Raw genomic sequence first — 60948 nt, forward strand, 5'->3', positions numbered from 1 at the left:
CAACAGCTGCACTAACCAAACTGGTTGGGCCCTAAAGGATATAGCAGCTAGACAGGGTCTGCGGCACATGCTGAGGGAACCACTAAGAGGGAAAAACATACTTGGCCTCATCCTCACCAATCTTCCAGCTGTATAGTATTCAATAGCATTGCTCTCACTGAATCCCCCACTATTGACTGCCTAAGAGTTTCTATTTACCAGAAACTCAACTGGGCTCACCAAAAAAAACAGTGACTACAAGAACAGGTCAGAGGCTAGGAATCCTGCAGCGAGTAACTCAGCTCCGGACTCCCCAAAGCCTATCCATTCACAAGGCACTAATCAGGAGTCTGATGGAACATTCGACACTTGCCTGGATGGGTGCAGCCCCAACAACACCCAAGAAACTTGTCACCATCCAAGACAAAGCAGCCGCTTGATTGGCGCTAAACCCACAAACGCCCATTCCCTCCAAACCAACGCTCAGCTGCAGTAGATACAAGATGCACTGCAGAAAGTTTCCCAAGATATTTAGACAGCATTTTCCAAACCCACAACCGCTTCTACCTAGAACGGCAAGAGTAGCAGATACACGGGAACACCACCCACTACAAGTTCCCCTCTAAAGCACTTACCATCCTGACTTGGGAATATATCACTGTTCCTTCACCGTTGCTGGGTCAAAATCCTGGAATTCCCTCCCTAATGGCAATATGGGTCAACCCACAGCACATAGACTGCAATGGTTCAAGAAGGCAGCTCACCACCCACAGCAATATGGGTGACTCTTAATGGCACTGTGGGTAATTAGGGATGGCTAATAAATTCAAGTCTTACAAGCAATGCCCACATCCCACGAGATAATAAAAGATTTTGATAAGGCTGCATTATTGGAAGGTTTGTTTTTTTTCAGACTAGAAACCTGTAACCAGAGATGTTCTCCAGCAATTGATGCTTCTTCCACCTTTATTCATCATTTATATAAAGATTCAGATGTGAATAATATAAGGTATGTTTATTATGTTTGCTGAAGACACGAAGATTTTTGGGATAGTGGACAGCAAAGAATGTTATCTAAGATTATAGAGAAATCTTGATCAATTAGGTCAATGGGCTGATGAATGGTAATTTAAGTTTAATTTGGATAAGTGTGAGGCATTGCATTTTGGCAAAATAAAGACAAGACTTATATCATTAAGAGTACGGCCTTGGGCAGTGTTGTGGAGCAGAAATATCTAGGGGTTCAGGTACATAATTCTTTGAAGTTTGCATCACATTTATGTAGGATGGTTAAGAAGGCATTTAGCATGCTTGCCTTCAATGCTCAGTATAGGAGTTGGAATGTTATTGAGGTTGTACAGGAAGTTGGTAAGACCTTTCCTGGAATACTGTGTCCAGTTCTCGTCTCCCTGTCATGGGAAGGATATCATGAAGCTGGAGAGGGTTCAGAAGAGATTTACCAGGAAGTTGGAGTGTTTGAGTTGTAAGGAGAGGCTGGGTATGCTGGGATTTTTTTTCCACTGGAGCATAGAAGGTTGAGGGGTGACATTATAGAGGCTTATAAAAATAACGAGTGGTATTGAGAGGGTGAATGGCAAGTGCCTTTTTCCTCGGGTGGGGGATTTCAAGACTAGTGGGCATATTTTTAAAGTAAATGGAGAATGGTTTAAACAAAACATGAGTGGTAATTTTTTATCAGAGAGTGATTTTCTTGTGGAATAAGTAGATGCAGGTACAGTTAGAATATTTAAAAGACATTTATGTAAGTACATATTAAGAAATGTTTGGAGGGATATGAGCCACGCACAGGCAGGGATTATAGTTAGTGTTGACTGATTAGGCTGAAGGGTCTGTTTCTGTACCATATAACTCAATGATTGATGTAAACTAGGAAAAAACAGTTAGTTATTGAATCGCTGTTTAATCTCCAGTATATTGAATGGGTAGAGAAATTCAACAAGCATTTGAGAAAAATGGGCCATAATTATTGCAAGTGCAAAGCCATTTTGGGGCCTTCTTACCTTCTCAAGGGGCAATTAGGGACAGGCAATAAATTCTGGCTCAGCCCGTGACTTCACATCCCATCTGAGGGTAGAACAAAAACCCAGAATTCTGCCACCATGAAAACCTTACAGATTTCAGTTTTAGCAACCGGTGTAGATGTGTTCTTTTTTTCAGGCACCGTATCAGAAAGAAGAGGTAAAGGAAAAACGAGAGGTTCTGCAGGTTATTTCTGACTTCACTGAAAGGCATGGCAGTCCTGTGGAATCAAATGGCATTGTTTTGCTCCAATCCGTGAACTATCTGTGTCGAAGTCCTCTGTCCATCCAACCAGCTCAAAGTGATTTTTGCCTTGGCAGGCCCCAGCTAAGCCTCCGAGCCAAATTGAAACCAGGCCTCTGTCGATGCATCCCATCTGCTGGACTTTAAGATGTACCAAAGAACGCACCCAAGCGGGGGGCAGCAGAAGATGATGCCGCTAGACTAGTAATCCAGGATCCCGCTGCAGCACATTGCGCAGGAGCAGAAGAGTACAAATCGAAGCCTACATTTTACAGAGAGATGAACAGGAAGATCCAGCCCACACTGAACTCGAATAAAAACATCACTGTCACAGAAAAATCTGCATGAAATTTGGCGGGGAAAATATTGCTGCTAGGGATTGTCTATAAATTGCTATCAAGTAGAAAAGTGTAATCTTTATTTAAGAACTAAAACTCACATACAGAAGAAATACATGAATGTCAGAGCCAATTTCAAAATGAAATATACTATATATTGTAGAACAAGCCATACAATACAAGATAATTTTTTGAATTCATCCATAGGATGAGGGCATTGCTGGCTGGGCCTGCATTTATTGCCTATCCCTAATTGTCCCATAAGGTAGCCAAGAGTCAACCACACGTTGCTGTGGGTCTGGGGTCACACGTAAGCCAGACCAGGTAAGGATGGCAGATTTCCTTCCCTAAAGGTCTGAGTGAATCAGATGGCTTATCACCATCAGTTGAAAATGGATTCATGGTTATCATCAGATTCCTAATTCCAGTTTTTTATTGAATTCAAACTCTGCCATCTGCCACAGTGGGATATAAACCTGGGTCTGCCAAACATTTCCTGGAATAATAGTCTAGCAATTTTACAACAAGGCCATTGCCTCCAATAAAGTAATAGAAGCCAAAGTAAGATAAGGGAAGGAGAGTAAACTTAACACTGTGAATGTGCATTTATAACAAAGAACAAAGAAAATTACAGCACAAGAACAGGCCCTTCTGCTCTCTAAGCCTGTGCCAATCGAGATCCTCTGTCTAAACCTGTCATCTATTTTCTAAGGGTCTGTATCCCTTTGCACCCTGCCCATCCATGTACCTGTCTAGGTACGTCTTAAAAGACACTATCATGTATGCACGTTCCAGGCTCCCACCAACCTCTGCGTAAAGAACTTTCCACGCATATCTTCCATAAACTTTCCTCGTCTCACTTTGAACTCATGACCCCTAGTAACTGAGTCCCCCACTCTGGGAAAAAGCTTCTTGCTATCCACCTTGTCTATACCCCTCATGATTTTGTAGACCTCAATCAGGTCCCCCCTCAATCTCCATCTTTCTAATGTAAATAATCCTAATCTACTCAACCTCTCTTTATAGCTAGCGCCCTCCATACCAGACAACATCCTGGTGAACCTCCTCTGCACCCTCTCCAAAGCATCCATATCCTTTTGGTAATGCGGCAACCAGAACTGTACACAGTACTCCAAATGTGGTCGAACCAAAGCCCTATACAACTGCAACATGACCTGTCAACTCTTGTACTCAATACCCCGCCCAATGAAGGAAAGCATGTCGTATGCCTTCTTGACCACCCTATTGACCTGCGTTGCCACCTTCGGGAACAATGGACCTGAACACCCAGATCTCTCTGTACATCAATTTTCCCCAGGACTTTTCCATTTACTGTATAATTTGCTCTTGAAATGGATCTTCCAAAATACATTATCTCACATTTGCCTGGATTGAACTCCATCTGCCATTTATCTGCCCAACTCTCCAGTCTATCTATATTCTGCTATAATCTCTGACAGTCCCCTTCACTATCTGCTACTCCCACCAATCATCGTGTCATCTGCAAACTTGCTGATCAGACCACCTATACCTTCCTTCAAATCATTTACATATATGACAAACAATAGTGGTCCCAGCACAGATCCCTGTGGAACACCACTGGGCACAGGTCTCCAATTTGAGAAACCCTCTTCCACTGCTGCTCTCTGTCTCCTGTTGCCGAGCCAGTTTTTTAATCCATCTAGCTAGTACACCCTGGACCCCATGCGACTTCACTTTCTCCATCAGCCTGCCATGGGGAACTTTATCAAACATCTTACTGAAGTCCGTGTATATGACATCTACAGCCTTCCCCTCATCTATCAACTTTGTCACATCCTCATAGAATTCTATTGTGCCTTCCCTGCACAAAACCATGTTGTCTATCACTGATAAGCCCATTTTCTTCCAAATGGTAACAGGTCCTATCCCCCAGTATCTTCTCCAGCAGCTTCCCTACCACTGACGTCAGGCTCACCCGTCTATAATTACCTGGATTATCCTTGCTGCCCTTTTTAAACAAGGGGACAACATTAGCAATTCTCCAGTCCTCCGGGACCTCACACGTGTCTAAGGATGCTGCAAAGATATCTGTTAAGGCCCCGGCTATTTCCTCTCTCACTTCCCTCAAAACCTGGGATAGATCCCATCCAGACCTGGGGACTTGTCCACCTTAATGCCTTTTAGGATACCCAATACTTCCTCCTTCCTTATGTCAACTTGACCTCGAGTAATTTAAGGCAATGTAAGTTTAAATGTAAGGCATGGTAGCGTGGCTTGGTAGAGTGGAATTTGTGGCCTGTATATGTGGGATCCTAGACAACCAAAATAAAACAAAGAACCGAGGATTCTGGAGATCTGAAACAAAACAGAAATTGCTGGAGAAACTCAGCAGGCCAAGCAGTGTCTGTAGAGGGAGAAACAGAGTCAATGTTTTGAGTCTGGTGACCTGTTCTGAAAAAGGGTCACCAGACTCAGAACATCCCTGTTTCTCTGCCCACAGAAGTTGCCAGACCTGCCGAGTTTCTCCAGCATTATCTGATTTTTGTCAGCACGTGTAGGAAGTTGTTGTATCTGCAGAAACCCGAGCTCCAAGTTTCAGAGCTCGAACACGTCCGAAGATACTGGGACACATCTGCGAGGCTGGCAGCTACGTGGATGGCACTTTTGGAGAGGTGGTCCCACCCAATATCGGAAGGGAACGGGTGACTGTTAGGCAGTTCAAGGGCGAAGCAGGTGAAGTAGCAGAGGAATCTTCGGCTCACAAATCGGTTTTGCATTTTGGAAGCTGACGAGAGCCTTAGTTCCTCAGGGGAATGCAGTCAGATTCAAGTTTGTGGCACAGTGTGTGGTTCAGCTGTGCAGGAGTGGAAGAAGGAGAAATAAAGAGCTATAGTGATCGGGGATTAGTTAGTTCGGAGAACACACGGGCATTTCTGTGGCTGTCAATGCGACCCTAGAATGGTATGTTGTCGCTCTGGTGCCACAGTCCCAGGATATCACAGAGCAGCTGCAGGACATTCTTCAGAGGGAGGGTGAAGAGGCAAAGGGCAATGCCCATGTTCGTACCAATGACTTGGGTAGAGAGAAGGATGTGGTTCTGCAATCAGAATATAGGGAGTTAAGTAAAAAGCTAGCAAATAGAACCTCACATCTAGCAATCTGCCATTACTCCTGTGCAAGGGGTGCAAGATTGGAAGGCAGATGAATACGTGATTGGAAAGATGGTGCGGATTCCTACAGTACAGGAACTGTTTACAGCAATCAGGAAGTTGGACAATTTCACTTGAACAGAACTGAGACCGACTTTCCTTTAGGGTATTTTCTGCCGACATAATGTTGTCTCATGTATTCCAGTACAGAAGGACAGGAGTACATTATAAATTTTTACAATGGCTGCCTCTAATGACACCGTCGGAGGCACATGTACCAAGGTGCAAATCTTGGATGCAAAAGAGGAATACAAGGAAAAATAGTCGCATTACTTTCAGAGTCTAAAAAATAAGCGAGAAGCGAGATAATTCTAACATAAGTTAAAGGATTTTCATTACAGTCCGGTAAAGAATTTCGGATCAATATTACATTACAACAACATTGTAGCAACTCAGTGAGTGAATGGTCTGACTGCACCCCAGGCCTCAGCCCAACAACTGTCCCACTCTACACCGAGCCTCCAGTCAGCTTTCAACTAACTTGGCAGAACGTGGTAACCAAGGGAGAATAGCACAGAAGACCAGGATTTACAAAGTAGTGAGGGATGCGACTGGCAATAACAGAGACATAAGCAAGTTAAGAAGATGAAGTCAAACTAAAAAAGGGCGTGAAGGTGCGTGTTAGGTAATTACATAGGCAGTTACAGATGCTCATCATTTTGTGAAAATATGATGTTGTCATAGAATCCCTACTGTGTGGAAACAGGCCCTTCAGCCCAACAAGTCCACACTGACCCATCCCCCTATGGCCCACCTAATCTACACATCCCTGAACACTACGGGCAATTTAGCACAATCAATCCACCTAGCCTGCACATCTTTGGGCTGTAGGAGGAAACTGGTGCACCTGGAGATAACCCGTGCAGACACGAGGAGAATGTGCAAACTCCGCACAGTCACCCGAGGGTGGATTAAACCCAGGATCTGGTGCTGTGAGGAGGTGTGCGAACCACTGAGCCACCGTGCCGTTGTGGTGTCACAGAGGCTTAAGGAAGGGCAAGGCCAAGTGTTAACATTCCTGGGTGCAATATTTATTGATTTATTCACATGAAGGACATTGGCAGAGAGTTGAGAATACAGCCAAGTCCATCCCACAATTTTTTTTTCTGGCAAAGGGTCTAGGCCCGAAATGTCAGCTTTTCTGCTCCTAAGATGCTGCTTGGCCTGCTGTGTTCATCCAGCCTCACATTTTGTTATCTCGCCATCCCACAAATAACCTTCTATCCACTCCATCTATTCTTCCCATTACCTCAGGAAGGCAGCTAACATCAACAAAGACCCCTCCCACCCCAGTTATAATGTCTTCCAACACCTTCTGTCAGGCAGAAGATACGAAATATAAACTAACATACCAACAGATTCAAGAACAGCTTGTTCTCTGCTGTTATAAGAATTCTGAATGGAACTCTCAAACTTTAAATTTAATGTCAACCTTGCTCTTTATGCACCTTCTCTGCAGCTGTGACATTATGTTCCTCTCTCTGTTCTATTACTCTAATGCACTTTATATGGTATGATCTGCCTATACTGCACACAGAACAAAACTTGTCACTTTTCACTGTGCTAGGTGTGTTACAATAAAAAAAACAAATTGAATCAGAGTAAGGGGTTTCCCCTTTAATACAGAGATAAGACAGAATTTCTTCTATCAGAATGTGAATCTACTCCAAAATCTTAGAATCTGTCATATCCTTTACCACAGAGGACAGTCAAGTCTGAGTCATGGCATATGTTCAAAACTGACGTGAATTTTTAATTGGTAAGGGAATCAAGGGCCATTGGAAAAAAGACAGACAAGTAGATTTGAGAATGATCAGATCAGCCATGATCTCATTGAATAGCAGAGCCAACTCGATGGGCTCAATGGCCTACACTTACTCCTATGTCTTATGAGCTGATGCCAGTATAACTGAATGTATTTAACTAACTTGGTTTATTGTCCTAGTGATGAAGTGGAGGTAGAATTTCATGTCTCTAGAAATTGGTCGACTCTAAATTGTTAAAGATGGGCAACAAAGTGGGGTGGCACGGTGGCTCAGTGCTTAGCACTGCTGCCTCACAGCACCAGGGACCCAGGTTCAATTCCACCCTCAGGCAACTGTCTGCATGGAGTTTGTACATTCTCCCTGTATCCGTGTGGGTTTCCTCCAACAGTGCAAAGATGAGCAGGCTTATAAAATTGCCCATAGTGTTCAGGGATGTGTAGATTAGGTGGGTTATGCAGGACAGGTCTGGATGGGATGCTCTGAGGGTCAGTGTGGACTCGTTGGGCCAAAGGGCCTGCTCCCACACTGTAGGGATTCTATAATCTATATTGGCCTAGTAGTGACACCCACATAATAAAAGCATTTAACCAGAAACATAACCTTTTGGCCAACACCACATTTATTATCCAACTCAGCCTCTGCAACTCTAACATTTATAAGTTCTAATGAATAAGGTTTTTTTTAAAATATCTTACCACTAACTAGCAAAAAGCATTAACAATTGAATTGAAAAATTGTGACTCACCCTGGGCTTACTCCCCCTGGTTGGTTAATAAACAACTCTTTTGAGAACAAAGCTTTAAACGAGTTAACATGACACTTCCAAATTGAATGTGACGTGCACATGGAGGAAACGGAAATGTGACGCAGGCAGTGTGAATTAATGCACTTGAGAGAGTTTGATGTGATATTAACCACAGTTTTCAAAACACTGTCATTATTTCCTTTGTTTCAGTCTTTAAGTACCACCAAGTTCCTGACGAAAATATTACACTTTTTGGGTCTTTTCAGCGAAATTAGTAACACCATTTACAACTTTAAAGTGTGTACAATATTAATATTCAACAAGATCATCCTGAAAGAGAAGGAACTATTTGTGCACTAGGTCTGTAGTGTTAACCAGGTAGCTCAGGTAATAGCAGGCCACACAGTGCCAGGCCTCCAGATTTAATTCCATCCTTGGGTCACAGTCTGCGTGGCATTTGCCCGTTGCCCATGCGGGTTTCCTCCGGGTACTCTGGTTTCCTCCCACAGTTCAAAGATGTGCAGGTTAGGATGGATTGGCCATGCAAAAATTACCCATAGTATCCTGGGATGTGTAGGCTAGGTGGGTTAGCCATGGGGAATGTTGTATTACGGGGGCGGAGGGGAATACTGTTTGGAGGGTCGGTGCAGACCTGATGGGACGAATGAACTCTATCTGCACTGTAGGGACTCTCCGATTGAAAAAACTTACACAAGTTAAACCGAAACAATATTGCGCTGAGATGGGCTGAGAGGTGGCAGATGGAGTTCAACCTGGATAAATGCGAGGTGATGCATTTTGGAAGGTCGAATTTGAAAGCTGAGTACAGGATTAAGGATAGGATTCCTGGCAGTGTGGAGGAACAGAGGGATCTTGGTGTGCAGATACATAGATCCCTTAAAATGGCCACCCAAGTGGACAGGGTTGTTAAGAAAGCATATGGTGTTTTGGCTTTCATTAACATGGCGATTGAGTTGAAGAGTCGTGAGATCTTGTTGCAGCTCTATAAAACTTTGGTTAGACCACACTTGGAATACTGCGTCCAGTTCTGGTTGCCCTATTATAGGAAAGATGTGGATGCTTTGGAGAGGGTCCAGAGGAGGTTTACCAGGATGCTGCCTGGACTGGAGGGCTTATCTTATGAAGAGAGGTTGACTGAGCTCGGTCTCTTTTCATTGGAGAAAAGGAGGAGGAGAGGGGACCTAATTGAGGTATACAAGATAATGAGAGGCATAGATAGAGTTGATAGCCAGAGACTATTTCCCAGGGCAGAAATGGCTAGCACGAGGGGTCATAGTTTTAAGCTGGTTGGAGGAAAGTATAGAGGGGATGTCAGAGGCAGGTTCTTTACGCAGAGAGTTGTGGGAGCATGGAATGCATTGCCAGCAGCAGTTGTGGAAGCAAGGTCATTGGGGTCATTTAAGAGACTGCTGGACATGCATATGGTCACAGAAATTTGAGGGTGCATACATGAGGATCAATGGTCGGCACAACATTGTGGGCCGAAGGGCCTGTTCTGTGCTGTACTGTTCTATGTTCTATGTTCTAACCCCGTGGCAGAAGTCATTGTGCAATTTAACAACTGTTCACAAGGCAGAGCATAAACGTGAAGAAACTAAAAGAGAGCTTGTGTCAGTTTCAGTAACTCCCATCATCCTATCACCTTGGGTTTCAGCCTCAGGAATGTGAAGGCCTGTTCTCAAAGAGAAACATTTAAAGCTGCCCGATCAGCAGCCAAGAAGGTGTGAGGTTCAACTCACAAGACGATTAAATTAGTGTTTGGCTTGAATGCCAACAACGGGCTCCAGCTAAAGCTGGAGGAATGAATGAATGATTGATTTTATTGTCATGTATATTTAACAGTGAGACAACCCGGAAAACACAGTGAAAAGCTTTCAACTGTCGCCATGATCTGGTTCAACTTTGATTAGCTGCCAGCACCAGGCCTAATGCATAATGATGTCGCCGATCCTCAGGTAGTTTTATCTGCCTTTTATCTGCCTTTTGCAACAGTGTAGCAACCTGTCTGTTTAAGGGCCAATTAAAGATGAGTAACAAACGTTGCTCTTGTCAGCAACGCCAATGGCCTTTGAGAAAATAAAGGTAAAAAAAATTACACCCAATTTCCAGATAATCATCTATCAGGGTCTAGGCCCGAAACGTCAGCTTTCCTGCTCCTCTGATGCTGCTCGGCCTGCTGTGTTCATCCAGCTCCACGCCTTGTTATCTCGGATTCTCCAGGATCTGCAGTTCCCACTATCTCTGATAACAGAAACAGAATTTGCTGGAAAAGCTCAGCAGGTCTGGCAGCATCTGTGGAGGAGAAAACAGGGTTAATCGTTTCGGGTCCGGTGACCCTTCCTCAGAACTGATGGTGGCTGGGTAAACCTCAGTTTGTATGCAGAAAATGGGGAGGTGGGTGGGGGAGGCAGTAAATGATAGGATAGAGCCCAAAGACTGAGAAAGACAGTAGGACAGGAATTGATAACGATCAGGCTGGGAGGGTGAGTAGCTGTTAATGGGGACTATTAGTGGCTAACCACAGTGGGTGTGTAGTGGCATGCTATGTGGGAACAAGTTTTTTTGGTTTTTATAAATCATCAATCATGTCTGAATCTCTGATCCCAAAGCTTAGAAGGTAATGTTTTACTCCAAACTCACCATTTCTTTTATTTTTTGCAATCAAAAGGACCCAGCTGGCAGGTACAATGAGATGCCAGTCAGTCATTAGGCACAGACAAAATTCAAAGTGTGTAACACAGCAAAAACAAAATCCACATCATTAAGTGACATCAACTCAGTCCATCAATATTTCATTAAAGCCACTAACTTGCTGGTGATTCTTTAGTATATTGCATACTCTTTCACTCAATTGTAATTCATCAGGATTGTGCATCTCATCACTATTGCTGAAGAAAGTGTTGCTAGAGGCTATTTAAATAATATTGATTCTCCCTAAGTAGTTTGGGTGTTTGCCAGGGAATTATTTGTAGCTATGTTCATCGACAGTTAAGTAGCTTTCAATGATTAAAGAAAGAAAGGGCTTGCATTTACAGGGAGGCTTTGGTGATGTCAGAGCACCCAAAGTGATTTGAAGCCAGTGGAAAACTTCTGTGTAGAGCTGGATGAACACAGCAGGCCAAGCAGCATCAGAAGAGCTCGCCCTGCTGTGTTCATCCAGCTCTACACTTTGTTATCTCAGATTCAGGGCGGCACGGTGGCTCAGTGGTTAGCACTGCAGCCTCACAGCGCCAGTGACTGGGGTTCAATTCCAGCCCCGGGTGACTGTCTGTGTGGAGTTTGCACGTTCTCCCCGTGTCTGCGTGGGTTTCCTCCGGGTGCTCCGGTTTCCTCCCACTGTCCAAAGATGTGCACGTTAGGTGGATTGGCCATGCTAAATTGTCCGTAGTGTTCAGGGGTGTGTGAGTTATAGGGGGATGGGTCTGGGTGGGATGCTTCAAGCGGCGGTGTGGGCTTGTTGGGCTGAAGGGCCTGTTTCCACACTGTAGGTAATCTAATCTAATTCTCCAGCATCTGCAGTTCCCACTACCCCGGAACACTTTTGTGTTGTGGCTTCTGTTGCCATTAATTTGGACCTGAAAACAGCATCAGTCATAATGATCAGATTCTGCTTACGCTGTTGCTTTAGAGCTAAGTGTTGCAAGCAACATGAGGGAAATGTAACTGCACTTCCTTAAATAGACATGGTGTGGAGGTGCCAGTGCGGGACTGGGATAGACAATGTCAGAAATCACACGACACCAGGTTATAGTCCAACTGGTTCATCTGAAATCACAAGCTTTCAAAGCACAGCTCCTTTGTCATATAAAGCCTTCACCAGATGAAGGAGCAGCACTCCGAAAGCTTGTGATTTCAGGACTATAACCTGGTGTCGTGTGACTTCTGACTTCCTTAAATAGCACAAAATGGGTTTTACATCAGCTGAAGAGGACAGGTGAAGCCTCACAATGTGTCTGGAATGGGACTTGAAATCCCAACCTCCCACTCTGTGGAGGCAAGGGTGTGAACACTCAGCCACTATGATGGATCACAGAAGTCTCCTAGCACAAAAGATGGCCGCTTGGCCCATCCTGTCTCCTTTTTGCTAGGAGACCAGGGGAATCAGTCTGACACATGTGCTCTCACCGAATTCTGGCCTCTCTGACATTTCCCATTTTAAACTCCCTCCCCCCCACACTCCCACCACTACAGGCGGTGTTTCTTTCACTGCCTCAGCCCTAACCTCTGGAATTCCCCACCCCATTCCCCCCAAACTCTCCAAATTTCTGCTTCTTTCCCCTTTAAGATGTTTCTCAAAACTTATCTCTTTTACCAGGATTTTTAGCATTTTTTTTCCTAAAATCACTCTGAGTGATGAAAAATATTTTGCTCTATAGCTCTCCTGTGAAGTGCCTTAGCATGTCTTACTATGTTAAAGGTGTATGGCACAGAAACAGGCCCTTCGGTCCAATTCATCCATTCTGAACAGATATCCAAAAGTAATCTAGTCCCATTTGCCAGCATTTGGCCCATATCCCTCTAAACCCTTCCTATTCACGTACCCATCCAGATGTCTTTTAAATTTTGTCACTGTACCAGCCTCCACCACTTCCTCTGGCAGCTCATTCCATACACACACCACCTTTTGTGTGAAGAAGTTACACCTTAGGCCCCTTTCAGATTTTTCCTCTCTCACCTTAAACCATGCCCCTCTAGTTTTGGGTTCCCCTTCCCCGAGAGAAAGACCTTGGCTCTTTAGCCTATTTATGCCCCTCATGATTTTATAAACCTCCGTAAGATCACCTCTTAGCTTCCAACACTCCAGGGAAAATATCCGCAGTCTATTCCACCTCTCCCTACAGCTCAAACTCTCTAATCCTGGCAACATCCTTGTCAAGAGATAGTAGGAACTGCAGATGCTGGAGCAGTAGGAACTGCAGATGCTGGAGAAGTAGGAACTGCAGATGCTGGAGAAGTAGGAACTGCAGATGCTGGAAAGTGCCCTGGTCGACCCCTTGACTTCAACTGCTCCTGCCCCACTGAACTTATCTCTACTTATCTGGACTCCATTTTCTCCCCCTTGATCCAGGAACTCCCCACCTACGTCCGTGACACCACCCACACCCTCCACCTCCTCCAAAAATTCCGATTCCCTGGTCCCCAACACGTTATTTTCACCATGGACGTCCAGTCTCTATACACTTGCATTCCCCATGCAGCTGGCCTCAAGGCCCTCTGCTTCTTCCTGTCCTGCAGGCCTGACCAGTCCCCCTCCACTGACACCCTCATCTGCTTAGCCAAACTCGTCCTCACCCTTAACAACTTCTCTTTCGATTCCTCTCACTTCCTACAGACAAGGGGGGTGGCCATGGTTACCCGTATGGGCCCAAGCCATGGCTGCCTCTTTGTAGGTTACGTGGAACAGTCCCTCCTCCGTACCTACACTGGCCCTAAACCCCACCTCTTCCTCCGTTACATTGGTGAATGTATTGGCTCCGCCTCTTGCTCCCCAGAGGAGCTCAAATAGTTCATCCTCTTCACCAACACCTTCCACCCCAACCTCAAGTTCACCTGGGCCATCTCCAGCACATCCCTCACCTTCCTGGACCTCTCTGTCTCCACGTCTGACAACCACCTAGAGACTGATGTCCATTTCAAGCCCACCAACTCCCACACCTACCTAGAATACACCTCCTCTCACCCATCTTCCTGAAAAAATGTCATCCCCATTCCCACTTCCTTCGCCTCCGCTGCATCAGCGCCTGGGATGAGGCATTCCACTCCCGTACATCTCAGATGTCCTCGTTCTTCAAGGATCACAATTTCCCCTCCTCAGTGGTCAAAAACACCCTTGACTGCATCTCCCGCATTTCCTGCAACTCAACCCTTACACCCCGTCTGCAATAACAACCTAAACAGAATCCCCCTCGTCCTCACGTACCACCCCACCAACCTTCAGATCCAACGCATCATCCTCCGACATTTCCACCATCTGCAATCTGACCCCACCACCAGAAATTTTTCCCTCCCCACCCTTGTCTGCTTTCTGGAGGGACCACTCTCCCTGTGACTCCCTCGTCCGGTCCTCACTGCCCACCAGCCGCACCACACCCGGCACTTTTCCCTGCAACCGCAAGAAGCGCAACACCTGCCCCTATACCTCCCCCCCCATCCCCATCCCAGGTCCCAAGAAGACCTTTCACACCAAACAGATGTTCACCTGCACATCTGCCCATGTGGTATACTGTATCCGCTGTTCTCGATGTGTCCTCGTCTACATCAGGGAAACCAAGTGGAGGCTTGGGGACTGCTTTGCAGAACACCTACACTCGGTTCGCAATAAACAACTGCACCTCCCAGTCACAAACCATTACAACTCCCCCTCCCATTCCGCAGACAACATGTCCATCATGGGCCTCCTGCAGTGCCACAACGATGCCACCCGAAGGTTGCAGGAACAGCAACTCATATTCCGCCTGGGAACCCTGCAGCCAAATGGTATCAATGTGGACTTCACGAGCTTCAAATTCGCCCCTTCCCCAACTGCATCCCAAAACCAACCCAGCTTGTCCCCACCTCCCTAACCTGTCCTTCCTCCCACTTATCCCCTCCTCTGACCTCAAACCCCACCCCCATCTCCTACCTATTAGCCTCATTCCATCTCCTTGACCTGTCTATCCTCACTGGACTGACCTATCCCCTCCCTACCTCCCCACCTACACTCACCTTCACTGGCTCCATCCCCGCCTCTTTGACCTGTCTGTCTCCTCTCCACCAATCTTCTCCTCTATCCATCTTCTATCTGCTTCCCCCCGCCATTTATTTCAGAACCCCCCTCCCACCCCCATTTCTGAAGAAGGGTCTAGGCCCGAAACGTCAGCCTTCCTGCTCTCCTCTGATGCTGCTTGACCTGCTGTGTTCATCAGCTCTACACCTTGTTATCTAACATCCTTGTAAATCTTTTCTTTCAAGTTTCACACCATCCTTCCGACAGCAGACAGCCCAGAATTGAACGCAGTATCCCAAAAGTGACCCAACCAATGTCCTGTACAGCCGCAACATGTCGTCTCAGCCCTTATACTCAATGCACTGACCAATAAAGGCAGATTTAGCAATTATCCTTCTTCACTGTCTACCCGTGGTCCCACCTCCAAGAAATGTTGGACCTGCACTCCAAGGCTTTTTTGTTTGATAACACTCCCCCGGGCCATACCATTAACTGTATAAGCCCTGCCCTGATTTGCCTTAACCAAAATGTCACATTACATTTGTCTAAATTAAACTCAATTTGCCACTTCTCAGACCATTGGCCCATCTGATCAAGGCCCTGTGGTACTCTGAGATAACCCTCTTCGTAGGCCACTACACCACCAATCTCGGTATCATCTGCAAACTTCCTAACCATTCCTCCTATATTCACATCCAAATCATGCTTTCTGAACAAAAGTTGTTGTTGGCATTAAGTACAGGGCTACAGAAGGGAAACACACTATTTGAACCAAACAGTGATAATGGGAACTGCAGATGCTGGAGAATCCAAGATAACAAAGTGTGGAGCTGGATGAACACAGCAGGCCAAGCAGCATCTCAGGAGCACAACAGCTGACGTTTCGGGCCTGGACCCTTCATCAGAGAGGGGGATGGGGAGAGGGAGCTGGAATGAATAGGGAGAGAGGGGGAGGCGGACCAAAGATGGAGAGAAAACCGAACAGCCATGATGAGCCAGGTGTCAAAATGTATTCTTTTCCAGGTTTTCAGAAGCTCCTTTTGTATGCTAATTTGACCCCTTTGTTATATTTTATCATATCTTCACCAATTATAATCTGTATTTGTGACAATTTGTTTTAAGGGTTTCTTTTTTGCTTAGAAAAGATGGCATAAATACCTCAGACAGTACAGATTATGAAATTTTCATTTGGAACCAGTAAATAAGATACTTTTTATTCATTTGTTATAAATAAATCTTAGCTTCCTTTTCCAAAATGAAGATTCAAATTACTTGACAAAGGGTATCTTATTGGGAATGAAATAACAAAGTGTGGAGCTGAATGAACGCAGCAGGCCAAGCAGCATCTTAAGAGCACAACAGCTGATGTTTCGGGCCTAGACCCTTCAGCTTTTCTGATGAAGCGTCTAGGCCCGAAACATCAGATTTGTGCTCCTAAGATGCTACTTGGCCTGCTGCGTTCATTCAGCTCCACACTTTGTTATCTCGAATTCTCCAGCATCTGCAGCCCTCATTATCTCTTATTGAGAATGAGGCTCACACCTGTGTCTTCCTTTAAAATTTAATTGCTAGCTATTAGTAGTGTTCAGCAATCATTGATCTTTCGCTGCTAATTTTATAGTTCCTCCTGCTCCATGTTTGCGTTTAAAGTGAGCACTAACAATTACATCAGGGCACCGATTTCCAAAGGTTCAGCTCTGCAAAAGGGGAATACACATAAATTAATAACAATAACAGAAGTCTCTGGAATAGCTCAGCATGGCTGGCAGCGTCTGTGAAGAAAAATCTGTGTTAGTGTTTTGGGTTCTCAGAGGAAGTATCACCAAACCTGAAACATTAACTCTGATTTGTCTTTGGGGAGTCAAGAGGTGAGTAAATCGCAGTAATATTCCTACCTCCGACCAGCTTTGTAGCCATTGTGTTTATATGACAAGTCCAGTTGATTTTTTGGTCAATGGTAACCCCCAGGATGTTGACAAACAATCAACATTTGATTCAGTGAAGGTAACACCATTAAATGTCAACAGGCAGTGATTAGATTATCTCTTATTAGCCTGGCATTTGTGTGGTACAAACTTGTCAGCCTAAGTCTGGCTATTGTCCAGATCTTGTTGCATGTGAACACGGGCTGCTTCAGTATCTGAGGAGTCACGAATGGTGCTGAACATTGTGCAAGCAACAGCAAACATCCCCACTTCTGACCTTATGATGGAGGGAAGGTCATTGATGAAGCAGCTGAAGGTGTTTGGCCCGAGGACACTGCCCTGAGGAACTCCTGCAGAGATGTCCTGGAGCTGAGATGACTGACCTCCCACAACCATCTTCCTATGATTCCAAGTAATGGAGAGTTTGCCCAATGATACCCATTGATTCCAGTTTTGCCAGGGGTCCATGCTGCCACACAGAATATGTCCTTGATATCAAGGGCTGTCACTCTCACCTCACTTCTGGAATTCAGCTCTTTGTCCATGTTTGAACCAAGGCTGCAATGAGGACAGGAGCTGAGTGGCCCTGGCAGAACCCAAACTGAGTGTCACTGAGCAGGTTATTGCTGAGTGGGTGCTGCTTGATAGCACTGTTACTGACACTTTCCATCACATTTCTGATGATCGAGAGTAGGCTGATGGGGCAGTGATTGGTCAAGTTGGATTTGTTTTTCTTTTAATATACAGGACCTCCTGGGCAATTTTCCACATTGTCATGTGGATGACATTGTAACTGTACTAGAAGAGCTTGAGGAACAGCACGTTCTGGAGTGCAAGCCTCCAGTGCTATTGTCAGAAAGTTGTCAGGGCCCATAGCCTTTTCAGTATCCAGTGTCTCCAACCATGTCTTGATTCTACATGCAGTGAATCAAATTGGTTGACTCTGTAATGGTGGGAACCACTTGGAGAGATGAACCATCCACTCGGAACTTCTAGTTGAAGATCGCTGCAAACACTGATGTGCTGGGCTCTTCCATCATTGAGGATGGGGATATTTGTGGAGTCTCCTCCTCCAGTGAGTTGTTTAATTGTCCACCGCCATCCAGTTACTAGTGGTGTATCGCAGGGGTTGGTGTTAGGTCCTCTGCTGTTTGTCATTTTTATAAATGACCTGGATGAGGGCGTAGAAGGATGGGTTGGTAAATTTGCAGACAACACTAAGGTTGGTGGAGTTGTGGATAGTGACGAAGGATGTTGTAGATTACAGAGAGACATAGATAAGCTGCAGAGCTGGGCTGAGAGGTGGCAAATGGAGTTTAATGCAGACAAGTGTGAGGTGATGCACTTCGGTAGGAATAACCAGAATGCAAAGTACAGGGCTAATGGTAAGATTCTTGGTAGTGTAGATGAGCAGAGAGATCTTGGTGTCTATGTACACAGGTCCTTGAAAGTTGCCACCCAGGTTGACAGGGCTGTTAAGAAGGCGTACAGTGTTTTAGCTTTTATTAATAGAGGGATCGAGTTCCGGAACCAAGAGGTTATGGTGAAGCTGTACAAAACTCTGGTGCAGCCGCACTTGGAGTATTGTGTACAGTTCTGGTCACCGCATTATAAGAAGGATGTGGAAGCTTTGGAAAGGGTGCAGAGGAGATTTACTAGGATGTTGCCTGGTATGGAGGGAAGGTCTTACGAGGAAAGGCTGAGGGACTTGGGGCTGTTTTCATTAGAGAGAAGAAGGTTGAGAGGTGACTTAATTGAGACATATAAAATAATCAGAGGGTTAGATAGGGTGGATAGGGAGAGCCTTTTTCCTAGGATGGTGATGGCTAGCACGAGGGGGCATAGCTTTAAATTAGGGGTGAAAGATATAGGACAAATGTCAGAGGTAGTTTCTTTACTCAGAGAGTAGTAAGGGAATGGAACGCCTTGCCTGCAACGGTAGTAGATTCGCCAACTTTAGGTACATTTAAGTCATCATTGGACAAGCATATGGACGTACATGGAATAGTGCAGGTTAGATGGGCTTCAGATCGGTATGACAGGTCGGCACAACATCGAGGGCTGAAGGGCCTGTACTGTGCTGTAATGTTCTATGTTCTATGTTCATTCACTACTGGATATGGCAGGGCTGCAGAGCTTAGATCTGATCTGCTGGTTGTGGGATCACTTAGCTCTGTCTGTCACTTGCTGCTTTTGCTGTTTGGCATGCAATTAGTCCTGTTTGGTGGCTTCACCAGGTTGATAGCTCATCTTCAGATATGCCTGGTGCTGCTCCTGACATGCCGTCCTGCCTCTCCATTGAACCAGGGTTGATCCTCTGGCTTGATGGTAATTATTAAGTGGGGAATATGCCGGGCCATGAAGATACTGCTTGTGCTGGAGTACAATTCTGCTGCTGTTAATGACCCACAGTGCCTCATGGATGCCCAGTCTTGAGTTGTTCAATCTGTGTAAAGTCTGCCCCATTTAGCTCTGTGATAGTGCCACCCAACATGATGGGGGTTGCTCTCAAAGTGAAGGCGAGACTTCACCCACACAAGGACTGCGCAATGATCACTCTTACCAATACGGTCATGGGGAGATGTAACTGCAGCTGGCAGATTGGTAAGGATGAGGTCAGTATGTTTTTCCCCTCTTGTTGGTTCCCTCACCACCTGCCGCAGACCCAGTCTAGTAGCTATGTCCTTTAGGGCCCAACCAGCTCGATCAATAGCACTGCTGCCGAGTCAGTCTTGGTGGTGGCCACTGAGGGGCATTGTAATCCCAGACCCAGAGTACATTTTGTGTCCCTGCCATCCTCAGTGCTTCATCTAAGTGTTGCTCAACATTGAGGAGTACTGATTCATCAGCTGAGGGAGGACGGTATGTGGTAATCAGCAGGGGGTTTCCTTGCCCATGTTTAACCTGAAGCCATGAGACTTCGTGGGGTCCAGAGTCAATGTTGAGGACTCCCAGAGCAACTCCCTCCTGACTGTATCCCACGGAGCCACCCCCTCTGCTGGGACTGTCCTGCTGATAGAATAGGAAATATCCAGGGATGGTGATGGTGGTGCCTGGGACATTGTTGTAAGGGATGATTCCATGAGTTTGGTCAGGCTGATGCTTGACTAGTCTGTGAGACACCTCCCCCAATTTTGGCCTTACACCCATCTGTTAGTAAGGGAATTATTACTGTTCAATAACTGGCACAGTCTTGCTAGGCTAAGCAGCCATGTTCATACACTCCTTACAGTGTGGAAGCAGGTCATTCAGCCCATCATGTCTACACCAACCTTCTGAAGAGTATTCCACCCAGATCCAATCCCCCTATCCTATCCCTGTCACCCTGTATTTCCCACGACCAATCCAACTAGCCCGCACATCTCTGGGCTGTGGGAGGAAACCGGAGCACCTGGAGGAAACGCTCGCAGACACCGGGAGAATGTGTAAACTCCACCCAGGCAGTTGCCCGTGGCTGGTATCGAACCCGGGCCCCAGTGCCAACCTATGTGCCACCGCATCATCCAGCACATGCTGTGCTGTTCATTCAACGAATATATCCAGACACCTGCTCACTTGAAGACATATTTTATCAGTTTAAGCCATCTTGTGTATCATGCAGATCACCTTGCTCAAAGGACTGTGCCAATCTGTTCAATATTGCTTGCTGATGAATCTCTGAATAGTAGTATTTTCTAAGCAGAACAATGAGCTGTGTAGTCAGAGCTGTGTTTACAATAATGTGTTCTGGATATGGCACGCATGGTACTTTCACTAGATCAAAACACCAACGTAATTCCAATGAACTGATTCAGAGGGAAAATCAACAAAGTGCATTTTGCTTTAAAATATGTACTTCAAATTTTTTTCCCTTTATTGCTACACCGAATGGTAAAAACTTAATTTTTAAAAACTAAAACAAAATTTGTTCTGAAAAGTAGATTGAAATTGATTAAATATTTTCTGAATGTGTTAGCTCTTGGGGAGTATCTTCTTTTTACCGAGAGAAACATTAGATTCAATTCAGTTTTCAGCCAGTGATGATTGGCTACAATCCACAGCCTGGTTACTACCAACTGCTGCTATGGGATCAGGTCAGCAAAGATATTACAACAACAAAGTGGCTAGCTATTTAGATTAATTGGGAAGTTTATGTTTATATTGTCCAGATTAGGACAACTGGACACACTCCAGGTATCCACCAGATCCCTGCAGTCTTCACCCAATAATTGTCTCTGACCTTGCTTTCAATCAAGCCTGGCTGATCAAGAATATTAGAGATAATGGGAACTGCAGATGCTGGAAAATCTGAGATAACACGGTGTGAAGCTGGATGAACACGGCAGGCCAAGCAGCATCTTAGGAGCACAAAAGCTGACGTTTCAGGTCGACCTGAAATGTCAAACTTTCCTGCTCCTCTGATGCTGCTTGGCCTGCCGTGTTCATCCAGCTTCACACCATGTTGTCTCAGATTTTCCAGCATCTGCAGTTCCCACTATCTCTCCAGGACATTAGCCTGGGTTTACTGGATTACTCATTCAGTGACATTGATGCCTCACCATAAATCTTGCAAATTCTAGATCTTGAATAGCTCATCAGGTATGATGGTCCTGTCCTGAATTCTGTGTCTACTTTCCAAAACATTGATGAAAAATCATCTAGATTGCAAACGTTAGCTCTCTGTCTCTATATGGATGCTGCCTGACCCTCTGTGATCTCCAGCATTTGTTGTTTTTCAGGTCAGACATTCCAGCATCTGCAGTAATTTGTTCCTACATTCAAAAACATTGAATCCTTGAAACAAATCAATCACTTTTGCAAATGCATAGGAAGAGGCAACCCTTACTTTGATGATTGTGTCCCTCCCTTTGAGTTTGGTTTCTCGAACTGGTGGTTATGGTTTAAAGATTTAAGATAGAAAGAGAGAGAGGGAGAGGTAACTTTTTTTTTCCTCACAGAATGCCGTGAGCCTTCAAAGCTCTTTCCCAAAGAAGGTGCTGAAGGCAGAGCTTTTAATTTGTTTTCAGCCAGCAGCCTGCTATGGGAGTTTTCTTGATAAAATTTCAGAAATATTCAATGAATGCCTTAAAATGATTTCTTAGTGTGTCGACAAAACTTAAGTACAAATATACAAGGGCGTGGAGAAATTGGCCAAGAAATGAAATCACTGAAATGTAATTGCAGATTAACTCTTTTGAAAAGCAGCTTCACTAACTGTTAAAAAAAAATTATCTAGAGGTTAAATAAGGAGGCAAAGAGTGGGCTTCAAGAAACTATTTTGCCAGAGAGAGAGGGATAGATGCTGACTAGTGACTGTCAGGCGATGTACAGATGTGAATAATAAAAGTAGTTTTCACAAAGGATCTCATTTATCGTTCTCTCGTGGTTAGGAGCATGTTGTGCACAGATTGCCTACGTGTCATTAGGAACCGTCAAAGGACCCTAACAAATAGGAGCAGGAGTAGGCCATCTGGCCCCATCAAACCTGCTCCACATTCAATAGAGTCATGGCTGATCTGACATCCTTCATGTCCACTTTCCTGCTGTTCCCCATAATGTCCCCATAGTTCTCCCTTGATTCCCAAGTGATCAAGAATCTATCTCAGCCTTAAATGAACACAACGACTCTACCCCCACAGCACGATGTGGCAAGGAGCTTCAAAAGCTCACAACCCTCTGACAGAGGAAGTCCCTCCTCATCTCGCTCTTAAATTGGCCAGGGGCCAGATGGCCTACTTCTGCACCTATTCCTGAAGCAATTCTTCTTTCCAGGCTTTAAAAATTTCACATTACGATATTACCTATTAAGATAGGTGGTATTGATTCATGAACACCCAACTTACAAAGGCTCTTACGGACAAACGCAATCCCATACAGGGCTGTAATTTTAAAGATCTGACATGTGAATGTTTCCTGTACTAATGAATGGCTATTTTATATTGTTCTGCATTGTGTTCTGCCTTGTTTACAAATTGACTCGGACCTGAGAACAAAACCTGTTCACAGCCTGGGAACAGCCCAGTAGGAGCAGAAAGTACAAGACCAAGTAAGTCACTGGCATAGCTCAGCAGAAATCATGCATCCACTGATGGGCACCACAGTTTATGACGGATATTAAGGCACAGGAAGAAGTGCAGAAATAGTTTACGAGAATGTTTCCGGTGATGAGTAATTTTGCTTATTGAACAACCTGCTCCTATTTGTTACGGTCCTTGGAGTTTTTCTCCTCGAGGATATGAACGGAACTGTTCAAAATCGTGAGTGTTCTGCACGGAGTAGATAGGGAGAAAATTATTCCATGTGTGAAAGGACCGAGAATGAGAGGTCACAGATTTAAAGCAATTAGTTAAAAAGGAACCGACAGAAGTAAATGCCAGTGATGAGTCAGAAAGTTCATTGGAAGCAGGTTTAATCAGACAACACTCGAGACGGAGTTAGACCATTATTTATTTGTATTCCTTCAGGGGATGTGGACACCACAGGATTAACTCATTTCTTAAATCTTAATGAACACAGCAGGCCAAGCAGCATCTCAGGAGCACAAAAGCTGACGTTTCGGGCCATCAGAGAGGCTCTCTGATGAAGGGTCCAGGCCCGAAACGTCAGCTTTTGTGCTCCTGAGATGCTGCTTGGCCTGCTGTGTTCATCCAGCCTCACATTTTATTATCTTGGATTCTCCAGCATCTGCAGTTCCCATTATCTCTTAAATCTTAATGCTTTGGTTTCAGTTATTTAATTTCTCCTTCTCTTTGTGGAGTTTCTGTGTAAATTTTGTCCACGGGCAAATGCCACTGGGAGAATTTCTGATTGGGAGGGCCAGCACAGTGACGATGGGCGAAATGGTCTGCACCATGACCTAGACTCAAAACATTAGCTCGGTCTCTCTCGCCAACGATGCTGCCAGGTCTTCAGCGTTTGTTGCTTTCTGAGCCAAGATGACCACCGAGGAAGAGAGACGCAGAAGGGCTGATAAACAAATTCATCCGGAGGTGGGGTGGGGGTGAGTGGTGATAGGGATAAAAAAAATTGGAGATGACCTGTGGTGGTTGGGTGGGGGGCACGGGGTGAAGGGATCCAGGAGTAGAGGGAGTGAAGTGGAGAAAGGAACATTTCCAGCCTTTGGAGCTAGTGGCACAGGGGCTGACCTCAACAGTATGGCGGCCGGGCGGGACTATGCACGTAAGGAGCGCGGCATGCGCGTTACGGCGGGAGCCGGGTGTCGTGACGTCAGCCCAGCCGACGTCCCCTCAACGCCGGGTGTCACGTGCCTCTGGGAGCCGGATACAATGTAGCGGCTGCCGCACCAAGGTGTGTGTCAATGTAACAATCTGATGTATCCAGTTGGCCAGGTGAAGGGAACGAGGCGGCGGAAACATGTGGCAGTGAGCACAGGGCGGGGATAGAAGGGGCGTCTTCAGGGAGAGTTGCCTTCCCTCGCTGCCGGCCTGGGCCAGAACTTTTCCATCCCCGTTATACTTCCTGCAGGTATTCAGCACGGAGAGAAAGGCACCGAGAGCAGCAAGGGGCTGTGGTCCAGGCCTCACAGCAGCGGGTCACATCTGAGTCTTGGGTTCACCCCCCCCCCCGCCACGCCGCAGGAACACCCCTTCCCCCCACCCCTGCACTCCTCCCACCCGCTGCACACTCTTTTCCCCCCCCACGCCCTGCACACACTTCCCCCCCCCCCCACGCCCTGCACACACTTCCACCCCCCCCACGCCCTGCACACACTTCCCCCCCCCCACGCCCTGCACACACTTCCCCCCCCACGCCCTGCACACACTTACCCCCCCCACCCCCCTTGCACACACTCCCCCCCACCCCCTGAACACACTCTCCCCCCCACCCCCACCCCCTGAACACACTCTCCCCCCCACCCCCACCCCCTGAACACTCTCTCTCCCCCCCACCCCCTGAACACTCTTCCCCCCCCCCCCTGAACACTCTTCCCCCCCCACCCCCTGAACACTCTTCCCCCCCCACCCCCTGCACACTCTTCCCCCCCCTGCACACTCTTCCCCCCCCTGCACACTCTTTCCCCCCCCCACCCCCTGCACACTCTTCCCCCCCCCCACCCCCTGCACACTCTTCCCCCCCCCCACCCCCTGCACACTCTTCCCCCCCCCCACCCCCTGCACACTCTTCCCCCCCCCACCCCCTGCACACTCCACTCCTCCCTCCTCCATCACCCCCTGCACACTCCTCCCCCCCAGCCCCTGCACACTCCTCCCCCCCAGCCCCTGCACACTCCTCCCCCCCAGCCCCTGCACACTCCTCCCCCCCCAGCCCCTGCACACTCCTCCCCCCCCCCCAGCCCCGCGCTCTTCCCCCCCCCAGCCCCGCGCTCTTCCCCCCCCCCAGCCCCGCGCTCTTCCCCCCCCGCGCTCTTCCCCCCCCGCGCTCTTCCCCCCCCCGCGCTCTTCCCCCCCCGCGCTCTTCCCCCCCCCGCGCTCTTCCCCCCCCCGCGCTCTTCCCCCCCCCGCGCTCTTCCCCCCCCCGCGCTCTTCCCCCCCCGCGCTCTTCCCCCCCCGCGCTCTTCCCCCCCCGCGCTCTTCCCCCCCCGCGCTCTTCCCCCCCCGCGCTCTTCCCCCCCCGCGCTCTCCCCCCCCCGCGCTCTCCCCCCCCCGCGCTCTCCCCCCCCCGCGCTCTCCCCCCCCCGCGCTCTTCCCCCCCCCGCGCTCTTCCCCCCCCCGCGCTCTTCCCCCCCCCGCGCTCTTCCCCCCCCCGCGCTCTTCCCCCCCCCGCGCTCTTCCCCCCCCCGCGCTCTTCCCCCCCCCGCGCTCTTCCCCCCCCCGCGCTCTTCCCCCCCCCGCGCTCTTCCCCCCCCCGCGCTCTTCCCCCCCCCGCGCTCTTCCCCCCCCCGCGCTCTTCCCCCCCCCGCGCTCTTCCCCCCCCCGCGCTCTTCCCCCCCCCGCGCTCTTCCCCCCCCCGCGCTCTTCCCCCCCCCGCGCTCTTCCCCCCCCCGCGCTCTTCCCCCCCCCGCGCTCTTCCCCCCCCGCGCTCTTCCCCCCCCGCGCTCTTCCCCCCCCGCGCTCTTCCCCCCCCCGCGCTCTTCCCCCCCCCGCGCTCTTCCCCCCCCCCGCGCTCTTCCCCCCCCCCGCGCTCTTCCCCCCCCCGCGCTCTTCCCCCCCCCCGCGCTCTTCCCCCCCCCGCGCTCTTCCCCCCCCCCGCGCTCTTCCCCCCCCCCGCGCTCTTCCCCCCCCCCGCGCTCTTCCCCCCCCCGCGCTCTTCCCCCCCCCCGCGCTCTTCCCCCCCCCCGCGCTCTTCCCCCCCCCCGCGCTCTTCCCCCCCCCCGCGCTCTCCCCCCCCCCGCGCTCTCCCCCCCCCCGCGCTCTCCCCCCCCCCCGCGCTCTCCCCCCCCCCCGCGCTCTCCCCCCCCCCCGCGCTCTCCCCCCCCCCCGCGCTCTTCCCCCCCCCCGCGCTCTTCCCCCCCCCCGCGCTCTTCCCCCCCCCCGCGCTCTTCCCCCCCCCCGCGCTCTTCCCCCCCCCCGCGCTCTTCCCCCCCCCCGCGCTCTTCCCCCCCCCGCGCTCTTCCCCCCCCCCCGCGCTCTTCCCCCCCCCGCGCTCTTCCCCCCCCGCGCTCTTCCCCCCCCGCGCTCTTCCCCCCCCCGCGCGCTCTTCTCTCCCCGCGCTCTTCTCTCCCCCACCCCCGCGCTCTTCCCCCCCCCGCGCTCTTCCCCCCCCCGCGCTCTTCCCCCCCCCGCGCTCTTCCCCCCCCCCGCGCTCTTCCCCCCCCCGCGCTCTTCCCCCCCCCGCGCTCTTCCCCCCCCGCGCTCTTCCCCCCCCCGCGCGCTCTTCTCTCCCCCCCCACCCCCGCGCTCTTCTCTCCCCCCCCACCCCCGCGCTCTTCTCTCCCCCCCCACCCCCGCGCTCTTCTCTCCCCCCCCACCCCCGCGCTCTTCTCTCCCCCCCCCACCCCCGCGCTCTTCTCTCCCCCCCCACCCCCGCGCTCTTCTCTCCCCCCCCACCCCCGCGCTCTTCTCTCCCCCCCCACCCCCGCGCTCTTCTCTCCCCCCCCCACCCCCGCGCTCTTCTCTCCCCCCCCCACCCCCGCGCTCTTCTCTCCCCCCCCCCCACCCCCGCGCTCTTCTCTCCCCCCCCCACCCCCGCGCTCTTCTCTCCCCCCCCCACCCCCGCGCTCTTCTCTCCCCCCCCACCCCCGCGCTCTTCTCTCCCCCCCCACCCCCGCGCTCTTCTCTCCCCCCCCACCCCCGCGCTCTTCTCCCCCCCCCCCCCCCCCCCCCCCAACCCCTGTGCCCTCCTCCCCCAACCCCCCAGGCTCTTCAAGTGACTTTTGTAAGTAAACAACAGAAATTGCTGCAAAAACACAGCAGGGCTGGCAGCATCTGTGAGAAAGCAGAGTGGGACTTGAAACATTAATACTGGTTTTTTTCTCCACAGATGCTGCCAGACATGCTGAGTTTTTCCAGCAATTTCTGTCCTTGTTTTAGATTTCCAGCGTTCCCAGTTCTTTATCTTATTTTTGGTGCCTTGCTGTTTGGGTTTAACTTTTTTGTATCATTGTTATCAATAATTTGATTTTGAAAAGGGACTAGGGAACGGTTGATATTCAAAAGGTAGTTTTGTCCTTAACATTTGCCGTTACTGAAATGTTTTTGAGTTTATTTGACTCAATCTTGAGACATGAGATGTTGAATTAGTTTAGATATGAAACACCAACAAAGAATGCGACTTTAAAGTTGCAACTGGTTTGCTCACTGTCTGTCACACACTTTAGGACGTTAGACTGTTTTTTGTGTATTTGAGCAGTTAGAAATATGTTCTCCTTAAAGAAAGTCACAAAGTACTGTAGTGAGTAATCAGTGCTTTTCCAAATAATCATCTCTTGTGTTTTGTAATGTAATTTGTAAATTGCTAGTTTTGTTCTGACTGCTGTCATTATTTTTGTTGCAGCGTTTCCTCTCTTCTGTGGGTGGTGATTTTTGGATGCTCAAGATAATTTTATATGCATTTGCTGTTATTAACGTGCACTGTAATTGCCAAACTTCACTCTATCCTCACCCAGTATGTGTATGCACATTGCCTATCGGGATTCACTTGGGAGTATCAGGAGTAGACTCCCTCCTCCTCTAAATAAGAAAGGCACTGAGGTCAAATATTGCAGCACTATCCCCACATGGTTTAGACCAGCTGTCCCTGCGGTGCAGAGTCCGGATATCAGATCTATAAACTTTCCTCATCTGTGTAGCTCGGTGCTCGCTGCAGGTGTGTTTTCTAACGGCCAAAATCTGCCGACTTAACGTCAAGAAATATTTCTCACGTCCTGCGAGTGAGATCAAACAAGTTAGCAGCTCAGAAAGGGGCCCTTCAGTCAGTCATATCTGCAGTCAACAACGACATCCCCCTTTTCAGTTCCTGCTCTGTAGCCTGGTAGGTCGCAGCAATTCCAGGTATGTACGCGATTATTTAAACATTTCAGGGGTTATGGTCTGTGGCAACCTCCCGGGTAGGGATCCTCAGGTACCCTGCACTGTCTGGGTGACGTAGCATTCCTTCGACTCCCCCTCTGACCCTCCTACCACTTACTGTCATTCTCCCTGGTTATCGACAAGGCAAATCCATTTGTTGTGGACCATGTGGGAACCAACGACATAGTAGAACGTCATTCCTGTGACAGTTTGAAGGAATAGGGTCCAAATTTTAAAGAAAAGTAGAACATTTAAAAATAATCACAGAGACCCTACAGGGTGGAAGCCATTCAGCCGATCGAATTCACACAGACCCTCCAAAGAGTATCCCACCTAGACCCATCCCTGTAATCTTGCATTTCCCATGAAATTGCACATCCGTGAACACTACGAACAATTTAGCATGGCCAATCCACCTAACCTGCACATCTTTGGACTGTGGGAGGAAACTCACGCAGGCACGGAGAGAACGTACAAACTCTGCGCAGTCATCTGAGCATGAAATTGAACCCGGGTCCCTGGTGCTGTGAGACAGCAGTGTTAACCACTAAGCCACCTTGTGTCAACTCAGGATTGTTCCCCTCGTCACCAGCCAAATGAGACGGGATGAAGGAAGGTGGTGAATTTAAACACACAACCCAAAGAGCGGTGTGAGGGTGATGTTACAGTCTGTGGGGCACTGACGCCAGCATTTTGTGGGGAGGGAGTTCAGAAAAAAAAATACTATTCCATTGGGACAAGGTGTGAAGCTGGATGAACACAGGCCGAGCAGGAATGTTGACGTTTTCAGGTCCAGACCCCTAGTCTCAGATTCTCCAGCATCAGCAGTTCCTTCTATCGCTGTACTATTCCATTGGGATGGGTTCCCAAAGATACAAGGGATTATTGATTGGTTTGTTGTCATCATGTACCAATATACAGTGAAAAGTTGTTTTGTGTGCTATACAGGCAGATTGTACCATACAGAGTGCATTGTGGTAGCAGAACAGAGTGTAGAATACAGTGTTGTACCGGCGGGGAAAAGAAAGAGAGAGAGAGAGAGAGATCAGAATTGCCATTGAAGAGGTCTGTTTAAAAGCCTGATAATGGCAGGGAAGAAGCTGTTTTTGAATCTGTTTGTTTGTATATTCAAAAATATAACTTCAGCCCGGCAGAAGAGGGAGATAGGGAGTGTAAATGGGGTGGGAGGGGTCTTTGACTATGTTGGCTTCCTTCCTAAGGCAGCAGGAGGTATAGATGGAGTCGATGGATGGAAGGCTGTTTTGTGTGATGGACTGGGCTATGTTCACCACTCCATAGTCTCTTGTGGTCTTGGGGCGAGCAGTTCCTATGATGCATCCAGACGGAATTCTGTCTACAGTCCATCTATGAAAATTGGTAAGAGTCTTTACTGAAATGCAAAATTTCCTTGGCCTTGTGGGGAAGTAGAGGAGTTGTTGTGCTTTCTTGATGACGTGAATCTCTGAAGAGTTGTGAGGCGTGAGAAGGACAGTGTGGAACTCCAGAAGGGCCTTGACAAGTGGTGGAGGGGGCAGATAGGAGAGGGACAAGATTCAATGCAGGGAAGAGTGAGGTGATGCACTTTGCCAGAGAGAACACTGAAATACATCAGAAAATTGAGGGTACAGTTCTGAAGGGGGGGTGGGTGCGGGTGCTGGGCATATTGTGCACAGATCATATGAAAGTGACAGGGCGGGTGGAGAACAGCATTTAATACACCATGCAGTGTTCTCGACTTTATCAGTAGGTGCATAGGGTACAAGAGCAGGGAGGTGATATTTAACTTGGTTGTTGAATTGTGACTGTTCTCCTTGGAGTGAAGAATATTTAACAGGTTTTTTAAAATCAAGAGTGGGCTGGACGGATGGAACAGCTTGTTCTGATCTAATTCGGAAAAAGAGCACAAGGACACAGATTTAAAGTGAGGTGCAAATGAAGCAAGAGTAATGTGAGAAAAAAAACTTCTCCACTGAGCGGGGATAGTGGGAACTGCAGATGCTGGAGAATCTGAGATAACAAAGTGTCGAGCTGGATGAACACAGCAGGCCAAGCAGCCTCTCAGGAGCACAAAGGCTGACATTTCAGCTGCAACCTTCAGGTCCGGAGGGAGGAGGGTAACTTCTTCAGGTTAGTCATCCCGGTGAGGTTAAAATTGTGATCAGAGATAATGGGAGAGATAATAACCATTTTAACTCCCCCTCCCATTCCTTAGACGACATGCCCATCCTGGGCCTCCTGCAGTGCCATAATGATGCCACCCGAAGGTTGCAGGAACAGCAACTCATATTCCGCCTGGGAATCCTGCAGCCCAATGGTATCAATGTGGACTTCACGAGCTTCAAAAATCTCCCCTTCCCCCACCGCATCCCAAAACCAGCCCAGCTTGTTCCCGCTTCCCTAACCTGTTCTTCCTCTCACCTATCCCCTCCTCCCATCTCAAGCTGCACCTCCACTTCCTACCTACTAACCTCATCCCACCTCCTTCACCTGTCCGTCCTCCCCGGACTGACCTATCCCCTCCCTACCACCCCACCTATACTCCCCTCTCCACCTATCTTCTCTTCTATCCGTCTTTGGTCCGCCTCCCTATTTATTTCAGAACCCCCCCCCCCCCCCCGAAGGGTCTAGGCCCGAAACATCAGCTTTTGTGCTCCTAAGATGCTGCTTGGCCTGCTGTGTTCATCCAGCTCCACACTTTGTTTTCTCCACTGAGCGAGTAGTTAGTCTCGAATGTGGTGGAGCCAGGTTCAATTAAGGCATTCAAGACGGGCATTGAATGGCTATTGGGATAGAAATGGTGTCCATGGGTATACGGTAAGAGACTAGCATTATGTAATAGAGATAACAAGGTGTTGAGCTGGATGAACACAGCAGGCCAAGCAGCATCAGAGGAACAGGAAGGCTGACATTTTGGGTCTGGACCCTTTAGAAAAATCTGAAGGGTCTGAAGAAGAGTCTAGGCCCAAATCATCAGCTTTCCTCCTGCTCTGATGCTGCTTGGCCTGCTGTGTTCATCCAGCTCTACACCTTGTTATCTCAGATTCTCCAGCATCTGCAGTTCCTGCTGTCCCTGAAGCATTATGTAATAGATGCTGTGCAGTAGCAATAGGCCTAACAGCCTCCCCGTCCTTCACTCTAACAAATAGTGATTAGATCTCAATCACTCTCACTGTTACTGAGACATGGTTTCAAGGTGACTGGAGGTGGAAAATAAATAATCCAGGGTTTCCATATATTTTAAAAAATCAGAGCGACCCAAGGAGAGAGAGCCACGTGAGTAAAGAATGCCATAAGGACATGAGGGACGAAGAATCTCTACTCATTCAGTCAGAAATGCTTGATGAAATCTCCAGTCAGAAAATGCTGGTGGGAGTTCTTAACAGGCCCCCTCCCATTGGGCAGAGAACAGGAAATTTTTTATATGTTCCAATCTGATTGAAGACAGCAGAATGGTACTTCTTTTGTCTATGTTTTAACAAGCTGAGCGCCCTATGTGTGTGCGTATTACTGGTTGATTTTTAACCTGCTAAAGCTATTGAACTTACTGGCTCAAAAGCAAGAGTAAGCTAGTTGTTCGGCCAGTTCAAAATTTGTGTACTGTTTTTAACACAGTGGAAGATCACCAGGTTCTTCCCTGGGGCAAAATCAGACAAAAGAACGTTTTCAGAGAACCAAAACATTGGACATAGGACAAGTACCCAAAAGATTGACCCCTTGGGGTAGATCTTAAGCAGGGCTTTATGTTGGCCAGTGTGTGTGTGGTATGGTGGAGGGGATTAGGGTGGGAATTCTAGGCTTCACAGTCTGCACCACTGACGGTATTGTTGTCACCAGCTGAGTGAAGGAATGAAAAGGATAGTTTTTGAGGAACGTAGAGTCATACAGCATCGAAATAGACGTTTCAGTCCAGTTTGTCCGCACTGACCAGACATCCCAAACTGACCCAGTTCCACCTGCCAGCATTTGACCCATATCCTTTTAAGCCCTTTCTAGTCAAATACCCATCCAGATGCCTTTTAAATTTTGTAACTGTACCAGCCTCCATTTCCTCTGGCAACTCATTCCATACACACCCACCACCCTCTGCGTGAACAAGTTGCCCCTTGGGTCCCTTTTAAACCTTGCCCCTCTGATCTTAAACCTATGCCCCTCTAGTTTTGGAATCCCCCATCTTGGGAGAAAGGACTTTGGCTGGTCACGCTATCCATGCCCCTCCTGACTTTGTGAACTCACCCCTCAGTCCCCGATGCTGCAGGGAACATGGCCCCAGCCTCCCCCTGTAGCTCAAACCCTCCAGCCCCAGCCCCTAAAGAAGTCCTCAGAGTTGAAGGGCTGCAAGATATCATTAGGGCATCAGCTTACAAATGGACTCATAATCAAGAGGAAATGTTTCCAATTGTCAGAAAGTCCTCTAGGGGCTTGCAGTTGGACTAGTCGGTTGGTCAGTCATCAACATTGCTCATCAAAAGCCAACTTCTTGTCCTCCTCTTAAATATTTTACTTGCCTTCTGAGCTATCTTTAAAAAAATCTTTCAGCTGGTCTTTCATAGAATCATGGTGTAGAGGAGGTCCTTCATCCCATCAAGCCTGTACTGGCAAAAAGATGCTATTACCTATCTTAGTTCTGTTTTCCCGCACTAGGCCCATGGTCTTGCCAGCTCTCGCTTTTATTTTGGAAAGTCTTTTGAAGTTTATTTTTAAGATTTGTTCATGGGATGTAGGTATTGCTGATTGGGCCAGCATTTATAGTCTATCCTTAGATGCCTTTGAAATGATGGGCTTGTTAGAATTATGAGTCAGCCACGTTTGCTGTGGGTCTGGGTGTCGCACATGGTCACAGCGAGTAAGGGGAGATTTCCTTCCCAAACAGACATTAGTAAACAAGTTGGAATTTTACAGGCTAGCTTTTAATTCCTGGGTTTTCTTTTATGGAATTCAGATTTTGCCATGTGCCAATCAAACCCATACCTCTGCAGCATTAGTCTGGGGTTTGAGAATCCAGTCCTTTCTGCTATAACGTTGCATTCCTGTGCATCACCACTTTATAGAAACTCGCGCTAGAGAAATAATGGGGCCTGTGGGAAAAGTAGTGTTAGGGGCAGACCAGCAAAATTCATTGCTCAAAATTGCTCAGAAATCACTCAAAAGCCTAACACACAGGATGGTGCAGTTTGAATAGTTATTGAATTTATATCTAATAATGAAATAAAGATAAATTTAACACTACCTTGAATGATGTCTTGATGGGGGAGGAGGTTGTACTGCAGATCTTATAGAAAGCACTTAACAACAAAGCCCACAAAATGATCACGTGATGCTAGCACAGGGACTGTTTTTGACACTAACATTGTATGTACTCTCAACACAGAGCCTGTGAAACAATCACGATCATAGAAACCCTACAGTGTGGAAACAGGCCCTTCGGCCCAACAAGTCCACACTGACCATCAGACTCCCCCCCCCCCCCGCCCCCCCGTAACCCACCTAATCTACACACCCCTGAACATTATGGGCAATTTAGCATGGCCGATCCACCTAACCCGCACATCTTTGGATTGTGGGAGGAAACTGGAGCACCCGGAGGAAACCCACACAGACACGGGGAGAATGTGCAAACTCCACACAGACAGTCACCCAAAGCTGGAATCGAACCCAGGCCCCTGGTGCTGTAAGGCTGCAGTGCTGACCACTGAGCTGCCCCCATTTATTATCCGTCCTTAACAATTAAGAGTCAACACATACTCCCCTGCGCACTAGTGGAATTGCGTTATGGCCAGTGCAAGTTTGTGTTTTAGAAAATAGTGTTCCCTTATTCATCAACCGTGTTATAGCCAGTTTGCTTTGACAGAACATGCATTATAGCAGAACCCACTATACCAGTCCAATGATATTATCACTAAACCACCGCCTGTGTCGCTAAGTGTTGTCCTGTCCGTGTACAAGGTTAAAGTCTCCGTAGTGGAACCACGCCATAGGGCTGCTGTCTCATCAAAGAGAGACCACTAGTGGTGGTTTAAGCTGAGGGTCACTGCCTCAGATGAGGCAGGAGGTTGAGAAGCTAGGTGCTATGTGGTAACCCTTGGTGCAGGAATTAACCCCACACTGTTGGTATCGCTATATATCACAGGCAGCCATCCAAGCTACCCAACCCCATTTATGTACGAGTGAAGGGTGGGGCTACGGAGATGATGGAGAGAATGAGGTAAGGTTGTGGTTAAGGGCACGGAGCGTTTTGACTGACTCCTAAATCAATTTGCCTTGGCAATTTTCTTTAATTGTTGCTTAGAACTTTAGTATCTTTTGCTTTCCCCTTCCAAATTTGCCATTCTGAGTGACTCCATCCTGAGTGTGTTCAAATTGAATAAAAAAAACCATAGAAAATAAGTGCTGGACCAGGCCATTTAGCCCTTCAAGCCCATTCTTCCATTTAATTAGATCACAAGTGATCCTCCAACTCAGTACCCTGTTCCCGCTTTCTCCCCATACCCTGTATCCCCAAGGAGCTATATCTAATGCATTCTGGAAAACATTCAGTGTTTTAGTCTTAACCATTTCCTGTGGCAGAGAATTGCATGCTGTCACCACTCTGGGTGAAGAAATTTCTCCTCATCTCGATCCTAAATGGCAGCCTGGTATCATAGGCCTCTGATCCCTGGTTCCAGGCTCCCAGGTCATCAGAAATCAGGAAACTGCATCACTTCATTTTCCAGAGATAATGGGAACAGCAGATGCTGGAGAATCTGAGATAACAAAGTGTGGAGCTGGATGAGCACAGCAGGCCAAGCAGCGTCTTAGGAACACAAAAGCTAGACCCCAGGGCCTAGACACTTCATCAGAAACAGGCCTGAAATGTCAGCTTTTGTGCTCCTGAGATGTTGCCTGGCCTGCTGTGTTCATCCAGCTTCACACTTTGTTATCTCACTTCATTTTCCAGCCTGTTCCCCCTCAAGATCTTGATTAGAGACCGTATCTCTCAGTTTGTTACTTGATCAGAAAACCCGCTTTTTCTGACCTTTAATGTCCTGCAGGATTATATTTCAGAGAAGTTTATTGGGGTGGTGAGGGGGCTCGATGAGTATGTATGAGTTATCAGCCAGTGGATGCAAAGGGCTCAAGATACATTAAATAAAAATTTGAATTTTGGGATTAGTCTGAATTCCCCACTCACCCTGTGCCATTATGTGGACTGAACATGTTTCATAGAGTCCCTGCCATGTGGAAGCAAGCCATTTGACCCACACTGACCCTGCATTCCCCATAGCCAATCCACCCAACCTGCACATCTTTGTGACTGTGAGAGGAGACCAGACAAACTCCATACAGACGGTCACCCGAGGGTCTATTTATAGAGTGGTCAAGAAGGCATACGGCATGCTTTCCTTCATCGGGGTATTGAGTACAAGAGTTGGCAGGTCATGTTACAGTTGTATAGGACTTTGGTTCGGCCACACTTTAAAGTACTGTGTACAGTCCTGGTCACCACATTACCAAAAGGATGTGGACGTTTTGGAGAGGGTGCAGAGGAGGTTCAACAGGACGTTGCCTGGTATGGAGGGTGCTAGCTATGAAGAAATGTTGAGGAGATTAGGATTATTTTCATTAGAAAGATGAAGATTGATGGGGATGATCTGATTGAGGTCTACAAAATCATGAGGGGTATAGACAGTGTGGATAGGAAGAAGCTTTTTCCCCAGAGTGGGGGACTCAGTTACTAGGGGTCATGAGTTCAAGGTGAGAGGAGGCAAGTTTATCGGAGATATGCATGGAAAGTTCTTTACACAGAGGGTGGTGGGTGCCTGGAACGCATTGCCAGCGGAGGTGGTAGACACAGACACGATAGTGTCTTAAGATGTATCTGGACAGGTACATGGATGCACAGGGAGCAAATGGACACAGGCCCTTAGAAAATAGATGACAGGTTAGACAGAGGATCTCAATCGGCGCAGGCTTGGAGGGCCGAAGGGCCTGTTTCTTTGCTGTAATTTTCTTTGTTCTTTGGGTGGAATCGAACCTGGGTCCCTGGCACTGAGAGAGCACGGTGCTGACCACTGAGCCACCATGTTGTCCCCAACGCAATAGTGTGAGGATCGTAGTCAGCAGGATTCTTACCTTCGCTGGAGTGACCCCAACAGATGTCTAATCCATTCCTTTGATCACTTGGCCACAACAACATCCTTACAGCTTATCATCTCTTTTGCAGGCGTAACATCTAACGATTTGTGCCGAGAGTGTGTCTCACAGCCATGTGCGGGCGTACTGTGTGCTCGCTGGCTGCCGACCAGATCAGACGTGCCTGTGCCTATCGAGATGGGCGAGGGAGGAGGAGGGACCCAGAGTGGAGAGATGGTGACCGTGGCAAGTACAAGCCCTCGTTCAACAAAAGCCCACATTCCAACAACGCAGTGCTGGTGTCCAGAAAGCACTTCCACAAAGTAATTCCTTGTGTTGTTTATCTTGTTCCTATTTATGCATTTTGCTGTTCAGGCAGGTCTTTTGAGCGCTGTGCTGTAGAGGGGAATGTCACTTTAATTCAGGAACCCAGACTGGGGATGTGTGTTCAAATCCCACCATAACAGCTAAATTAAATTTGAATTAAATTAATAAATCTGGAGTCTACAAAGCTGGTCTGTGCAGCTGAATTACCTTAGCCTTTTAAATGTTTTAAAATCTAAACGCAGGTGAAACATTTTAGCGTGGCCAATCCGTCCAACCTGCATAAAATCCTAAAGAACTGTGGAATCTGTAAATCGGGAACAAAGCAAAGTTGCTGGAAAAGCCCATCAGGTCTGGCAGCATCTGTGAAAGAGAAAATAGAGTTAATGTTACGGGTCTGGTGACCCTTCCTCAGAACTTCCATCCCACATGCATATCTGTGGACTGTAGGAGGAAACTGGAGCACTTAGAGGAAACCCAATGAAATTGCTCCCCTAACTGGGGAGTGTAAAACCAGGGGGTGCAGTTTGAAAATAAGGCGGGGTGCCACTTAGATCCAGGATGAAGAGAACTTTTTTCCATACTCAGAAGGTTGGGAATCTTTGGAATTCCCTGCCAAGCTCAGTCTTTGACTGCGTTAAAGATAGGAGGCACGGTGTCTCAGTGGTTAGCACCGCTGCCTCACAGCGTCAGGGACCCGGGTTCGATTCCACCCTCGGGCGACTGTCCAAGTGGAGTTTGCACATTCTCCCCGTGGGTTTCCTCCGGGTGCGCGGATTTCCTGTCTCAGTCCAAAAATGTGCAGGCTAGGAGGATTGACCGTGCTAAATGTGGGGTTACGGGGATAGGGTGAGATGCAGTTCGGAGGGTTGGCGCAGACACAATGGGCTGAATGGTCACTGGAGGGATTCTATGATACAGATCGGTGATCAGAGATCTTTCAATGGCGTACAGAGCTATATGGATGGGCTGATTAAAAGGCATTGACGTGTACAATCAGCCACGATTATATTGAATGGTGGGGTAGACCTGATGGGCTGAATGGCCGATTGCTAATCTCCTTTCATAGACACAAATCAATCCTTTCTGTCCTTTGCAATCAAGCCAAAATGAAAAGAAAGGGATAAATGGAAAGCCATTGGATGTTTTTCTCCATAGCTTGTGTCTGAGTTAACTGTCTCAAACATTTCTCTGGCTGGGGTATAACAAAGAACAAAGAAAATTACAGCACAGGAACAGGCCCTTCAGCCCTCCAAGCCTGCGCCGATCAAGATCCTCTGCCTAATCTGTCATCTATTTTCTAACAGTCTGCGTCCATTTGCTCCCTGCCCATCCATGTACCTGTCCAGATATATCTTAAAAGACGCTAACGTGTCTGCGTCTACCACCTCCGCTGGCAATGCGTTCCAGGCACCCAAAACCCTCTGTGTAAAGAACTTTCCACGCATATCTCCCTTAAACTTGCCTCCTCTCACTTTGAACTCATAACCCCTAGTAATTGAGTCCCCCGCTCTGGGGGGAAAAGGCTTTTTGCTATCCACTGGTATGGTTTGTTTGGTTAAAGCCCCGTTGTGCGTTCTATGTGTCCAGGCTGGGAATTACCATATGCATCCATCTAAACCTCACCCCCTACTTTTTGCCTAAAACTTTGGCGTGAAAAGCCTTGACCACATTCAAAGGGGTTCCGGCTCTTCGGAAGGGCCAGTGATGACCCTTACTCTGATTACTGGCCGTGGTTGTGAGTTACTGTACCAGGCTGTCCGCTGGGGTTCCTGATGTTTGACAGGGAACTGAGACATTGTGAAAACAGAGCCCCTGTTTCCAGCATATTCAACGTGTCATCTGGAAACAGCAGAGCCCGTGCAGATATCTTCGCTGATGCTGAGCTTGCCTCAATACAGCTGATGTTGGATCTCTGTGCAGCAAGTCGAACTGGAGTGAATCTTTTGGTTTAGGTGCAGTGTTTTAATGGTGAACAGACTTGCTTTTGCACTTAAAAGAACACAGAACAGTGCAGGACCAACGGCCCATAATATTGTGCCGACCTATTATCCTACTAAGATCAATCTACCCTGCATACCCTACATTTTACTATCCTCCATGAGCCTATCCAAGAGTTGCTTAAAAGTCTCTAAAGTATCTGACTCCACTGCCACTGCCAGCAGCACATTCCACGCACCCAATACTCTGTGAAGAACCTACCTCTGACATCTCCCCTATACCTTCCTCTAATCACCTTAAAATTATGCCCCCTCGTAACAGTCACTTCCGCCCTGGGAAAAAGTCTCTGACTCTCCACTCTGTCTATGCCACTCATCCTTCTTTGCCCTGATCTCTGCCTCATCTCAACTAAATGTTTTCCCACATGGTATATGTCCTTATTTGCCTCTAATGATTCTCTTGTTTCACTTTAAGTTCAGGAACAGTCAGCCAGACCAGGTGACTTCAAGGATACCTGGAATGATAATGGAAGTTTGTTTCTTAGCCTGAGGATTTAAGAAAGGGGAGAGAAAACATAAAACCATGAGCTCAAGCAGAGTACTAGATGAGCAACTTTTTTAAAAAACAGCTCAGAAGCTTTTGTATTTCATTTGAACGGGACCTGACCGAGGTCAGAAGCAAGGACAGTCTACAAAATGAGATTGTTCAGAGCAGTTAAGGGAATAAGTTACCTCAATGAAAGAGTGAAACTTTCAGACCGAAAGTGTTTAGTTAGCTTGCTACAGACTAGTAATGAGAAAGTCTGTACTCTCAGCTGTGTACCTATTAATGGCAAAGGCTTCACCAGTCTAGAGCTGAGGGGAAAACAGAGATAAGTTACAGCTATAGATTGTTTCCTTCCCTATCCAATCAACAGATTTGGTTAACTGCAGAGTGATAGTGTTGGGGAATAAATGGGATTTCAGTTTTGCTGTCTATTTTGTTGTACTTAGAAAGCTTGATTCAGTTTATTTCTTTTTAACTTTTGCTTTGTAATAAGCTTTAGTTTTATTGTAAAAGCCAGTCCTGCAGCCTTATGTGCAGGTGTTTCAGTGAAGGAATACAAAGCGAAGGTTCCATCAGGGCAGATTATAAGGAAATGAACACTGAGAATGCTGGAGAGAGACTTATTGTTTCTGCCTCACAGATACTGCGGAGTTTCTCCAGTATTCTGTGTGTTTGTTTTACATTTTCAGCATCTGGAGTATTTTGGGTTTTATGCTAAACTACATTTTGAGCTGGGACCTGACTCGCCCAGTAGTAACGTTGGCTGGGAGCATTTTGTAAGGTAGGAAACTATTAAAGGTCATGTAGAGGACAAATGTGTTTAATCAATCTGAATTGATCTGGCCGGAGAAATCACTTCAGTTCTGATTGTTTAAAAAGAAGGAAACACGAGACTGTTCCCAGATAATAAAATGTGAGGCTGGATGAACACAGCAGGCCAAGCAGCATCTCAGGAGCACAAAAGCTGACGTTTCGGGCCTAGACCCTTCATCAGAGACTGTTCCCACCTGCCTTTATCGGTCAGAGCATTGAGTGCGGGAGTGGGACATCGTGCCATGGCTGTACAAGACATTGAGGCACCTTCGGAAGACTGCAGATGAATCTGGCCACCCTGCTATAGCAAGGATGATGTTAAATTTGGAAAGGTTCAGAAAAAATTTACAAGGATTGGAGGGTTTGAGCTACAGGGAGAGGCTGAAAAGGCTGGGGCTATTTTCCCTGGAGTATCAGAGGCTGAGGGGTGACCTTTATAGAGGTTTATAAAATCATGAGGCATATGAATAGGGTGAATAGCCACAGTTGTTTTTCCCAGGGTAGGGGAGTCCAGAGCTAGAGGGCAGAGGTTTAAGGTGAGATTTAATAGGAACGTAAGAGGCAACTTTTTCACACAGAGGGTGGTGCGCATATGGAATGAGCTGCCAGAGGAAGTGGTAGAGGTTGTTACAGTTACAACATTTAAAAGACATTCGGACGGGTACATGGATAGGACAGGTTTAGAAGGATGCATACCAAACGCAGGCAACAGAGACCAGTTTAGTTTGGGGAGCCTGGTTGGCATGAACAAGTTGGACTGAAAGGTCTGTTTCTGTGCTGTATGACTCTGACTGAACCCTGCTCCAGTAAACAGCAAGGACTGCGTAAAGTGAAAGCTTTGGGGACTAAAGCGAGAGATTGATTCTCGCACAAGATCTGCAGTTACTTGAGTAAATGCAGTTATCACGACGACGAAAAGCAAGACACTGCAGACGCTGGAAATCTGAACTAAAAATAGAAAATGCCAAAAGCTCTCAGCAGGTCTGGCAGCATCAATGGACAGAGAGATGGCCTGACAGGGAAAAACTGTTTGAGAGACTGCTGGAAATCTGGAACTCACTGCCAGTAAGGATGATAGTGGCAGAAATCCTTGTAACATTTATGAAGTATTTAGATGTGCACATGTGATGTCAAGCATTGTAGGCTATGGGCTAGTTACTTTTGACTGATCCAGAAGCGATGTGCCAAATCTATTAAGTGCTACTATGATTCTGACCTTCCATAATAAGACTATAGGAGATCAGAGCAGAGTTAGGCCATTCAGTCCATCAAGTCTGCTTCACCATTCGGTCACGGCTGATATGTTTCTCAGTCCAGTCTCCTGCGTTTCCATTGTATCCTTTTATCCCCTGACTAATCAATAACCTGTCTATTTCTGTCATAAATACTCTTAATGACTTTGCATCCGCAGCCTTCTGCAGCAATGAAACCCACAGAGTCACCACCCCATGGCTGAAGAAATTCCTCCTCATCTCAGTTCTCAAGGGTCATCCCCTCCCTCTGAGACAATGTCCTCAGGTGCTACTCTGTCCTGCCATGGGAAACACCTTCTCCATGACCACTCTATTCAATCCTGTTAGGATTCTGTAGGTTTTGATCACATCCTCCTCATCCTTCTAAACTCCTTCAAATGGAGACCCAGAGCCCTCAATTGCTCTTCATTCCTGTAAACCTCCCTGGACTCCCTCTGGTGCCAGCTCATCTTTCCTTAAATACATGGCCCAAAACTGCTCACAATATTCCAAATGCGTTCCAGCCAGAACTTTATACGCTCACAGAAGTACACCTCTGCTCTTGCATTGTAGCTGTCTTGAAGTGAATGCTAACAAACACTTAGATAACAAGATGTAGAGCTGGATGAACACAGCAGGCCAAGTAGCATCAGAGGAGCAGGAAGGCTGACGTTTCAGGATTTCTGAGGAAGGGTTCAGGGCTGAAACGTCAGCTTTCCTGCTCCTCTGATGCTGCTTGGCCTGCTGTGTTCATCCAGCCCTACACCTTGTTATCTCGGATTCTCCAGCATCTGCAGTTCCTATTATCGCTAACAAACACTTGCCTTCCTAACTGCCAATTGAACCTGTTTGTTAACCACAAAAGAATCCCAAATGTGCTTCGGATTTCTGAAGTCATTCAGATATCACAGAAAGATTCTCAGACAGCACCTTCCAGACCCACTACCACTTCCATCTAGAAGGACAAAGGCAGCAGATACATGGGACTGCCATCACCTCCAAGCCATTCACCATCCCGACTTGGAAATACGTCGCTGTTCCTTTGCTTTCGCTGGGTCAAAATCCTGGAATCCCTTCCCTAAGGGCATTGTGGGTCGACCCACAGCAGGAGGAATACAGGAGGTTCAAGAAGGCAGCTCATCCCCACCTTCTCAAGGAGCAACTAGGGATGGGCAATAAATGCTGGGCCGGCCAGCCAGCGTCGCCCACGTCCCACAAATGAATAAAAAAAAGCCCATCTGTTTCACGAATCTCCATTAGGGAACGAAATCTGCCGACCTTACCTGGCCTGGTCAACGCATGACTCCAGACCCACAACAACGGGATTGACTGTGAGGGGTGGGCATTAAATGGTGACCTAGCCACCGATGCCCCGTTAAATAATTTTAAAAAGAGCGCTGAGAATCTGGTGTCATATGTTGGGCAGATTTCCTTTCCTGCAGGAATCTGGTGAACCAGATGCGTTTTTAAGACTCAGAGATAATGGGAACTGCAGATGCTGGAGAATCCGAGATAACAAAGTGTGGAGCTGGATGAACACAGCAGGCCACGCAGCATCTTGGGAGTTGCTCCTGAGATGCTGCTTGGCCTGCTGTGTTCATCCAGCTTCACGCTTTGTTATCTCGGGTTTTTAAGACTGGTGACAGTGGTTTCGCGGTCACCGTCACAGAGTTGGATTTAATGTTAATGATTTATCACTGAATTTAAATTCCACCAGGTGCTACGATGGGATTTGAACTTGTGCCCCCATAACGTTAACCTGACCCTCTGGCTGACCATTACTGCTACACCGCAGCTCTACAAGTGCAGCAAAACACCTCCATATATGGACTCTGGCTGCTGGGACATCGCAGCTGCTTATAATGCCTGAATTTTTGTTGTTTCCAACAGGAATTGCTGTGAGGCAGGAACGGAACAGTCAGCAAAGAGGGGTAAGGGTCGTAAATATTGATCTTTGGGTGACCGATCTGTCTGTCTGTTTGCATTGACAGGATGCAGAGAGCGCTGAGCAGCTGCTAGCGGCCATGCGGTGGGGTCTTATCCCCTCCTGGTTCCGGGAGAGCGATCCCTCCAAAATGCTGTACAACACCAGTAACTGCCGTAGTGACGGGATGCTGCACAAGAATTCGTACAAGGTTCGATCTTCACTAAAACTCCCTGATTGCACAACCCTCCCCCCTCCCCCACCCTCAGATCTTGTCTGAAACGCGGCTGTCACTGGGCTGCACCGACCCGACCCTCAATACTCTTGTAACTAAATGGCGCGCTTCACCGTTTTGTAAAATTGAGTCAACCATGTTACTAACACAGAAGGAGGCCATTCAGTCCGTCATATCTGCTGTGGTACTCCAATCAAGCATTATTACCCAGTGCCAATCTCCTGCTTTTTGCTATCCAAATTATCACCCTCTTGAATGCTTCCATCAAACCTGCCCTCCTCCACACCTTCAGGCAGTGGATTCCAGACCCTAACGACTCACTGAGAAAGATTCTTCTTACATCGCTGTTGCTTCTTTTGCGCGTCGCTATAAATAATGCCGTTTTGTTTTTGTTCCTTCTATGAGCGATGGCTATTGTTCCTTCTATGAGCAATGGCCTTTGTGTGGAATAAACTTCCAGAGGAAATGGTAGGTGCAGTAGGGTTACAACATTTCAAAGACAATTGGATACATGCGTGAATAGGAACAATCTGGCTGGAAATGGGAGTAGGTTAGTTTGGGAACTTGGTCAGCATGGACTGGTTGGACTGAAGGGTCTGTTTCCATGCTGTATGATTCCCTGACGATTAGTGAACCAGTCGAGTTTTTACAACATTTGATCCAAGTTTCACGGTCTCTATTAGCTTACTGTTCCCAACTTAATTAATTGAATTCTAAATTCTGCCAGCTCCCCATGATGAGATTTGAACCAATGGCTCCAGAACATGGGGAGGTGATGGTAGACTGGCAGTGTCACTGGGTTAGCAATCCAGAATCCCAGGTTAATGTTCTGAGGAGCAAGAGTTCAAATCCCACCACACTACATGGTGAAAATTTCATCCGATTTTACCAAAAAAGGGATCTAATGGTGACCATGTGACCACTGTAATTGTTCTTTAGAGAAGGAAATATGCCATCATGTGACTTCAGACCCACAACAGTGTGGTTGACTACGGTCTAGGCAATTAGGAATGGACAGAAAATGCCCATTTAAAGCAATGCTGGCTCAGCCCAGCGATGCCCATGTCCCATAAATGAATTTTTTAAAAAACTAGCTGGTGCCTGCCCATCAACTAGCCCGCTGACTCAGTCCTTGGAATCAACATCATCGTTCCATGCCACTTGTTGGAGAAACAGGATATTTATGGGAGGCTGGTGCTGGTTGGGAAAGCCCATCTGGTTCACTAAAGTCCTCTAGGGAATAAAACTGCCATCCTTACCTGGTCTGGTCTGCATTTACTCCAGACCCACAGCAGTATGGCTCTAAACTGCCCTCTGGGCCATTAGGATAACAAAGTGTGGAGCTGGACGAACACAGCAGGCCAAGCAGCATCTCAGGAGCACAAAAGTTCACGTTTCGGGCCTAGACCATTCAGAGAGGGGGATGAAGGGCCTAGGCCTGAAACGTCAGTTTTTGTGCTCCTGAGATGCTGCTTGGCCTGCTGTGTTCATCCAGCTTCACACTTTATTATCTTGGACTCTCCAGCATCTGCAGTTCCCATTATCTCTGGGCCATTAGGGATGGGCAGTAAATGCTGGCCTAGCCAGTGACACCCCCATCCTGTGAGTGAATTTAAAAATGTCAGAGATAATGGGAACTGCAGATGCTGGAGAATCCGAGATAACAATGCTGTGTTCATCCAGCCCCACGCTTTGTTAGCTTAGCAATATCAGGGCTGGCTTGTTGTGTCAGGTTGGGCAGCCTCAGCTGTAAAATGCCTGAAGCCCACTGTGAGCTGTCTTTCAACAGGATCCCTTTATGAAAGGACAGCGCTGTGTGGTGCTGGCTGATGGGTTCTATGAGTGGCAGAGGCAAAACGGTGAGAAGCAACCTTACTTCATCTACTTCCCCCAGACCTGCGAGAAAGAGGAGGTAAGAACCCCACGTGCATTTTCATATCGAACATTCGAATGAGAGGAGGGGAACAGGGAATGTGAGAGAGAGAGAGAGACAGACAAACAAAGGGGGAGGAAATGACAGGACAGGGAGGGAGAGGATGCGGAGTGGGGTGGGACAAGGGAAGGAGAGGCAAGGTGACCAAGTGGTTTCATGGCACAGTAGACCCAGATGGATGGCGAGCTGCCCTCCTGCCCATTTAAATAGCTCTGAAGTTGTTGCACATCTGAGCAAGTGAGCCAGCCCTACACAATAGCAGCCAGTGTGTCCTCCTCCCTGAGGATGTCAACTAACCACCTTCTGTAAATTGGTGACAAGCTCGGGGAGGGAGAGTGGGGTTTGAGGAGGCAGAGAGAGTAAGAACTGAGGGCGGAGGGAGGAGAGCAAAAGAGATGGAGATGGAGATAGAGATGAGGGAGGAGTGAATAAGAGAGTTGTGAAAGAAATGGTGGGGGCGGGATTAAGGGAATGAGAGAAGGGGGAGGAAATGATAGAATGGGGGGAGAGGACATTGAGTTGGGTGGGAGAGAGGTCAAGATGACTGAGTGGTGTCACAGCACAGTAGACCCAAATGGATGGTGACCAGTGCTGGATTACAGCGATGTTCAGAATTAGTCCTTACTGTAATCATCTTCATCACTGCCAAACAAATGTTACCAAACGACAGAGAGACAGTGTTCCTCGTTGTCTCCTTCTGGAAAAACAAGACGTAATTTTGCTGAGTGAGTTCCTGCAATCAGCGTTTAACCTGAATCAGTTATTTTGTTGTGATTAATGTAACCAAGTTCAGCTGATGATTGTTCTAATGTCAGCCTATTTCCAAGAGTGTAATCTGAGAGAGAGAGGTTCCTGATTAGCTCAATGTGTTTAATTAACCAGAGAGGGAGGGAGTGGGGGGGTGGGGTGCGCAGAGAGAGAGAAGAGTTGGGGAAATTATGAACCAAGATTGTTATCACTATTATCTGCCTGTGTGTGCAGTACAGGAAATCTAATGTACTGCTTTGAAGACCCTTGCTCCGACACACTGCCCCAGCCAGCTGCTGGTCTGATGCAGGACTACATGCTGAGAGATGCAGTAAACCTTAAGGCAGCTGTCACCAAAGCGCAGTGGGGAAAGACCACTGTCAAAACGTCTCTCTGTCAGTATCTTTCAAGGGTCTGTTACATTTCGACATCTCCTCACAGCCTTAATCGGAACGTAAATAGTTTCCTTCCATGTTTAGAAAATGCCTTTCCTTTTTGTTACAACTGGACTGAATCTCTAATGAGGAATTTTCGGCAACATCTGAACGGAACTGTTTTGCGTTTGTTATTTTTTAATAATTTGTGATTCAAGCATGCTTAAAAAAAAGTTCCTGCACCACACAGTGCGTTCCATAAAGCAAGACACCCCAGGCATTGTTCCCAGACCATGCAGCATTAATGGTGTCAGTGATTTAAAGAATGAGTGTGACTCCTACAGAAGGGATATGTAATGTCATTCAGAATCACAGAAACGTTACAGCACAGAATGAGGCTATTCAGCCCATCCTGCAGATTCTGGTTGATCTACTTCGTGCCGATCTCCTGTCCTTGCCCATATCCATGCAAATTTCTATCCAAATAACAATCTAATGACCCTTTTCAGTGCCTCAACTGAACCTGCCCCCACCACATTTCCAGTCAGTGCATCCCAGACCTCAGCTACTCGCTGAGTGGAAAATGTTTTATTCTTGCATTACCCTTGCTTCATTTCCTCACAGCCTGCGCTTCTATTTTGTTTTGTGACCCATGAATACCTGTGCAGCCTAACTAAGAATGAATGTATTAGAGAGTATTGCCACCTGCCTGTTACAGCCTTCTGCCCTGAGCTCTTCTGTTCTCCACCTCTTGTCTGGAAAGGACCCCTGTTGATCCTGGTCTAGTCCTGAAATGCAGCCGCCTTTCGTACGTTGTCTTTTGCAAACCCACCACCCATTAAAGTAGAGGGAGGAAAGATCGACGGGCTAAATTGAAATGGAATGGGAAGAGGGGTACAATGTTCCCCAGTCCCCATGGTACTGATGTAATGCAACAGTTGTTCATTACAGAACAAGATCCTGTGCCAATTGTTGGCCATAGCCTAGTGGCATTATCGCTAAACTATTAATCTGGAGTCCCAGGTATGTTCTAGGTATTATGTTCAAATCCTAGCAAGGCAGACGGTGAAATTTCAATTGCATCAAAATCTGGAATTAAGAATCTATAAACTGACTGCGAAACCATTATCGATTGTTGGAAAATCTCATTGAGTTTCACTAAATGTCCTTTAGGGAAGGAAACTGCCATCCTTACCCAGTCTGGCCTATACATGATTCCAGACCCACAGCAGTGTGGTTGACTCTCAAATGGTGTCTGATTTGGTCCAGCAAGCCACTTGGTTCAAGGGCTGTTGGGGACAGCCAAGAAATGCTGGCCTAGCTCCTGATGCCCACATCCCGAAGAGCGTAAAGAGGAAAGGAGTTGGATATCTGTAGCAAAATACTGCAGATGCTGGAAATCTGAAATAAAAACAGACAATGCTGGAGAAACTTAACAGATCTGGCAGCGTCTGTGGAGAGAGAAACGATTTTGAGTCCAGTATCTGAATTCTGAAGAAGGTTCCTATCAGACTTGAAACAGTAACTCTGCTTCTCTCTGTGAACAGATGTTGCCACAGCTGCAGAGTTTATCCACCGTTTCCTGGTTCCATTCTGACGTGTTCAGTTTTTATATCTGAGCACTTGTAATTTAATTCTAGAGTCATAGAGCTGTACAGCACGGAAACAGACCCTTCGGTCCAACTTGTCCATGCTGACCAGATATCCTAAACTAATCTAGGCCCATTTGCCAGCTTTTGGCCCATATCCCTCTAACCCCTTCCTATTCATGTACCCATCCAGATGCCTTTTAAATGTTATAATTGTCCAGCCTCCACCACTTCCTCTGGCAGCTCATTCTATTACCTGCACCGCCCTCTGTGAAAATGTTGCCCCTCAGATCCCTTTCAAATCTTTCCTCTCTCACCTTAAACCTATGCCCCTCTAGTTTTGGACTCCCCTACCCTGGGAAAAAGACCTTGACTATTCACCCTGTCCAAGCCCGTCATGATTTTATAAACCCCTATAAGTTCACCCCTCAGCCTCTGATACTCCAGAGAGAATAGCCCCTGTTTCTCTGTGTCTCTCTTCTTTCATTCATGTGATCTGAGCTTCAACATTTGTTGCCCATCCCTAATTGCCCTTGAACTGAGTAGCTTTGCCATTTCAGAGGGCATTTAAGAGTAAACGACATTACTGTGGGTCTGGAGTCAGAAGTAGGCCAGAGCAGGTCAGGATGGTAGATTTCTTGCCCTAAAGGACAGAGTGAACCAGATGGGATTTTAACTGCAGTGGTTGCTGATATTTTATATCCTGAGCATTGGGGAAGCGGTTGTGGAATGGTACTGTCACTGCACTCATCACCCAGAGCTTCAGGTCTGGACTCAAACCACACCCAGGCAGCTGGTGGACTTCAGTACTGAAGTTTGGTATTGTACAACTAGTCTCAGTAATGGGGACAATGATTTTGCTCCCTGAAGGACATTAGTGAACTAGACCAATTTTTACAACCGTCAGCACGTTCTGTGACTATGGTCAGTCCTTGGGAAGGGAACAGGAGTCCATTTGTTCACTAGTTGGAAGGCAATATAAAATAACTTCATAAATACAGTGAACCATTTGTATGTTGGAACTTCAAAATTGATACACCCCAGCATAGAATCTTGTCCGTAAGGGTGGATTTTATTTTCCCCTTTCTTCATTAACGTGAGGAGAGCGTCACTGGCTCGCCAGCATTTATCGCCCATCCCTAATTGCCCAGAGGGCAGTTCCGAGTCAATCACATTGCTGTGGGTAAGAAGTCACATGTAGGCCAGACCAGGTAAGGATGGCAGTTTCCTTCCCTAAAGGACATTAGTGAAACAGATGGGGTTTTCCTGACAATCAACAATGGATTCACAATCATCGTTAGATTTTTAATTCCAGATGTTTATTGAATCTGCCTTTGCAGGATGCAAACCCAGGTCCCCCGAACATTATCTGGGTCTCTGGATTATAACAGTCCGGTGATAATACCAATACGCCATCACCTCCCCATATTAGTGGGACATTTGTAAATCCTAGACTGCCAGATTTTAAATTCCAGGTTTTATATTTATTGAATTCGCATTTCATCTCCTGCTGTGGTGGGATTCGAACCCATATCCCTAACTGACTAGATTGGGATTCCACATTACTGAGCCCAGTGACATAGCCACAGGTCCCTGGTGAATTAACCCTTTGTGTGTCTGTAAATATTGCTTCAGGAAGGTGAGGGAGAGTGGAAGGGTCGAAGACTGCTCACTATGGCCGGGCTGTTTGACCACTGGAAGCCACCAGGAGGCGGTGATGAGCTTTACACCTACACTGTCATCACAGTGGAAGCTTCCAAAGCCATGGACTGGATCCACGACAGGTGTGTCAACCGCAAACCGACAGGAGACTTTTAGTGTGGGATTGGGGGAGTGGGTAGTGTATAGGTTATGCCATTCCTCTGTTTTCTGTAGTTGTCCCTACTGTTGAAGAGTATAAATTAACAACTGTAACCTCAGCCCCAGACCCAGAGACTGTACTCAGTCCAGGATATATCCCTTACTACTACTGGTGTCTGACTCCATTTGATCCCTTCTGTCTATACAGATGATGTAGGGTTAACTAATCATTTTGCAAATTCTAAAATCCAAGTTCATCAAAAGGTCCTTGCCGACCCAATGAGTGAAAAATCAGCTGGAAATCTGGCAACAGTCGAGAATTCTTTTCTCCAAGGTAGGGATACCTCCTGACTGGGCTGGGCCTGGGAAAACTGGATAATAACCATTGGTAGCCATTACTCCAGACTTGCTAGTGTTACACGAGGCTGTGTCTGGGTTGGGCAGCTGGGGAAACACTGACGTCGGGGTAATGGTACCAGACTAGCAATGCTATGGATACAGTGATTCAAATCTCACCATGGGGCTGCTGATTAATTTATCGCTGTTCAATTTAGTGTATAAATCTACACTTACAGGGTAACCTCAGTAAAGATCAGGATGATACTATCTCTGAGTCCCTCCAGTTTACTAATACCCATTAGAGAAGAAGATCTGCTGTCTGTCGTGATTGTAACGAGGTCAGCCAGGTGAACCTTATAGAATCTGAGTTCCCTGATTGGAGCTGTTAAGCCAGTCGAATCAGGGAGCCCTGGCTGACAGATCTCAACAGGAGTGTCAGAGGTTCTGTTCACTGAGGGAGCTGGATCAGCATCAAGGACTCTCCATTTGTAAATAAAGGGTGACCTGGTGACTGGGACACCGGCCTCTGTGCAATTATTTCACTGCCCTTTAGTCTTGTTCTGGTCTATATGTGACTCCAGACCCACAGTTGACTGTTAACTTTGATATGGCCTACGTACTCAGTTCAAGGGACCCTTGGAGATTAGTAGCAGTCTCTAGCCTCGACAGAGTTACCCCCATCTCATGGAAAAATAATAAAACAAAATAAGGAGGTTTCAGGCGGTTTTCTCTCTTTGAGGTTGAGTTGGTCCCATGTTCTTTGAGTCTTTGGTGTACGTCAGTTCTCTGTGGCAAAGACATCCTCCTGTCATCTTGAATCCTAGCCTGCCCTGTTCCCCTGCCATCTCCATGATTATCGACTTGTCCTGACTCCTGGTCAAACAATGTCGCTGAAATGTAGGCATTGGGAGCAGGAGTAGGCCATTTGGCCCTTAGAACCTGTTATGCCATTCTGTATGATGGTGGCTGATCATCCATCTCCATCCCCTGTTCCCACTTTCATCCCATGCCTTTTGATCCCTTTTGTCCTTAGAACCATATCGAACTCCTCCTTTGAAAATGCTCTGGCCCTAAGTGCTTTCTGCGGCAGATTTTCATTTGTCTTTCGGTGGTCTCATCTCTCCTGAGCTCTGCGTTCCTCCAGCCATCTCCTCAAACTCCAGACTCCTTGCGCCATCTGGATTTTACGCATTCTGTCTGGATCGGCCGTGCCCCCAGTTCTGGACTGCCCTCCCTGCACCTCTCTGTCCCTTAAGCTCATATTCGGACATCACAGCAACACTTTGCATTTTAACTGGTGTGTCTCTCTCTCTCTCTCCCCCTCTCTCTCTCTCTCTCTCGCTCTCTCCTTGCTCCCTGGTAGAATGCCAGCAATTCTTGATGGAGAGGAGGCTGTGAAGATGTGGTTGGATTACGGACAGTTTCCAGCCATGGAAGCTCTCAAACTGATCCACCCGACAGAAAGTATCGCGCTCCACCCGGTCTCCACTGTGGTTAACAATTCCAGAAACGACTTTCTCGACTGTATCAAACCCATTGAACTGGGAGTTAAGAAGGTAACAGTGTTATTTGAAGAAAAATTGTGATAAATTGAAATGATTGTCCCTGCTGTCGGAGAGACATTGTGAAACTTTGAAACGGTTATGAAAAGATTTACAAGGACGTTCCCGGGGTTGGAGGGTTTGAGCCGTAGGGAGAGGCTGGGGCTATTTTCCCTGGCATGCCGGAGGCTGAGGGGTGACCTTTATAGAGGTTTATAAAATCATGAGGGACATGGATTGGGTAAGTAGACAAGGTCTTTTCCCCGGGGTGTGGGAGTCCAAGACTAGACAGCATAGAGGGCATATTAGAGTGAGAAGGGAATAATTTAAAAGGGATCAGAGGAGTTGCATTTTCATGCAGAGGGTGGTGCGTGCATGGAACGAGCTGCCAGAGGAAGTGGTGAAGGCTGGTACAATTATAACATTTAAAAGGCATCTGGATGGGTACGTGAATAGGAAGGGTTTAGAGGGATATGGGCCAAATGCTGGCAAATGGGATTAGATTCATTTAGGATATCTGGTGGGCATGGACACGTTGGACTGAAGGATCTGTTTCTGTGCTGTATAATTATGATTCTGTTGCAGAAGTTGAGAGTGCATGTTTGTAATTTTAATTTTAAAGTGTTTTTGTTTCTTGTTCATCGCCCCCTTCTCCTGCCGCAGCTCCCCAATATTTCTGAACCTCTTAACTCTTTCTAAGAGTCATAATCCGTACAGTGCAGAAAGGCCATTCAGCTCACCAGTACTGCACCAACCATCCCAACAACTCCACATTGGCAAATCCACCTGTCCTGCACCTCTTCGGACTGTGGGAGGAAACCAGAGCAACTGGGGGAAAAAACCTCACACAGACAGTTGCTGTGAGAGTTTGGGATTGTACCTGGATCCCTGGCACCGTGAGGCAGCGGTGCTAACCGCTGGGCCGCTGTGCCGAAGGACTTAGCTGAGCTCATGGCCTTTTCTAATACCTTGCTTATTCTCCAGATTTGGTGCGCCCTATTTAACTGTAGACTGCTTCACAGTGGAGGCCATTGCCATTCTCTGCTGCTGTACTGCAGCTTTATTTTCCCTTTGTGGATGCAGGGTATTGAGAAACATTGCAATGCGGCCGCTCCCTCCAGGATGACCACCTGCCTCCCCTTGTCTCACAGCCCACACTTCCTTCTGTTTCACCCCCTCCCTCTGCCTCTCCGATGTTTAGCCTAGGCACATGGGTCCCCGCTCCTTGCAAACTTCTGGTCTGATTTTGAGATTGGCAGCCCCTTGCTGCACATTTAGAGTTGCTGACAATGTATCTACTTGGGTCTGGGATGTCTAAGGGATTGAGTAGGAAGGGGGCCGAAAGGTGCTGGGCTCTGCCCTTTAATACAGAGCCATATTTTTTAAAAAATTATTTCATGGGACATAAGCATGACTTACTGGTCCTAACGTTTCCTGCCCGTCCCTAGTTGCCCCTTGAGAAGGTGGTGTTGAGCTGCCTTCTCGAATCGCTACAGACCACACCTGTGGCTGGACCCACAATGCCCTTCGGGAGTGAATACCAGGATTTTCACCCAGTGACAGTGAAGGAACGGCATCTATTTCCAAAGCAGGATGGTGATTGGTTTGGAGGGGAACCTGCAGGGGGTGGTGTTCCCATGTATCTGCTGCCCTTGTCCTTCTAGATGGAAGTGGTTGTGAGTTTGGAAGGTGCGGTCTGAGTATCTTTAGTGATTTTATCTTGCAGTGGATGCAGTGCTATGCATGTGGTATATTTGGACTTTCAGAGCATGGCTGGTTGATTAGCACATTGGAAATGTTTGGCATTGATGGGTTAGAAGTTGGCTGAAAGATGGTGCGGCCGAAGGATCTTTGGTGAGTGCATCACGTAGATGGATGGTATTCACTGCTGTGACTGCGCAGGGATTTTGAAGGAAGTCAATGTTGACAGGGTGGGAATCTCATGTTTGCCACTTCCACCCTCCAATTTGCGCGCGCACATGTGAAATGAGAGAGAAATAGGCCATTCAGCCCCTCGAGTCTGCTTTGCCATTCAAAAATCCTGAACAGCCTCGACAAGGTGGACTTGAAAAAGATGTTTGTACTTTGAGTGCATCCAGAATGGGGGGGGGAAGCATTGATTTAGAATTAAGCATCGCCCTAAAATGACCAGCACAGTGACTCACTGGTTAGCACTGCTGCTTCACAGCACCAGAGATTCCACCCTCAGGTGACTGTGTGGAGTTTGCACATTCTCCCTGTGTCTGCATGGGTTTCCTCCGGGTGCTCTGGTTTCCTCCCACAGTCCAAAGATGTGCAGGTTAGGGGGGATTTGCTTTGTTACATTGCCCTATAGTATCCAAGGATGTGCAGAGTAGGTGGATTGGCCATGCTAAATTGTCCATAGTGTTCAGGGGTGTACAGGCTGGTGGATTAGCCATGGAATATGTGGGGTTACAGGGCTAGGGTAAGGGGTTGTCTCTGTGTGAGACCTCCTTTGGAGGGTTGGTACAGACTCGATAGGCCAAATGACCTCTTCCCACACTATGGGGTTTCTTTGATTCAAACAGGACAGAGTTGGGAAATTTTCTTCTTGATGGTTGAGCAGCTTTGCAGCTCTGTGCTTCGGAAGGTGTTCGAGGTGGGTTAATTTAGTATTCTTGAGGTGGCTGAGTTCTTGTCGAGTGTCAGTGATGGTCAATGGAAATTCAAAACACAGAGCGATCAGCCACAATCTGATTGAAAGGAGCGGCAGGCTCAAGGCAGAGGGGGGCCCGAATGGCCTGCTTACGTCTTATTTTGTATATTCAAAGAGATCTTTGATTCCTCTGATAAACGTTTGTAAAACCAAAAGCTGAGGAGGGGATGTATTTGAATGCTGCAGTAATTGGTCTCCTCGCAGAGCAGGACTGAGGTATAAATGTGTTGGGTTTTTTTTTGTTGGGGAGGGCAGGGCTTGTTGCAGTTTTTTTCCTCTCTCTTTCTCTGTCTGTTCAGTGACTGTGAAAATGTGACTCAACAGTGTCATCTTGTGGTAAATACTTGTGCCTCGTCTTCCCATGGAAATAGAAAGTCGTCATCTGGTGCAGTGGAAGAATTTACCAAACAAAGGAATATATTTGCAGGACACTGCCTTTAATTTGTGCCTTTAAAGAGCCTTTATTTAAAAAAATAAGTAATTGAGCCAGGTACAATTTTTGCACACTTTAAACCGCAAGATTAATTTATTTGACAAATGCATGTCCCCAGCTTTCAGTCTAAAATTGTTTTTCATAAGTGCAGTTGGCAGCACAATTAAGGTTTATTAAGCAGTAATTCCAGACAAAATAGGCTTGAGCTGTTTTTAGGTAATGATTGCATGCACTTTCACTTCCGCTCCTGTTAAATCGTTTTTTTTTGGCATGGCTGTTTGGGACGTAATGGTTCTCAAAATTTTCAATACATGCAGTTGGGGCTGTACAAGAAAGAAGCATATAGCTTAACCGCATCTTTTGCTTTTTAAATTCATTCCTGGGATGTGAGCATCCCTGGCTCTGCTGTAATTAATGCCCATCCTTAATTTCCCAGAGTTAAAACTTAACCACATTGCTGTGGGCCTGGAGTCACATGTAGGTCTAGACCAGGTAAGGATGGCAGATTTCTCTCCCTAATGGACGTGCCTGAACCAGGTGGGTTTTTACAACCATTGATGATGATGATTTATGATCACCATGAGGGAAACGCTGTGGTGTTGTGGTAATGCTCCTGGGATGAGTGTAATCCACTGCCCCAGGGTGATGTTCTGGGGAAATGGGTTCACATCTCACCACGGCAGGTAGTGAAATTTGAATTTGATAAAAAAAAAATCTGGAGTTAAAAAGCTGGCCTAATAGTGACCATGTAACTATTGCTGTTTGTCGAAAAAGTCCATTGGTCCTTCCCATTTTGGAGAGGAAGTCCTTACCTGGTCTGGCCTACCTGTGAATCCATACTCACAGCAATGTGATTGATTCTAAATTGTCTTGTGGATAGCTCAGGATGTATAATAAATGCCGGCCTCCCCAGCACTGCCCACATTCCCTAAGAACAGATTCCCCTCTGTTATCAGGCTTATGAACAGACCTCTCAATTATTAGAATTGATTTTTTTCTGCGCCTTATCTGTAGCTGCAACATTACATTCTGCATTCTGTTCTATTACCATGGCATACCTATCTAAGCTATAATTTGTCTGGTTAGCACTCAAAACAATACTTTTCACTGTATCTCAGTACATGTGACAATTGGAGCTGGAGGAGCACAGCAGGCCAGGCAGCGTCAGAGGAACAGGAAAGTTGATGTTTTGAGTCGGGACCCTTCTTTGGAAATATGTGAACATCCTTCCTGTTTACCCTGTCTCATCCTCTTAGAATGTTACACATTCCTCTGAGATTCCAACCCCACCTCCCAATCTTTGAAACACCAGTGAATACGGTACTAACTGATCCATAGAGTCATTTGCACAGGAACAGACCCTTCGGTCCAACCAGTCCATGCCAACCATGTTCCCAAACTAAAGTAGTTCCACCTGCCCGCGCTTGGCCCATATCCCTCCAAACCTTTCCTATTCATGTACCTCTCCAAATGCCTTCTAAACATTGTAACTGTATCCACATCCACCACTTCCTCAAGAGGCTCATTCCACACACCAGCCACTCTATGTTAAAACAAAGTTGCTGTCATGTCCTTTTTAAATCTTTCTCCTTTTGCCTTAAAAATATGCCCCTTAGTCCTGAACTCCCCTGCCCTGGGAAAAAGACTTCTGCTGTTCAGCCTAGACATGCACCTCATGATATGTTTAAACCTCCATAAGGTCACTGCTCAGCCTCCTCTGCTCCAGTGGGAAAAGTCCCAGCCTGTCCTCATAACTCAAAGCCTCCATTCCCAGCAACATCCCGGGATATCATTTCTGCACCCTCTTCAATTTCATAATATCCTTCACATAACAAGGTGACCAGAACAGTCGACAGTACTCCTCACAAATGTCCTACACAACCTCTTTGTACATTATATATGAGCCTGTATTCTTGTCTTTGGAAAATCACTTCCAGATCCAAATGTTGGTTTAAAAAAATCCCCAGAAGTGATATAGGCATGGCAGTGAGTTTGGTGTTCTCTATTCTGAGGGAACGGTCACTGGACCTGAAATGTTAACTTGATTTCTTCTTCACAGATGCTGCCAGACCTGCTGAGCTTTTCCAACAACTTCTGCTTTCATTCCTGGTTTACCTCATCTGCAGTTCTTTGGTGTTTTCTTTTTCATTTGGTGTTCTGTGTGTTTCTGCAGGAGATCAAGCCCACTGCCAGCAGTAAGCTGATGATGAACTGGCTACAAAACTCTCCGAAGAAGGAAGAAGCTGGCTCTGGGAACCAGCAAACTGTGAAAGTGGAGACGCCGAAGAAGAGCAGCATGGGACTGATGCAGATGTGGCTTCAGAAAACAGAGGAGCCCTCAGCCAAGAAGATACGCACCAGCTGAGGCCCAGCTCCGAGGGAAGGGATGGGGGACCAGGACTGGGTGGAGCTGTTCCCATCCATTATCACATGTCTGTTCCGACTAGCTTGCATTGTTGGTTTTATTTTTAGTTTGTTTCAAAGTTCGAGTTCTGATGTTGTGCATTTGTCTCTAACTGTTTGAAAGGGGGTGGAGGGGAGGGAAATGTGATTGGGCTGAAGTGAAGAAAGATCTGACTGCCCCACTACCCCCATGCAGAAGAGAAGGGGCAGGGTCTTGGTTTTGACACAGGTTTGTCAGGTGACTCTCCCTGACTGGGACAGTGACTGGTGCAGGGGCTGGGACATGCGTGCTTACAGTGAGTGGGGTAGAAACTGCCCTGAGAGTTTGGGGGAGGGTGAGGGGCAGGGTTGTGAGAGGGCACGTCTGGCGTAAGCATTGCCTTGGCTGTGTTTGTGGGAAGTGGAGGAGGGGGAGGTCGCCCCAGTTTTACGCCGTTCCTGGTGTGCAATCAGAGCTCTGCCTTGAATCCAAGGAGCAGAAGGTCATCTCCTGCATTTGGGATGGTGACTCTGGAATGGAGGAATGGGAGCAATGCAGGGATTTGCTAATCCCACTGCATTCCGGATCACTGGGTCAGACTGAAGTCTACCCCCTGGTTTTGAACTCTCTCAGAACCCCCTTCTCGACCCCGGATTCTCTCTCAGCCCATTGCTTCACACATTGGCGAGCAAGGGAAACTGGATTTCTGGCATTGGAAGGATACCCCCACTGCCCTGCACGTAGGACAAACATTAAATGCAGGCTCTTCTCTTCAGGCCTACTTGCATTTCCCTGACCCAATCCTCCGAATGTTACCCCTCTCTCCAAGGACCTACTGCCTGTTTCAGCCAATGGTCCCTGTTTCTTGACAGTGAGGTTCAGGTGCTTCCAGCTTTGCTATTGTAATGCTTTCTGAACAGCTGTATTAGTAACTACAGCGACAATAATTAAAACTAAATAAACATCTGCCTGTGCCCTTAATTGTCTGATATACTCAAGCGTGCTCGTGCTGGGAAAGGGATTTGTGAAATTTAAAGCGGGAGAGCGCTGGAATTATAGAGGGGACTGGAGAAGGGAAAATCGGATTATTGACAAGGGACTACTGAGTGGAATAGTGTGCTGGATGCTAGTACGTTGTTTTGGGTGAGTTGCTCCTGTAGTGTGTCTCACTCGAGTTTGGTCCAGTACTGACCGCCTGCTCCTCAGAATGCCGCCTCCTGAGGCTATAAATAGCAGCTGGATGAGTTGATTGGCCAGTACATGTGTTGTCAACTTTTCTTTGGCAGCAGATATATGGGAACACCACTCCTTCCAAGTTCCCCTCCAAGCCACTCACCATCCTGACTTGGAAATCTATCACTGTTCCTTCACTGTCACTGGGTCAAAATCCTGGAATTCCCTCCCTAATGGCATTGTGGGTCCACCCACATAGACATGGACTGCAGCAGTTCAAGAAGGCAGCTCCCTGTCACCTCCTCGAGGATTTGCAGCAAATGTTAATCTTGCTGGGAACATCTACATTCTCATGGGTAAACTGAAAGAAAAGGTGATGGTTATCACCAGACCACTGGGACTCTGGAGGCATCATGTCTAAGTTCAATGCTCTCCTTGCTCCATCTCTTTCAGTAGTGAGAGGTGGTAGATGCTTTTCCTGTGGGGGAAGGAGGTTAAAAACCGATGAAATTATCAGAGTGCAGTCAGCATTTGCTGCATGCTGACTCTCTTCCTTGCAGCAGAAACAGGTGGGGCCTTAGGAGCCTGAGAGAATGATAACTGATGGTTTTACTGGTCCTCAAATAAATTAACTGAAGCAGCAGGAGATGTAGAATTAATACAGAACAAGATTTAGCACAATGCTTTAATGAGCTGTTAGCTCAGTGGAAGTAGCAAACAATTAGATTCAGTTGTGGTAGATTTTGAGGCTGTTTGTTTCTGTTTTGACATTCTGCATTCCTAGAGGAGACTATCATCTTCCCATCAATGACTAACACTTGCTCACTGTCTTGTCTGCAGCAAACATTTCATTCTTAAATAAAACTATAAATGGCAAACGCTGGAAATCTGTAATGGGGAACAAAAGAATGCCAGAGAAACTCAGCAAGTCTGGCAGCATCTGAGGGGAGAGACAGAGTTAACATTGAGTTCTTTCTAACAAAGGGTTATTGGGCTCAAAACATTAACTCTGATTTTTCTCTTCACAAATGCTGGCCAGACTGGCTGAATTTCTCCAACACTTTGTTTTTATTTCGGTTATAAATTTTGTATCGGTCTATGTAAGAGCATGTTGCAACCTCTTCAAGTTACGGGCCAAGTGCTAGACAGTTTGACTACTGTAGATTTAAGTTTTATTTTTGCCTGTGCAGATTCAGTGGGCTAAAGGCCCTCTTCAATATTGTTTGATACTCTATTCTTCCCACCTCCTGGGTCTACACTGAATGAACATGTCCTTGAGAGACTGTGGAAATCTCAAGTCTGTCTCTCCTTCCCTTTGGACTCTGTACAATTCTCCAGTTCTGTCTGTCTCAGGCTGTGGGATGGCTTTTCAGCGGGTTGGTGTGGACTCGATGGGCCAAATGGCCCACTTCCACACTGTTGGGATGTAGCAGAAAAGCAGAAACGAGTGACTGTCAAACTCAATAAATCAGCCATGGTCATGTTGAATCAGTAAACTGGATACAAAATTGGCTTTGTCACACAACACAGACGGCAGTTTGGAGATTTATTTTTCTGACTGGAGATGTGTAACCAGTGGTGTTCTGCGAGGATCAGTACTGGGACCTCTCATCTATAATTTCAGTAAATGATTTGAACAAAAAATATTGATTATTAAGTTTGCAGACAACACAAAAATTGTTGGAGTTCTGGCTAGTGAGGAAGGTTATCAAAAGATAACAGCAGGCAGGATATGGATCAGTTGGAAAGTTAGGTAGAGAAATGGCAGAGTTTAAACTGTAAGGTTTTGGAGTAGATCTGTAGCTCGGGTTATGGGTGCTGAGGTTGTTCTGCAGTTTTGTTACCGTGCTGGGTAACATCCTTAGTGCAGCCCCTGATGAAACTGGCTGATGTTGTTACCCAGCAGGATAATGAAACATCTGCAGAATAACAAACCAGCTCAGCGAGCCCACCAACCTCAGGTTTAAACTGGGCAAGTGTAAGATGATGTATTATGGGAGGTCAAATGCAACAGTAATGTATACAGTAAATGGCAGGACCCTTAGGAGCATTGGGTGAAAGTCCTTTTCTCCCTGAAAATGGCAAGTGGATAAGGAGTTTAAGAAGAACGTACAGTATGCTTGCCTTCATCGGTCAGGGCAACGAGTATAAAAGTTGGCAAGTCATGCTACAGCTGTATAAAACTTTGGTTAGGCCAAACTTGGAATATTGTGCGGTTCTGCTTGTTAAACATACAGGACGTGGAGGCTTTGGAAAGGGTGTAAAAGAGCTTGACCAGAATGTTACTGTCTCTGAGTGAACATTACCAGGATGTTGCATGGATTGGAGTATATTAGTTATAAGGAGAGGCTGGACAAACTTGGATTGTTTTTGCTAGACCGTCAGAGGCTGAACCACCTGATAGAAGTGCATAAAATTAAAGTTGTAGAGATGTACAGTATGGAAACAGACCCTTCAATCTAACTCATCCATG

The 60948-nt window shown here is 47.2% G+C and overlaps 2 protein-coding genes across 5 annotated transcripts in view; one reads left to right on the forward strand and one right to left on the reverse strand.

Annotated features, from left to right (window-relative positions):
* Positions 1-2473, reverse strand: part of LOC125460470 (uncharacterized) — a 35034-nt gene extending 32561 nt beyond the window's left edge. Inside the window, exon 1 of the mRNA XM_059649671.1 lies at positions 2001-2473. The gene's annotated coding sequence lies outside the window, so the exon portion shown is untranslated. The remainder of the gene's footprint in view (positions 1-2000) is intronic.
* Positions 2474-24148: 21675 nt separating this feature from the next.
* On the forward strand, positions 24149-58268 carry hmces (5-hydroxymethylcytosine binding, ES cell specific). 4 transcript variants are annotated; one of them, XM_059649735.1, is made up of 8 exons: positions 24196-24241; positions 27848-28344; positions 36563-36794; positions 43319-43462; positions 45276-45398; positions 49765-49913; positions 51632-51824; positions 57093-58268. In XM_059649735.1, exons 3-8 carry the CDS (start codon positions 36606-36608, stop codon positions 57282-57284), a joined length of 990 nt encoding a protein of 329 aa, XP_059505718.1. In that variant the 5' UTR covers positions 24196-24241; positions 27848-28344; positions 36563-36605; the 3' UTR covers positions 57285-58268. The 4 variants fall into 4 exon arrangements, with proteins under 4 accessions (XP_048404158.2, XP_059505718.1, XP_059505719.1 ...); XM_048548201.2 differs by lacking the exon at positions 27848-28344 and having other exon boundaries at positions 24149-24241; XM_059649736.1 differs by lacking the exons at positions 24196-24241; positions 27848-28344 and adding an exon at positions 24258-24282.
* Positions 58269-60948: the final 2680 nt, after the last annotated feature.

Source organism: Stegostoma tigrinum, chromosome 11 (genome assembly GCF_030684315.1).
Source record: "Stegostoma tigrinum isolate sSteTig4 chromosome 11, sSteTig4.hap1, whole genome shotgun sequence".
Lineage (NCBI taxonomy): Eukaryota > Metazoa > Chordata > Chondrichthyes > Orectolobiformes > Stegostomatidae > Stegostoma > Stegostoma tigrinum.

What these genes read in the sequence shown, in the direction of transcription:
- hmces (XM_048548201.2), top strand. Translation starts at nt 36,606, where the DNA reads ATGTGCGGGCGTACTGTGTGCTCGCTGGCTGCCGACCAGATCAGACGT. An exon ending in TGCACAAGAATTCGTACAAG is followed by an intron (nt 43,463 to 45,275) that starts GTTCGATCTTCA and finishes GTCTTTCAACAG; the next exon opens with GATCCCTTTATGAAAGGACA. An exon ending in ATGGACTGGATCCACGACAG is followed by an intron (nt 49,914 to 51,631) that starts GTGTGTCAACCG and finishes GCTCCCTGGTAG; the next exon opens with AATGCCAGCAATTCTTGATG.